Below are 72,089 nucleotides of genomic sequence, written 5' to 3' on the forward strand. Positions count from 1 at the left end.
TAGACAGAGGGTAAGAAATATAATGGAACATTTTCATTATTGATCATCAGTATTTGGCCAAATCATATAATACGTTAATTGAGCCTACAACTAACTCATTTAAGGCCCTGCAACTTTTACATCACTGCCTAATACTGTCCATATTAAGTTAATCAGAATAATCCTTGTCAGGGACAATTTAAGGATATTTTGTTTCATGGTTGTGGTGTAGCTCTATTTTCTTTTTTGAACTTCTTTAACAGTACAGCCATATACAAATACATGGTCGGACAGTAGGCCAGACAGTAGGCCAGACAGTAGGCCAGACAGTAAGCCGCAGAGACTTTGAAAATATGTGACTGGAGTACTCTTTCTAGTTTTCCAAACTGCATGTATTATAGTGTGTTGTGTTTGTGTATTTGTATGCCGATTTCACGAAATTAATTTCCATGTATATTTCATTTTTGGAGAATCGCTTATTAAATGGGTTAAGGTTGTGTATAGTAACCCTGGGTGTAAAATAGTAAATAATGGCTACTTCTCAGAAAGGTTTAAACTGTCAAAAGGAGTAAAACAAGGTTGTCCACTATCGGCATATCTATTTATTATTGCCATCTAAATGTTAGCTGTTAAAATCAGATCCAACAATAATATCAAGGGGCTGGAAATCCAGGGATTAAAAACAAAGGTGTCATTGAACACTGATGATTCACGTTTTCTTTTATATCCACAATTTGGATCCCTCCACAGCCTTATAGAGGATCTAGATACTTTTTCTAAACTCTGGATTAAAACCAAGTTATGAGAAATATTACTTACTGGATCACTAAAAATGGTAACTTTTACATACCATAAAATGGTCTGACGGACGCGGTGTACATATCCCGAAAGAAAGAAATGATCTCACACCAATACATTTTAATAGAAAGTTAGCAAATGGAAATGGAAATGGAATGGAATGGAATGGAAAATACCTGTCTATTTGTGGGAAAATCACCCTGATTAACTCTTTAGCCATATCCCAGTTTACCTATTTGTTTATGACCTTGCCTACACTGAGAAACCTGTTTTTTAAATTATTTGAGCAAAGAATATTCAATTTTATTTGGAATGGCAATGAATATGAATATGAATTCGAAGGGCAGAAATGATGAAATATTAAAGCATTAAGACCTCTCATTAAAGGTATCAGTCATACAAAAGTTATACTTAAATCCAAACTTGTTCTCTAGCAAATGAGTAAAATGACCCCATGTTCAAGAATGGCCTCACTTTTGATTATTTGAAAATTAAATAATCTCCAATATAGTTATTTTTCTAAACAAGCCATAGAAAGTTGGTTGCAATTTCAGTTTAATCCACCATAAAAGACAGAACAAATAATAAAACAAATATTGAGGTTAAACTCAAATATACCAATTGATAAAAAAGCATTATATATATATATTTTTTAAATGTATAAACTTTGTAAATTGTATCATAAATATGACTGGTGGAGTTATGTCACACATGCAGCTAACAAAAATATATGGAAATGTCTGCTCTACACAGAATTACAACCAACTAATTGCAGTATTACCGCAAAAAAATGGAAGAGGCAAGAGGAAGGGGAAAAAGTAAGGAGCTTGTCTTACTTGTGTTGCAGTGCATTAAAGACCAACATTGTTTAAAGAAAATTGTGATCAATAAATATACCAGTTTCATTTAAGGACCAAAAAATGGACAGCTGTGCCATATAGATTGTAAAATAGCTGGGAAGAGATTTTCGATGTTGCATGGCACATGGTTTATGAACTGATATGCAAAACGACGCTGGATTCAAAACATATACTGTTTCAATTTAAATTATTGTACAAAGTTATTGCAACCATTAGAATGTTGCATATATGAGGGATACAACCTTCCCAGCTCTGAATATTGTGCTGTGAAGAGACAAAGTCATGAGATCATTTATTTTGGTACTGTCCATATGTATGTCACGCCCTGGCCTTAGTATTTTGTGTTTTCTTTATTATTTTGGTCAGGCCAGGGTGTGACATGGGTATTTCTGTGGTGTGTTTTGTCTAGGTTTTTTTTGTAGGTATGGGATTGTGGTTTAGTGAAGTAGTCTAGGTAAGTCTATGGTTGCCTGGAGTGGTTCTCAATCAGAGTCAGGTGTTTATCGTTGTCTCTGATTGGGAACCTTATTTAGGCAGCCATATTCTTTGAGTGTTTTGTGGGTGATTGTTCCTGTCTCTGTGTTTGTTGCACCAGATAGGGCTGTTTCGGTTTTTCACTGTTATTGTTTTTGTATTATTGTTTGTATTTTTTAATATTTTATTAAAGATATTTATGAATAACCACGCTGCATTTTGGTCCTCCTCTCTTTCAACAGAAGAAAACCGTAACAATGTAGCTTGTTTTTGGTCACAGGTCCAGGAATGGCTGAAGATATATATACAGCACCAGTCAAAAGTTTTGACATACCACCTCATTCAAGGCTTGTTCTTTATTTTTACTATTGTCTACATTGTAGAATAATAGTGAAGACATCAGAACTATGAAATAACACATAAAAAAGTGTTGAACAAATCAGAATACAGTACCAGTCACAGGTTTGGACACACCTACTCATTCCAGTTTTTCTCTATTTTTACTATTTTCTATTTGACTATTTTTACCAAAAAAGTGTTAAACATATCTAAATATAATATTTCCTTCTTAATGCATTTGAGCCAATCAGTTGTGTTGTGACAAGGTAGGGGTGGTATACAGACGATATACCACCCCTACCTATTTGGTAAAAGACCAAGTCCATATTATGGCAAGAACAGCTCAAATTAGCAAAGAGAAATGACAGTCCATCATTACTTTAAGACACGAAGGTCAGTCAATTCTGAAAATTTCAAGAACTTTGGAAGTTTCTTCAAGTGCAGCCGCAAAAACCTTCCAACGCTATCATGAAACTGAGAACCGTCAAAGGAAAGGTCGACCCAGAGTTACCTCTGCTGCAGAGGATAAGTTCATTAGAGTTAAAACTGCCCATCAGATTTCAGCCCAAATAAATGCTTTTTCAGTGGCAGGGACTGGGAGACTAGTCAGGATTGAGGGAAAGATGATTGGAGCAAAGTACAGAGAGATCCTTGATGAAAACCTGCTCCAGAGCTCTTAGGACCTCAGACTGGGGCGAAGGTTCACCTTCCAACAGGAGAACGACTGTAAGCACAAAGTGAAGACAACGGCGGAGTTGCTTCGGGACAAGTCTCTGAATGTCCTTAAGTGGCCTAGTCAGAGCTCGGACTTGAACCTGATTGAACATCTTAATGAATTCCTAATGACATCGCTTGTCCATATGTATATAGTCTTAATTCATTCTTACTTAGATTTGTGTATACTGGGTATATGTTTGTAATTGGTTAGATATTACTTGTTAGATATTACTGCACTGTCAGAGCTAGAAGCACAAGCATTTCGCTACACCCGCAATAACATCTGCTAATCACGTGTATGTGACCAATAAAATTTTATTTGATATCTCTGGAGAGACCTGAAAATAGCTGTGCAGCGACACTCCCCATCCAACCTGACAGAGCTTGAGAGGATCTACAGAGAAGAATGGGAGAAACTCCCCAAATACAGGTGTGCCAAGCTTGCTGCATCATACTCAAGAAGACTCGAGGCTGTAATCGCTGCCAAAGGTGCTTCAACAAAGTACTGAGTAAAGGGTCTGAATACTTCTGTAAATACCTCTGATAAATACTTCTGATATTTAAAAAAAGAATACTGACAACTTCAGAAAACTAGATCCCTGAGGTAAAAAAAACAACTTAATCCCTTTTAGAAAAAGCCAAGGGGTCTTAATACTTTCCAAATGTATTGTGACTATGACAGTAAACACTGTAAAAGGCCATAGCGTTTTATTAGCGTAACACAACACAACAGGTATACTGGAATGACACTCTCACTCATAGTTGCTCCCCCAAAAAAACACACCCCGAAATATGCTAATGAGATCAGAAACGCCTTAAAACATGTTTTTATTGAGAAACACAATGGGGTTTCGTAGCAGGTTTGTTATCAGCCATAATCTCTGTGTTGCCACCAGATGGCAATGTTTACCATGTACACTGGGCATCTCATTTTAGCTTTTATATGCTGTACTTACTACTACTGATTTAAATAAATAATAAAATCACAAAGAATATATCTTAAAAAATAATGAAATAAAAATAATAAAAGCTAGAAATATTTAGCTAAAAATTAACATTTTCTAAAAAGTCTGCAATCATTTATAGAAAAAAGCGGTTTAAAAAAGCAGAGCCTTTTATTTACTACATCCAAGTTTAGGGTCTATGGAGATATTTCCCCATATTAATTTAAACTTGTTGATTACAATATCTACCAGTCCCTGTCATTTTTATTTATTTTATTTTTTATTTCACCTTTATTTAACCAGGTAAGCAAGTTGAGAACAAGTTCTCATTTACAACTGCGACCTGGCCAAGATAAAGCAAAGCAGTTTGACACATACAACAACACAGAGTTACACATGGAGTAAAACAAACATACAGTCAATAATACAGTAGAAGAATAAGTCTATATACAATGTGAGCAAATGAGGTGAGATAAGGGAGGTAAAGGCAAAAAAGGCCATGGTGGCGAAGTAAATACAATATAGCAAGTAAAACACTGGAATTGTAGATTTGCAGTGGATGAATGTGCAAAGTAGAGATAGAAATAATGGGGTGCAATGGAGCAAAAAAAAAAATACAGTGGAGGAAGAGGTAGTTGTTTGGGCTAAATTATAGGTGGGCTATGTGCAGGTGCAGTAATCTGTGAGCTGCTCTGACAGTTGGTGCTTAAAGCTAGTGAGTGACATAAGTGTTTCCAGTTTCAGAGATTTTTGTAGTTCGTTCCAGTCATTGGCAGCAGAGAACTGGAAGGAGAGGCGGCCAAAGGAAGAATTGGTTTTGGGGGTGACCAGAGAGATATACCTGCTGGAGCGCGTGCCACAGGTGGGTGCTGCTATGGTGACCAGCGAGCTGTACATTACCATAACATTACCAAATCCAATCCAATACTGTTAATTAATTATTTATGAACTCCATGTTACCAATAACACTTACTTTAAATATCATAGTTATTATTTTTATAAAGGTAGAGTACGCATTTGCTTGACATATATTTATATACCTACATTTCAAGTTGCCTTAAAAATTGTTATTTATGTTTTCAATTTCGAAGTTAACAGTCAACAAGTAAGCTATACAGGTGACTGGATGGGAAGTGGGGTGTGTGGTGAGTTGAGGGCTAGTGCAGGGTTGTTGCTGGTCTCCACACTGGGGTTTGAGGGTCAGTGGAGGGTTGAGGGGTAGTAGAGGGTTGAGTGTCAGGGAAGGTTTGAGGGCCAGTGGAGGGTTCAGTGTCAGGGGAGGGTTGAGGGCCAGTGGAGGGTTGAGGGGTAGTAGAGGGTTGAGTGTCAGGGAAGGTTTGAGGGCCAGTGGAGGGTTGAGTGTCAGGGAAGAGTTGAGTGGTAGTAGAGGGTTGAGTGTCAGGGAAGAGTTGAGGGGTAGTAGAGGGTTGAGTGTCAGGGAAGAGTTGAGGGGTAGAAGAGAGTTGAGTGTCAGGGAAGGATCGAGGGCTAGTGGTGGGCTGAGTGTCAGGGGAGGGTTGAGTGTCAGGGAAGGTTTGAGGGCCAGTGGTGGGTTGAGGGGTAGTAGAGGGTTGCTGGTCTCCACACTGGGCGCCGCTACATTTTGAGAAACGGTTCACTGTTAACTTCAGAGGTCCAAGGGCATTATTGCTTATTTGCTTCAAGAACTGAAATACAATAAATATATTAGGATGTACAGTGGGATCCAAATGATTGGATCCCTTGATAAAGATGAGCAAAAAAGACAATAAAATAAATGATACAAATAATAAGCTAATTTATCTTTTTTTTAGGTCACAAGAGTCATCCCCTTTGTGAAGGGGGAGTACATGGGCCACCTTCCAAACCTTGGGGATAGTACCAGATATAATCATCAGGTTAAAAATATGGGTTAATGATTCAGCAATCAGGTGGGCAGACAGCTGCAGCAGAAATGGATCAAGCATATCAGCCCCGGTGGATTTTTTAAAACATCAATCTTAAGCAAGGCATCTCGCACATCACAGACAGTAATGATGTGTTACTACTGGAAATACACTATACGGCTGTTGATGTAGTAGTTAGCACTGAGCCAGCAAAAGCTACAGTTTGGAATTGGTATGTCAATTTCTGGGTTTTTAAATGAATGATAGATTATATAGCAATTGATTCATGAAGAATATAACTTATAAATGCCTCAAGATTTTACAACTACCTTATCCCATCAGAACTCTCAGAGCGTTCTATTCCATTGTTTGTTAACAATCTTTTAAAGGCAATGTTCCCACGTTCTTGGGGATCACATTCACGGTAAATGCTGCATACAGTATGCCAGCTCAATTGGAAATAATTGGAAATTATCTTTAAATCTAAGTACGCTACAAAGCGAGACTGAATTGCAGCCTCACTCCCATGGGCTGTCAGTCCTTGCTGCTAGTGATTTGAGAAGGCCACATATCCTAGACCAGCAAAATTCTATTTTATCAAAGCATTGGGGAAAGTGTGATCATACACACAATTACGTGCAGGAGGGTCAACATCAAAGTGGACGATTTCTGCAGACTAGAGACATTCATAAACAAAGCAGGTGCCACAATTTGACCTGGTCGCGAGAGTCCAGACTCCCTTGAGTCTATTTATCAAAAGACTTCCCAGGAATACCCTTAAGGCATCCGCATGCTTCCCAGTCAAAACAGTTTGGAATAGGTTTTTTGGGTTGATCGGGCACACAATATTTTTCTTGAGGCAAGCCAAAGTCGGTAGCCGAAGTCTACGCCCCTTCGTCCGTGATTGGTCAACTGTATGGATTCTTCAGTAAAATTTTTGTTGTCATTCAACGAGAGAATACTTTTTTATCATGCACATTTTTTCATTGAGAAATACTGCACCAAACATAGTTAGTTAGATGTAAAATTGCACGACTTCCTGGATTCGAAACAGGGACTGTAGTGGACACCTCTTGCCCTGAAATGTACTGCCTTAGACCGCTGCACCACTCAGGAGTCTAAACAGACCTAAAGGGATTATTTTGCCTTCCTGACAAGTTCTTCTGGAACATTTCAACATAGTCATAAACATAAAATATTTTCTGTAAACTTTAACCAAAATGCATCTCTCATTTATTTTAACACAAATCTACCCTACAGGGAAATTACAACTGTAACAACTTTACAGCTGTTGTTTTGGCTTTATTTTTTACTTTCCTTTGTCCAGTAAAAGTATTTGAGGTTTAACTGTTACTCAACCAGACCCTGTTCTGGGTGTAGCAGGTACATCTAGGATGACCTTGGTGGTGCTGACGACACAGTGTGTTGGAGTGGTGAAGACACTTGAATCTTCTCCTGCGTAGCGTTGTTGTTCTTAGGTCCATCCATAGGGATGAGATGATGTTTGTAACTGCAGACAGTCCCGTGGGGAATTTCCATCATATAGGATCGTGGTGCTGCTTGTTCAGCACTGTTCCTGTGACTTTTGAGTCATTCACCAACACTTGTTTTCCAGGTGGGAGTCGCCTGAGGTCGCTGACTCTGTGACGCTTGTTGAAGAGTTGCTGATCCGCACTCCTTCTCTCATTTTCCACAGCTGCTGTGTTTGGGAGTGATGGGTCAAGCAGTGATGGGAGTCTTGGCGCTGTGGTATGAAGCTGTCATCCCATCAGCAGTGGAGTTGACCGATAGGCCAGAAAAGCAAGATAAGGGTTGGCTGATTTATTGAGCAGGTTCTTCTCAGTCTGAATGGTGCTTTATAACTCTCCGTTGCTTTGCGGGAAGTGTGGACATTGCAAAATCCATACTCTCCAGTGAAGTCGAAAAAGGGTTCTTCTGGAGAACTGAGGCCCATTGTCAGTAACCTGGAACGAACTGCAAAAATCACTGAAGCTGGAGACTCATATCTCCCTCAATAACTTTAAGCACCAGCTGTCAGAGCAGCTCACAGATCACGGCACCTGTACATAGCCCATCTGTAAATAGCCCATCCAACTACCTCATCCCCATACTGTTATATATATGATTTATTTTGCTCCTTTGCACCCCAGTATCTCTACTTGCACACTCAACTTCTGCACATCTATCACTTCAGTGTTTAATTGCTATATTGTAATTATTTCGCCACTATAGCCTATTTATTGCCTTTACCTCCCTTATCCTACCTCATTTGCACACACTGTATATAGACTTTTTTCTACTGTATTATTGACTGTATGTTTGTTTATTCCATGTGTAACTTTGTGTTGTTTTTTGTGTCGACTGCTTTGCTTTATCTTGGCCAGGTCGCAGTTGTAAATGAGAACTTGTTCTCAACTAGCCTACCTGGTTAAATAAAGGTGTTCTCAACTAGCCTACCCGGTTAAATAAAGGTGTTCTCAACTAGCCTACCCGGTTAAATAAAGGTGTTCTCAACTAGCCTACCCGGTTAAATATAGGTGTTCTTAACTAGCCTACCCGGTTAAATAAAGGTGTTCTCAACTAGCCTACCCGGTTAAATAAAGGTTTGAAAAAAACAAAAAAACAGGTCCTCATGTATCTCATGGTGGGCGAAGATAGACTTCAGATGCAAAACGACGTCTCAGACTTTTTATTGACATGTTTGTAATTTCCACATACCTTGAGAAGTAGTCCACTGCTATCAGGTAGGTGGTGCTTTTCAGTGTTCTCCCATTATTTGCCACGGTCTGTCTGGAAGCTGTGATTGTACGAGTGGTTCTGTGTGGTTTGTGCGGTCTTTAATGCATGTCCTGCAGTTAATCACAAGTTTGTTCAATTGCAGGCCACCACACAGCTTGTTGTGTGCGTTCTCTACACTTGACCACACCTTAATGACCTTTGTGCAGCTTGGTGAGGACATTGTTTTGTAAGGCTGATGAAATAACAAGCGTTGTTCCTTTCAACAGGAGACAGCCGTGCACTGTAAGAAAAGCGTGCTTTGCCCAGTATAGTTTCAGTGGTCCATCCGCTGAACATTGTTGGCTTTGAGTTGTTCTCACAGATTGTCAATTTAGGAAACGCTCACAGGAAGCTGTTCCATGATGGCATCCATCCGATGAGCTCCTTTTCTGCAGCAGTAGCTCTGTATTTGTATTTATATTTATTATGGATCCCCATTAAGGAAGTTATATACAATTTTAAAATCAGATTTCCCAATGCATGAAGTGTGTGCCCTCATGCCACTACTCTACCACCACATATCTTTGATTTTGACTGGTGCACGTGACAGTGTGTCTGTGGTCCACAGTATCAGAACTCAGGATAAGACCCAGATGCAGATATAGTCACATGTTTATTGACCCAAACAGGGGGCAGGCAAAAGACAGTCAAAGGCAGGCAGAGGTCCATAATCCAGGGCATAGTCAATAAGGTACAGAGCAGCAGGCGGGCTCGGGGTCAGAACAGGCAGAGGTTCGTAAACGGTTTAGAGTCAGGCAGGTACAGAATGGCAGGCAGGCTCGGGGTCAGAACAGGCAGAGGTTCATAAACGGTTTAGAGTCAGGCAGGTACAGAACTGCAGGCAGGCTCGGGGTCGGGGTCAGGCAGAATGGTCAGAACTGGGGAAACTAGGAAACAGAACTTGGTAAGACCTGACAAACTGGCAACAGACAAACAGAGAACACAGGTGTAAATACATTGGGGATAATGAGGGAGATGGGCGACACACGGAGGGGGTGGAGACAAACACAAAGACAGGTGAAACAGATCAGGGTGTGACACAGACTCTTTCCAGCAACATGAGCAATCAAGTATCTCATCAGTCTCACCCTGGAGCGCTGGATTTGTGGGGGAAGGCTGTCCAAGGGTTGGTTCCCCAGAAGGCTCAGGAAAGGTGGTCAGTTTCCAACTGAAAGTGTTGACCAATGAGAAAGTCTATAAATCTTTTACATTCCCACATCAGTCACAGAGCTTATTTTTCCAATTGAGCGTATCTATGCTTGGTTGGTGTGAGAGACAGGGAAGCGCAGGCAACGGGTCTCCATTCCTTGCTCCACTTTTGCAGCAGCACGCCTCCTAGTCCTTAGGAAGATGCTTGGCTGACAACTTATCTCTTTGTTTGGGTTGTACAGGGCTACAACAGGTGTGGATGTCATCTCCTCCTTAAGCTCTTTGAAGGCTCTGACTTGGTTGGCCTCTCAGTACTAGTGGTTTTTCTTTGAGAGTAGGTCTCTGAGGGGTTTGTCCTTTTCAGTTAACTGGGGGATGAACTTTCCCAGCTGGTTCACCATTCCTAGGAAACTCTGCAGCTAGTTGACATTATATGGCTCTGCCATCTCATTGACAGCCTCTGTCTTCGTCGGGTTGGGCTCTACTCCTTTGTCCGAGATAATGTGGCCCAGGAACTTAACTTCCTGCTTTGACAGGTCCCATTTGTTAATGTTCAGAGTTACACCGGCCATTTCCCATCTTCTGCAATGCGGCATGAAGTCTTGCATCATGCTCATCTTGTGTTTGGCCCCAGACTAACACATCATCCATGTGAAAGACCACATATTCAGGCCTTCAGTTACCTCTGTCACCTTTCTATTCTGGAAGTGTTCAGGTTCTGAAGCGATGCCGATAGGCAGGTGGTTGAAGTAGTAACGTCTGAAAGGTGTGATGAAGGTTGTTAGCTTAACTGACTTCTCAGCTAGCGGGACCTGAAAGAAGCCCATGTTTACATCGAGATTGCTGAAGATCTTCGCTACAGCTAGTGAGCCAAGGGTCTGTTCGACAGTGGGAAGTACAGTACCAGTCAAAAGTTTGGACACACCTACTCATTCCAGGGTTTTTCTTTATATTTACTATTTTTACATAGTACAATAATAGTGAAGACATCAAAACTATGAATGAACACATATGGAATCATGTAAACTCAGCAACAACAAAAAAGTCCTCTCACTGTCAACTGTGCTTATTTACAGCAAACTTAACATGTGTAGATGTTGTATGAACATAACAAGATTCAACAACTGAGACATAAACTGAACAAGTTCCACAGACATGTGACTAACAGAAATGGAATAATGTGTCCCTGAACAAGGGGGTGGGTCAAAATCTAAAGTAACAGTCAGTATCTGATGTGGCCACCAGCTGCTTTAAGTACTGCATGGCATCTCCTCCTCATGGACTGCACCAGATTTGCCAGTTCTTGCTGTGAGATGTTACCCCACACTTCCACCAAGGCACCTGCAAGTTCCTGGACATTTCTGGGGGGGAATAGCCCTAGCCCTCACCCTCCGATCCAACAGGTTCCAGACGTGCTCAATGGGATTGAGATCCGGGCTCTTTGCTGGCCATGGCAGAACACTGACATTCCTGTCTTGCAGGAAATCACTCACAGAACGAGCAGTATGGCTGGTGGCATTGTCATGCTGAAGGGTCATGTCAGGATGAGCCTGCAGGAAGGGTACCACATGAGAGAGGAGGATGTCTTCCCTGTAACGCACAGTGTTGAGGTTGTCTGCAATGACAACAAGCTCAGTCCGATGGCGCTGTGACACACTGCCCCAGACCATGACTGACCCTCCACTTCCAAATCTATCCCACCCCAGAGTACAGGCCTCGGTGTAACGCTCATTCCTTTGACGAACGTGAATCTGACCATCACCCCTGGTGAGACAAAACCGTGACTCGTCAGAGAAGAGCACTTTTTGCCAGTTCTTTCTGGTTTGTGCCCATAGGCGACGTTGTTGCCGGTGATATCTGGTGAGGACCTGCCTTAAAGCAGGCCTACAAGCCCTCAGTCCAGCCTCTCTCAGCCTGTTGCGGACAGTCTGAGCACTGATCGAGGGATTGTGTGTTCCTGGTGTAACTTGGGCAGCTGTTGTTGCCATCCTGTACCTGTCCCGCAGGTGTGATGTTTCGGATGTACCGATCCTGTACAGGTGTTGTTACATGTGCAGTCCTCATGTCTCCTTGCAAGCACGTTCACGCAGATGAGCAGTGACCCTGGGCATCTTTCTTTTGGTGTTTTTCAGAGTCAGTATAAAGCCCTCTTTAGTGTCCTACATTTTCATAACTGTGACCTTAATTGCCTACCGTCTGTAAACTGTTAGTGTCTTAACGACCCTTCCACAGGTGCATGTTCATGTTTATGGTGTTTATGGTTCATGTTTATACTGTTTATGGTGTTTATGGTTCATGTTTATACTGTTTATGGTTCATTGAACAAGAATGGGAAACAGTGTTTAATCCCTTTACAATGAAGATCTGTGAAGTTATTTGGATTTTTACGAATTATCTTTGAAAGACAGAGTCCTGAAAAAGGGACGTTTCTTTTTTTTGCTGAATTTATTAACCAACAAAAAGTGTTAAACAAATCAAAATATATTTTATATTTGAGATTCTTTAAAGTAGCTACCCTTTGCCTTGATGACAGCTTTGCACACTCTTGGCATTCTCCCAAAATATTTTTTTTTTGATTCATAGCAAAGCGATGAAATACGAAGAGCATGCAGTTCTAAACAGGTTGAAAGTTCTGCCAAAATTGTAAGAAAGAAAAATCCTTCAATATGTGCATGCAACTTTCTGTTTCTGTTTTGCAATCTGAGCAAGAGAATTTCCATTTTGTTAGAGATTAAATGTTAACACTTGACTTGAACCTGGAATTACAAGAATTTATTCCTGTTTGGGAAGTATAGTGTCTTCAGAAAGTATTCACATTAGACGGTTGAGCTAATGTAGGCTAATGTGATTAGCATGAGGTTGTAAGTAACAAGACAATTTCCCAGGACATAGACATATCTGATATTGGCAGAAAGCTTAACTTCTTGTTAATCTAACTGCACTGTCCAATTTACAGTAGCTATTACAGTGAAGGAATATCATGCTATTGTTTGAGAGTGCACAATTTTGAACATGAAAAGTTATTAATAAACAAATAAGGCACATTTGGGCAGTGTTGATAGAAAATTTTGAACAGAAATACAATGGTTTGTTGAATCAGTATAAAACTTTGCACATACACTGACAAAATCTAAATTGCACCTGGGCTGGAATAATATATTATGGCCTTTCTATTGCATTTCAAAGATGGTAAAAAAAATGTCTTTGTATTATCTTTTACCAGATCTAATGTGTTTATCCTTGCTTCGGGTCCTGAGCTACATGCAGTTAGATTTGGGTCTGTCATTTTAGGCGAGAATTGAAAAGAAGGGGCGGAACCTTAAAATGTTTTAATAAATGTAAAATGTATGACATGTTTTGTCACTGGTCGACACACAATACCCCATGTACAAATTAATAAAAAATGAAAAGCTGAAATGTCTTCAGTGAATAAGTATTCAACCCCTTTGTTATGACAAGCCTAAATAAGTTCAGGAGTAAACATTTGTTTAACAATATTTAGTAGTTTAATATCGATTCATTATTATTGCAATAATGAAACTGTCGACCTCACACTCTTAAGGGTTGGACCGAAAGTTCCCTGATAATGAAAAAAAACCAGAGATCTTATATAGGAGACCTAAAAATGCTTAGCCATGGCTGGTTCCACCCCTCGCATACAGATCGGGTGGTATCATAAGCCATCTTAGGTTCATCTGGTGGTTATCTGCACCTGATGCTGTTTTAACCCCACCCCGGCTGAGTTTCCCAGATGCCAGGATGATTAGGAACTATACGGGTTTGTTCTACTCCTCACACACCCTACAGCTTATCTATGGAATGCCAGCTGAAGGTTTTTATCACCAAGTCATAGATCACTTGTCAGCTCAAGCTATCTCTGGTAAAACCAATGTCCTAAGGTAGCCTACTGGTTATAGTGTTGGGCCAGTAACTGAAAGGTTGTTGGATTGAATCCCTGAGCTGACAAGGTAAAAATATGTTGTTCTGCCCCTGAACAAGGCAGTTAACCCACTGTTCCCCAGTAGGCTGTCATTGTAAATAAGAATTTGTTCTTAACTGACTTGCCTATTTAAATAAACAACCATCTGCCCACACTAACTGCAGGAAGCTAGAGTGTAAACCATCCCTTTCCAAAAACACAGCTTTAATAGAACAGAAATGTCTTACTATTTGTTAAATATGAATAGTTAACTATTAATATCAAACAAGTAAGGTAAATATGTAATTTCTCTCTCGCAGTGTTTACCGTGAATGTGACTGCCACGAACATCATGTAAATGTATTTTCAAAGTCAAGTGCAATGTCTACGCAGTGCAGAGCAGTGTGAATCCTGGCCTGGATCTGAACAAGTCAGATACATTTTGTAGTTTCCTTCCTGTCAATCAAACACATTGTCCTTCAGATCTTTAGTTACGCTGCGTTGGAGACAAAGAGAAACTAGAGGAGATACTTTGCGTAACTTAAAAAACATCAGGGCTGCACATTGTTGGTGTCTATCCAAACTAACTATAAAACAGTAAACTCTGTATCAATACTGATGCAACCTCCAGTAACACTTTACTTTGTGGTTGTATGTAGCTTTCATAAAGCATTGATAGGCATTACATATAGAGAGTCACAATGCCCTACATATTATACCCTACAGTATATAAATATTTTATGTAATATTATACAGCGTTGACATAAAACAGTAAAAAATCCCAAAACAACTGTTCTAAGTACAAACACACTACTTTGTTTCTGCCGAACAACCCCTACATCTATGTATCTGTTAACCAATGTTCCCTCTCATTTTCGTCAGCACATTTTATGGTCTTGGAAACTTGAACACTATGAGCATTCTGTGCAACTTCTGGCAAACGTTTACTGTGACCACTGAGGTTGTACCCACTTTAAGTTACAGTTGTAGACAGTGGCCAAGTAGACTACTCTGGCTATTGGAGCATAATGTAGGCCTATCAGAGTGACCTACCAACAAAAACGCATTCTATAACACCTTGAACTTACGCATGAGAATAGCATGCTATTCACCCCACTATTCATTCAGGGTGGAGATCACTGAAATGGAAGTGTGGCATAGGTATGTCTATAGGTATGCCGATTTCCTGGTTGGGTTTGATAGTTGGGTATGGGATTTCAATCATGCCCACATGTCCAAGGCCGGATTAATGCAGGTGCTTACCGGGGCTGAAGACCCTGAGCCCAGGCCCATGGGGGGGCCCAAGAGACAACAAAATAAATAATATCATTTAAAAAAAGTATGTATTTTGGCAATATACTGTATAGGCTATATTATATAAAAAATACATGTTTTCAAATTGAACTACGCAAGCCAGATAAGATCAAATTCTTATTTACAATGACAGCGTAATGGGGAACAATGGGTTAACAGCCGTGTTTAGGGGTAGAATGACAGATTTTCACCTACGCTCTAACCACTAGGCTACCTGCCGTTGCCTTGTGCCACTCTGCTAATCGTCAGATGGGGGGGGAGGAGGACCCACATTGGGTAACTGGGGTGGCCTTGCCTTGATTGGGTAGCTGATTAATGTTTCCATGTTTTTATTCCATTATAAATACAAGTGACTGGTCAATTGTGTGAGTCAGGTTCTGGGCCCAAGTCTGTAAAAGGGGGGATACCTAGTCAACTTGTACAACTGAATGCATTCAACTGAAATGTGACTTCTGAATTAATCCAACCCCTCTGAATCAGAGAGGTGCGGAGAGCTGCCTTAATCAACATTCATGTCTTCGGCACCCGGGGAACAGTGGGTTAACTGCTTTGCTCAGGAGCAGAACAACCTATTTTTTTTTACCTTGTCAGCTCAGGGATTTGGTCGAGCAACCTTGCCCAACACTAAGCACTAGGCTACCTGCCGCCCCTATAGCTACCTACCGCCCCTATAGGGGGCCCAAGAGGCAAAAAAAATACAAATCACATTTTTGATAATATTTTATATAGTGAACATAACACACCCACATCAAATCACACCCCCAAAACGCAAATGCATTTTACTTAATGAGAAGGAAAACCGAGGTGAAATCAGTATGTTCAGGCCCCCTTTAAACTAGCCACTGCCAACAAATGCATTAAAAAGTCAATCAACCACACAGCATGTCATGCCCACATCATCTGAAAGTAATTTTAAATCAAGTCAGTTAGCAATATAATCAACATAAGAGATGATTTGGCATGTTATTTTTAATCAATGATTCCAAATGAGCACAAGAAGAAAGTTGTTTTGTCTGAACCTAGAAACAGGTTTGATTGCGAGGGACCCAACCTAACATACCACAATGGGGTTGAAAAACAGGTTTGATTGAGAGGATCACAACCTAACATACCACAATGGGGTTGAAAAACAGGTTTGATTGAGAGGATCACAACCTAACATACCACAATGGGGTTGAAAAACAGGTTTGATTGAGAGGATCACAACCTAACATACCACAATGGGGTTGAAAAACAGGTTTGATTGAGAGGATCACAACCTAACATACCACAATTGGGCTCCCGAGTGGCGCAGCAGTCTAAGGCACTGCAGCTCAATGCAAGAGGTGTCACTGCAGACCCTGATTTGATTCCAGTATCCCATCCGTCTGGGATTGGGAGTCCCATAGGGCTGCGCACAATTGTCCCAGTGTCGTCCGGATTTGACAGGGGTATTTGTGCTTAACTGACTTGCCTAGTTAAATAAAGCTTCAATAAATAACAATGGGGTTGAGAACAGGTTTGATTGAGAGGGGCCCAACCTGACAAAGGAAAACAACACAAAGAATACATCTTAAAAAGTCATGAAAATAACAGAATAAAAAAGCTACAAAATATTTAGCTAAAAAAACAAACATATTTCTAAATAGTCTGCCATACTTTATAGAAAAAGCGGTTTCAATCTTCACAAAGTCTTTGAATTACTACATCAAAGTTCAAGGTCAATGGAGATATTTCCACATGATTGATTTAAACTTGTTGATTGCAATATCTACCAGTCCCTGTCATACAGTAAAATACATATCCTAATCCCAGTCAGTACGGTTGATGTTGAAGTATTCATATACCTTTTTACAACTCACTTAAAGGATACCTCAATGGGAAGTGTTACCAATATCACCGACTTTTAAAAACCATGATTAACAAGTTAACAAATCAACAAGTAGGCTATACAGATGATGTCTGATGAATCAGTGGTGATTATGAAACCAGAACGGTATCTATGTAAATGTGGGTTGAGGGCCAGTGGAGGTTTGAGTGTCAGGGAAGAATTGAGTGTCAGTGAAGGTTTGAGGGCCAGTGGTGGGTTGAGTGTCAGGGAAGGTTTGAGGGCCAGTGGTGGGTTGAGTGTCAGGGAAGGTTTGAGGGCCAGTGGTGGGTTGAGTGTCAGGGAAGGTTTGAGGGCCAGTGGTGGGTTGAGTGTCAGGGAAGGTTTGAGGGCCAGTGGTGGGTTGAGTGTCAGGGAAGGTTTGAGGGCCAGTGGTGGGTTGAGTGTCAGGGAAGGTTTGAGGGGTAGTAGAGGGTTGAGTGGTAGTAGAGGGTTGAGTGGTAGTAGAGGGTTGCTGGTCTCCACACTGGGCGCCGCTACATTTTGAGAAACGTTTCATTGTTAACTTCAGAGGTCCAAGGCCATTATTGCTTATTTGCTTCAAGAACTGAAATACAAGAAATACATTTATGTATGTTACTGTAAATGTGTAAAAACAATAAATCAAATAGAATTACCTGTACAGTGAGGGAAAAAAGTATTTGATCCCCTGCTGATTTTGTACGTTTGCCCACTGACAAAGAAATGATCCGTCTATAATTTTAATGGTTTATTTGAACAGTGAGAGACAGAATAACAACAAAAAAATCCAGAAAAACACGTGTCAAAAATGTTATAAATTGATTTGCATTTTAATGAGGGAAATAAGTATTTGACCCACTCTCAATCAGAAAGATTTCTGGCTCCCAGGTGTCTTTTATACAGGAAACGAGCTGAGATTAGGAGCACACTCTTAAAGGGAGTGCTCCTAATCTCAGTTTGTTACCTGTATAAAAGACACCTGTCCACAGAAGCGATCAATCACCAAGAAACCAATTGGTAACACACTATGCTGTGAAGGACTGAAATCCTGCAGCGCCCGCAAGGTCCCCCTGCTCAAGAAAGCACATATACATGCCCGTCTGAAGTTTGCCAATGAAGATCTGAATGATTCAGAGGACAACTGGGTGAAAGTGTTGTGGTCAGATGAGACCAAAATGGAGCTCTTTGGCATCAACTCAACTCGCCGTGTTTGGAGGAGGAATGCTGCCTATGACCCCAAGAACACTTTCCTCACCATCGAACATGGAGGTGGAAACATTATGCTTTGGGGGTGTTTTTCTGCTAAGGGGACAGGACAACTTCACCGCATCAAAGGGACGATGGTCGGGGCCATGTGCCGTCAAATCTTGGGTGAGAACCTCCTTCCCTCAGACAGGGCGTTGAAAATGGGTCGTGGATGGGTATTCCAGCATGACAATGACCCAAAACACATGGCCAAGGCAACAAAGGAGTGGCTCAAGAAGAAGAACATTAAGGTCCTGGAGTGGCCTAGTCAGGGTCCAGACCTTAATCCCATAGAAAATCTGTGGAGGGAGCTGAAGGTCCGAGTTGCCAAACATCAGCCTCGAAACCTTAATGACTTGCAGAAGATCTGCAAAGAGGAGTGGGACAAAATCCCTCCTGAGATGTGTGCAAACCTGGTGGCCAACTACAAGAAACGTCTGACCTCTGTGATTGCCAAAAAGGATTTTGCCACCAAGTACTAAGTCATGTTTTGCAGAGGGGTCAAATACTTATTTCCCTCATTAAAATGCAAATCAATTTATAACATTTTTGACACGTGTTTTTCTGGATGTTTGTTGTTGTTATTCTGTCTCTCACTGTTGAAATAAACCATTAAAATTATAGACTGATAATTTCTTTGTCAGTGAGCAAATACTTTTTTCCACTCACTGTATATGTATAGATCCCCATCTACACATTTACAGGGGAATCTATAGATTTACCATATAGACAAAGATGTTTGATAAATGTGTAAAGAGGCCTTTTGAACATCAGTAGGATTGTATGCAGGCAGATAGTAGCATGGGTCTGTGTGTATGGGGAAAAGTTACATTTTGGGCCAAATAAGTAACTTTGGGATTTTATCTAGGTCAAACCAACACTATCAATCATGTTGCTTTAGCTCTCGTGTCAAGTTCTCACCAAAACTCTCCACCAGCAAGGCTCCTCTGCATGCCTCATAGCTAACTCTTGTGAGCAAAACAAAAACAAAAAAGTAATTAATCTAACACATGCAAGCAGAAAACTGATTAAAAAACCCACAAAAGCAGGTCCTTGTCCTGGGTGGATCTAACCTATCGCTTTCTATTGATCTAAAATAACCAAGATGGCCCAAAATTTTTATCTTGCACACACATCCATGATAATATCTGCCTGCATTAGCCTACCACTGTTCAAAAGGCTTCTCTTTACACATTCAGTGGGAGATCTACAGATTCTCTTGGGAAAGTCACCAGCAGAACCTGGAATCTATAGATTTACAGTTTAACCATTTACCGTAATGTTGGAATTTTCAAAATACATTTTTATTAATTCCAATTATTCATCCTGTTTACTATTTGGATTTCCACATTACAAAAGGAATTGGAATTTATCAAGCATTCAATTCTGAATTGATAACAACCTGACTGACAGACAGACAGAGGGATGACAGACAGAGGGAAGACAGACAGATTGTCAACATACCTCCTCAATGTTTGAAACGATTGTATCGCTATCCAGATTTTCGTAGCTGAATAAATTCACCGCTGCATGTGCAAACGTTGTCAGGTCTGAGGAAGATGGAAGCGATGAGACACATAAATAGTTAAGGTCAATGTTCAATATTCAGGGAATATGTACTATACATTTCTGCAACCCTGTGATTCTTCCCTTGTACGGTGCCTTTAGAAAGTATTCACACTCACGTGTTGTTGCGTTACAGCCTACATTTACAATGGATTAAATTGAGATTTTTTGTAATCGGCTTACACACACACACACACACACACACACACACACACACACACACACACACAGTCAAAGTGGAATTATACATTTTTACAAATTAATAAAAAATAAAAGCTGAAATGTCTTCTTGAGTCAATAAGTATTCAATTCCTTTGTTATGGTAAGCCTACATACATTCAGGTGTACACATCTGCTGATCAACTCACATAATCAGTTGGATGGACTCACTCTGCGTGCAATAGTAGTGTTTAACATGATTTTTGAATGACTCTCTCATCTCTGTACCCCACACATACAATTATCTGTAAAGTCCCTTAGTCGAGCAGTACATTTAAAACACAGATTGAACAACAAAGACCAGGGAGGTTTTCCAATGTCTCGCAAAGAAGAGCACCTATTGGTTGATGGGTAAAATTGAATATCTCTTTTAACATGGAGAAGTAATTCATTACACTTTGGATGGTGCATCAATACACCCAGTCACTACTTAGATACAGGCGTCTTTTCTAACTCAGTTGCCGGAGAGGAAGGAAACCGCTCAGGGATTTCACCATGAGAAAAATTGTGAATTTAAAACAGTAACAGAGTTTAATGGCCGTCATAGGAGAAAACTGAGGATGGATCAACAACAGTGTAGTTACTCCACAAAACTAACCTAAATAACAGACTGAAAAGAAGGAAGCCTGTACATAATAAAAAATATTCCAAAACATGCATCCTGTTAGCAACAAGGCACTAAAGTAATACTGCAAAAAATGTGGCAAAGCAATTAACTTTATGTCCTGAATACAAAGTGTTATGTTTGGGGCAAATCCAATACCACACATTACTGAGTAATGTGTGACGGAGGGGCCAATATGATAATGATTGTACAATAATAATTATTGATTAAATAGGAATCTGTTATGACAAATGAAGAGACAACAGTCCGAATGAACAGGCTCAGTAATGCTAACCCTTAGGATTGGGCTACAGTAACGCTCAGGGTAATATGAGGCAGGTAGGAATAATAATTCATTTAATATCTGAAGGAATGCTTTCCGTTGAGCTTTTAGAGCTTGTTTGATTGTTTTCTACATTGTACAGCACGCTATATTGTACAGTACCAGTCTAAAGTTTGGACACACCTACTCATTCCAGGGTTTATTTTTACTATTTTCTACATCGTAGAATAATAGTGAAGACAAAAAAACTATGAAATAACACATATGGAATCATGTAGTAACCAAGTGTTAAATCAAAATATATTTTATATTTGAGATTCTTCAAAGCACCCTTTGCTGTGATGACAGCTTTGCACACTCTTGGCATTCTCTCAACCAGCTTCATGAGGTAGTCACCTGGATTGCATTTAAATTAACAGGTGTGCCTTGTTAAAAGTTTATTAGTGGAATTTCTTTCCTTCTTAATGCATTTCAGCCAATCAGTTGTGTTGTGACAAGGTAGGAGTGGTATACAGAAGATAGCCCTATTTGGTAAAAGACCAAGTCCATATTATTGCAAGAACAGCTCAAATAAGCCAAGAGAAATGACAGTCCATCATTACTTTAAGACACGAAGGTCATTAAATCCGTAAAATGTCAAGAACTTTTAAAGTTTCTTCAAGTGCAGTCTCAAAAACCATCAAGCGCTATGATGAAACTGGCTCTCATGAGGACCGCTACAGGAAAGGAAGTTACCAGCCTCAGAAATCGCAGCCCAAATAAATGCTTCACAGAGTTCAAGTAACAGACACATCTCAACATTAACTGTTCAGAGGAGACTGTGTGAATCAGGCCTTCATGGTCAAATTGATGCAAATAAACCACTACTAAAGGACACCAATAATAAGAAGAGACTTGCTTGGTCCAAAAACACGAGCAATGGACATTAGACCAGTGGAAATCTGTCCTTTGGTCTGATGAGTCCAAATTTGAGATTTTTGGTTCCAACCGCTGTGTCTTTGTGAGATGCAGAGTAGGTGAACGGATGATCTCCGCTTGTGGTTCCCACCGTGAAGCATGGAGGAGGTGGTGTGATGGTGTGGGGGTGCTTTGCTGGTGATACTGTCAGTGATTTAATTAGAATTCAAGGCAAAGTTAACCTTCATGACTAAAACAGCATTCTGCAGCGATTCGCCATCCCATCTGGCTTGCTCTACATGGGACTGTCATTTGATTTTCAACAGGACAATGATCCAACACACCTCCAGGTTGTGTATGAGCTATTTTACCAAGGGCAAAATACTTATTTTCCACCATAATTTGCAAATAAATTCATTAAAAATCCTACAATGTGATTTTCTGGATTTTTTTCCCCTCATTTTATCTGTCATAGTTGAAGTGTACCTATGATGAAAATTACAGGCCTCTCATCTTTTTAAGTGGGAGACCTTGCACAATTGGTGGCTGACTAAATACTTTTTTGCCCCACTGTACATACTATCTCAATTGGCCCTACCAACGAGTGCTCCCGCACATTGGCTAACCGGGCTATCTGCATTGTGTCCTGCCATCCCCTCTTTACGCTACTGGTACTCTTTGTTCATCATATATACATAGTCACTTTAACCATATCTACATGTACATACTACCTCAATCAGCCTGACTAACCTGTGTCTGTATGTAGCCTCCCTATTTTTATAGCCTCACTACTGTATTCAGCCTCACTACTGTATTTCACTGTCTTTTTACTGTTATATTCGGCGCACGTGACAAATAAACATTGATTTGATATCAACCCAATTGTGATGGTTTGGGATGAGTTGGACCAGAGTGAAGGAAAAGCAGGCAAGTGCTCAGCATATGTGGGAACTCCTTCAAGACGGTTGGAAAAGCATTCCAGGGGAAGCTGGTTTCGAGAATGCCAAGAGTGTGCAAAGTTGTCATCTAGGCAAAGTCTGGCTACTTTGAAGAATCTCAAATATAAAACATATTTTGATTTGTTTAACACCTTTTTGGTAACTACAACAGCGAATAGCAACAGTGTGAAGGGGGGGGGGGTCAATGTAAATAGTCAGAGTGTCCATTTGAGTAGTTGTTCAGCAGTCTTATGGCTTGTGGGTAGAAGCTGTTAAGGAGCCACTGTTGCTCTTTACCTCTTCCTAGACTACATGTACAAAAAAACCTTGACTAACCTCTACCCCAGCACATAGACCCAGTACCCCCGTATATAGCCTCGTTATTGTTATTGTTATTTTGTGTTACTTTTTATAATTCTTTACTTTAGTTTATTTGGTAAATATGTCCTTAACTCTTTCTTGAACTGCATTGTTGGTTAAGTGATTGTAAGTAAGCATTTCACCGGTTGTATTTGGCGCATATGACACACTAAGTTTCATTCGATACATGATTCCATTTGTGTTATTTCATAGTTTTGATGTCTTCACTATTATTCTACAACGTAGAAAATAGTAAAAAAAATATATAAAGAAAAACCCTTGAATGAGTAGGTGTGTTCAGACTTTTGACTGGTACTGTACATGAATAACATGACGATGATTGGGAATGTTCAAAAGGGCATCATGAGCTAGGATTGTTAAGATCACAGACAGAAAGAATTGCATGCCATGCTCAGGAAGTAAATGGAATTGAATACAATAACATCTGGTCTGTATCTTAGTACTGTAAATCACTTTGGCCTAATAAAATCTATATTAAGAATGAACTAAGTTGATGGCAAGCAAAATTTGTTAGTCACATTTGGCCCACAATGTACATTTGACATAAAAACTAAATTCCCACGTACTTGCTGTAGGAATTGTTGTTGGTTGAACGGTTGTGGGTGTTGTTGAATCCTCTGGGACACCAGCTGTGGGTGTTGTTGTAAAATCAGCGATAACAGTTGTGGTTGTAGGTGTTGTGGTTGTAGGTGTTGTGGTTGTTATTTCCTCAGGGGCAGTAGTTGTATCCCCAGGGGCAGTAGTTGTATCCCCAGGGGTAGTAGTTGTATCCCCAGGGGCAGTAGTTGTATCCCCAGGGGCAGTAGTTGTATCCCCAGGGGCAGTAGTTGTATCCCCAGGGGCAGTAGTTGTATCCCCAGGGGCAGTAGTTGTATCCCCAGGGGCAGTAGTTGTATCCCCAGGGGTAGTAGTTGTATCCCCAGGGGCAGTAGTTGTATCCCCAGGGGCAGTAGTTGTATCCCCAGGGGCAGTAGTTGTATCCCCAGGGGTAGTAGTTGTATCCCCAGGGGCAGTAGTTGTATCCCCAGGGGCAGTAGTTGTATCCCCAGGGGCAGTAGTTGTATCCCCAGGGGCAGTAGTTGTATCCCCAGGGGCAGTAGTTGTATCCCCAGGGGCAGTAGTTGTATCCCCAGGGGCAGTAGTTGTATCCCCAGGGGCAGTAGTTGTATCCCCAGGGGCAGTAGTTGTATCCCCAGGGGCAGTAGTTGTATCCCCAGGGGCAGTAGTTGTATCCCCAGGGGCAGTAGTTGTATCCCCAGGGGCAGTAGTTGTATCCGCAGGGAGAGTAGTTGTGGTTGTAGGTGTTGAGGTTGATGGTGCCAACAACGGGTTAGCAGTTAAGGTTATGGAACTTGTGGTTGATGTTGTAAACGATGGGCTAGCTGTTGTGGTTGTGAAGAAATAATTGACGTAGAAAAAACAGATTATCATCAATGCTGATTAAACAAATGTACAGCCTTTTGCACAATTTTGTGAAAGACTTGGTGTTTACCACTCAATCCCAAATGTTTGCAATGCTGTGGACTTTGAATAGACTGGAGGATGTGTTGCCACAGGAAATATAGCCTGAATGTCCAATGATAAGTTAATGCTGTAATAACAAAAACGGACAACTGTAACAGTCATGTCATTGCAACAGTGGATGCTGTTTGACTGAATGCAAACAAGCTTGCGTCTCTACCACCACAAGTTGACTAGAAAAAAAGTTGACATTTAATTTAGGTCCTGAACAACACATATAAGGAAGGCTCTATGATTGCCTGCCGTTTTTAATAAAATAAAAATGTAACCTTTATTTAACTAGGCAAGTCAGTTAAGAACAAATTCTTATTTACAATGACGGCCTACACCGGCCAAACCCGGACGACGCTGGGCCAATTGTGCGTCGCCCTATGGGATACAGCCTGGATTCAAACTAGGAGGTCTGTAGTGATGCCTCTAGCACTGAGATGCAGTGTCTTAGACTGCTGTGCCACTCGGGAGCCCAGTGTTAAGGCGGCGCTAGTGTCAAACGCACACTCTTTGGCTAATTTAAATTTAGAAAATATCAGAGCGCTGGCTTTTACAACCCTGGCGCCAATTTACCTGACTTTATATCAGCTATCTTGGACATATTTGAGGTGTGTCCTTAAAAATGTTGGCCAATGTGCCAATTTCAAGCAGCGCTGCTGTTGATATTCAAGACCAAAAGCTGGTCTTGGCAGTAACACAATTGGTTTTGGTATTGATCTTGCCAGCAGACGCACAGAGTAGCTTAATCAGTAGCCTTTAACCAATGTTTTATTTAAATATCACAAGCAGTAAAACAGTCATTCACGTTTTTCTTTACATTGGAAATTATTTTTGTCCAGCAACTTCTGTGAAACGTTTGGACTCATTAGGTCTATGTGCGATGCCTATTAAATGAAAGGTGTCAGTGACTGTAGGAAGTCTGTCTAGGTCAAGTTATTTCAATAGAATGAAAGGTGTCAGTGACTGTAGGAAGTCTGTCTAGGTCAAGTTATTACAATAGAATGAAAGGTGTCAGTGACTGTAGGAAGTCTGTCTAGGTCAAGTTATTACAATAGAATGAAAGGTGTCAGTGACTGTAGGAAGTCTGTCTAGGTCAAGTTATTACAATAGAATGAAAGCTGTCAGTGACTGTAGGAAGTCTGTCTAGGTCAAGTTATTTCAATTGAATGAAAGGTGTCAGTGACTGTAGCAAGTCTGTCTAGGTCAAGTTATTACAATAGAATGAAAGGTGTCAGTGACTGTAGGAAGTCTGTCTAGGTCAAGTTATTACAATAGAATGAAAGGTGTCAGTGACTGTAGGAAGTCTGTCTAGGTCAAGTTATTACAATAGAATGAAAGCTGTCAGTGACTGTAGGAAGTCTGTCTAGGTCAAGTTATTTCAATTGAATGAAAGGTGTCAGTGACTGTAGCAAGTCTGTCTAGGTCAAGTTATTACAATAGAATGAAAGGTGTCAGTGACTGTAGGAAGTCTGTCTAGGTCAAGTTATTACAATAGAATGAAAGGTGTCAGTGACTGTAGGAAGTCTGTCTAGGTCAATAGAATGACTGTCAGTGACTGTAAAGTCTGTCTAGGTCAAGTTATTTCAATTGAATGAAAGGTGTCAGTGACTGTAGCAAGTCTGTCTAGGTCAAGTTATTACAATAGAATGAAAGGTGTCAGTGACTGTAGGAAGTCTGTCTAGGTCAAGTTATTACAATAGAATGAAAGGTGTCAGTGACTGTAGGAAGTCTGTCTAGGTCAAGTTATTACAATAGAATGAAAGCTGTCAGTGACTGTAGGAAGTCTGTCTAGGTTATTTCAATTGAATTATTGTACAATATAGAATGAAAGGTGTCAGTGACTGTAGGAAGTCTGTCTAGGTCAAGTTATTACAATAGAATGAAAGGTGTCAGTGACTGTAGCAAGTCTGTCTAGGTCAAGTTATTACAATAGAATGAAAGGTGTCAGTGACTGTAGGAAGTCTTTCTAGGTCAAGTTATTACAATAGAATGAAAGGTGTCAGTGACTGTAGGAAGTCTGTCTAGGTCAAGTTATTTCAATTGAATGAAAGGTGTCAGTGACTGTAGCAAGTCTGTCTAGGTCAAGTTATTACAATAGAATGAAAGGTGTCAGTGACTGTAGGAAGTCTGTCTAGGTCAAGTTATTACAATAGAATGAAAGGTGTCAGTGACTGTAGCAAGTCTGTCTAGGTCAAGTTATTACAATAGAATGAAAGGTGTCAGTGACTGTAGGAAGTCTTTCTAGGTCAAGTTATTACAATAGAATGAAAGGTGTCAGTGACTGTAGGAAGTCTGTCTAGGTCAAGTTATTTCAATTGAATGAAAGGTGTCAGTGACTGTAGGAAGTCTGTCTAGGTCAAGTTATTACAATAGAATGAAAGGTGTCAGTGACTGTAGGAAGTCTGTCTAGGTCAAGTTATTACAATAGAATGAAAGGTGTCAGTGACTGTAGGAAGTCTGTCTAGGAATTGTTTATTACAATGCATATTGTTTTTCCTTGATCATTAAAAAAAAAAAAATGGCATCTTACACTTTCAAGCTTTAGGACCTAACTGTTAAATCGCGGTAATTCCTTGGTGCTGAATCCGCTTGTTGCCATGGCTATTAGCCTGTTAGTTTGTTTACCTTTCGCGTGGCAAAGTCACTAACAGGCCATAACCACAGTGATAGTAGGTGAATATTATTATAACGTTTGGGCAACGTCCAACTGTCCATGGCTCAAACATGCAGAGCATTTTCAAAATGAGACTGAAATGTGTGTAGATGGATGTTTCCACATTGAAGCCAATAAAAAAAAAGAGATTATATTGTTGTTATAACTAGACCTATTGGAGGGTTACTGTCTGCTATTTAATCATCTATATTCAGTGAATAGAAGAGCCCTTAGGTCTATGTGTGCACCGAGTGCCTTATGCTCATGGAACGAGAGTCCTTTCAGCTGCTGCTCAGTGCACTAACACAGAACCCAACCATCGTGCGTAAATGTATTTTGTCCCCCCACACCAAACGCGATCACGACACGCAGGTTAAAATATCAAAACAAACTCTGAACCAATGACATTCATTTGGGGACAGGTCGAAAAGCATTAAACATTTATGGTAATTTAGCTAGCTAGCTTGCACTTGCTAGCTAATTTGTCCTATTTAGCTAGCTTGCTGTTGCTAGCTAATTTGTCCTGGGATATAAACATTGAGTTGTTATTTTACCTGAAATGCACAAGGTCCTCTACTCTGACAATTAATCCACACATAAAATGGTCAACCGAATCATTTCTAGTTATCTCTCCTCCTTCCAGGCTTTTTCTTCTTTGAACTTATATGGTGATGGGCATCTAAACTTTCATAGTATTACAACGACAACACAGTTTGTCTTTCAAGCACCCACGTGGGTATAACCACTGAAGGAGATGGCACTTGGGTATCTGCTTCTATGAACCAATGAGAAGATGGAAGAGGCAGGATTTGCAGCGTAATCTGCGTAATCTGCTCGTTGACGAGCGCCAGCAGTGTCGTCAAAGGTGTTTTGAGAAATACGTTTCCAGAGGGGCGTCGAAAACACTGTCTTAATGTATTTACTTTTATTTAACTAGGCAAGTCAGTTAAAATCAAATTACGATGATGGCCTATGTAGCCTCAGCCATATAAACATTATTGTTGTTTAAAAAAACTGATTGATTGTTTTTCGTTTTAATTTGATACATTTTTTATTTATTTTTTAGAAAGATTCACCTTCCATGGGTTTATTTAGTCTGCTATTCCTGGAGAAGTGCAAATATGATCTGTAAGACGGTTCCATGATGTTTATAAAACATTACATTTGCGAGTGGTACACCGGTCAGTGGATGTTCCCCCTTACTCGTTATATTGGATATTTATCCAGCTCCTGTGAAAACTTTGGATGTGTGTAAAACCCTCCATAGTCTAAAAAGCTTTGTCTGTATTATATGCCCTACGCCCTCGGGAGTAATGACGGTGCCTGTAACTATATTTATAGACATGGCCTATTTAAAACAAGTTGTTTTGGGTTTTAATTAGAACTTGATTGGAATTATACACTGTATTGTTCGGCCTTATCAATAACCTAGGGATTTTACGTTTGGCATGTCCATGTCTAGACTGCAATTTACACTAGGTCTAGTCCCTATATCAGCGCGAATAGTATTTAGCCTATTTTTAACAACCTATTTCCATAATGTAAGCAACTCGGATATGATCAAACCTGACAAAGATTCCAAAGTCGATTGAAAGATCGGTTTGTGCGTCATATCATAGATGTGTACACACTATATTTGATGATAAGATTACGTCAACGTTTATTGTTAAAATAATCTTCATTTTCTGCAACCAATTACCAGTTTAACGTGTACATCAACTGGACAAAAGTAATTAAATTGCTATCAATTAACACAATTTGGGTCATAATTCCTACAAAGCGATTTTTTTGTGAAGCTCACTTCGACCAATAAAACACGGTGTATAGGCTCGCTAGATAAGACACAATAGCCTTGATTGAATCTCAACATACCAATACCTACATTGATATATATTGACGACACAAAAAATAGGATTCAGAAGTGGCTACTTACTCGTGAATTGCCCCGAGGACAGGACGAAAGTTCCAACAAAGAGAATCAAATAAAGCATTGTGAATGTGGGCAGTAGAGAAGGGTTCGTTAGCAACACAAACAAACGTATTTATTTCAGTGTCTGTTTAACTTTTTTGCAGGTCTGTGTAGTATTATACGGGTTGAAAGTGGGAGTGGTCTGGTCATCTAGAAATCTGATACCTCCTTCTCTCTTTTCACCTGTGGTTAAAACATTGGGAGAGACGTTGCACGGGCATGTGGAATTAATTGTCCCATCAAGGTGCTTACGTAAAGTGAGCTCCAAAATAATTGGGACAACGATTTTTTTCTTCTAGTTTTGGCTCTGTAATCCAGCATTTTGGATTTGAAATTATACAATAATCCTGAATGAATCGTGAATAATGACGATTGAGAAAGTTACAGAGGCACAACTATCATACATACCCCTGTATACTAACCTCCCCTGTTATTGTAATGGTGAGAGGTAAACATGTCTTGGTGGTATGATATAAAATGCTAACCTGCCCTGTTATTGTAATGATGAGAGGTAAACATGTCTTGGGGGTATGATATAAAATGCTAACCTCCCCTGTTATTGTAATGGTGAGAGGTAAACATGTCTTGGGGGTATGATATAAAATGCTAACCTCCCCTGTTATTGTAATGGTGAGAGGTAAACATGTCTTGGGGGTATGATATAAAATGCTAACCTCCCCTGTTATTGTAATGGTGAGAGGTAAACATGTCTTGGGGGTATGATATAAAATGCTAACCTCCCCTGTTATTGTAATGGTGAGAGGTAAACATGTCTTGGGGGTATGATATAAAATGCTAACCTCCCCTGTTATTGTAATGGTGAGAGGTAAACATGTCTTGGGGGTATGATATAAAATGCTAACCTTCCCTGTTATTGTAATGGTGAGAGGTTAGCATGTCTTGGGTGTATGATATTTGTGCTGCTAAATATCTCACTCATCATTATTCACGATTCATTCAGGATAGCATCCACATTAATGTAGAAGTGTTAGAAATATAATATTTTTTTTATTCACAATGAAAGTGACTCTAAAATGACAATACATTATTTATTATTCATTTATATTGGGGCACAAAATATTCTGAAACACAACCAAAACAAACAGAACATGCATCCAACAAATTAGTAGTCATAAGATTGATGTAGTCATTGTGTGCTATGAATATGTGACCAAATAGTTTCATTTGTACTACTTTAATACACAAATAAGTGAATGTGTCCCAATACTTTAGGTCCCCTAAATGGAACCATGGACATAAAGTGCTGTAATTTCTAAACGGTTCACCCGATATGGATGAAAACACCCTGAAATTAAAGTTGACAGCCTGCATGTTAACCTCATAGTCATTGTATTATTTCAAATCCAAAGTGCTGGAGTACAGTGTCATTGTCCCAATACTTTTGGAGCATACAGAAGAACCAATAGAGAACCAAAAAGGGTTCATATATGGAACCCCTAAATATATATATATTTTTTTACCAGAACCATCAATGATTTGAATCTTCTTCTGAAAAGAGTTCTTTTCATTTTCTTTTCATTTTGATCAAAGAACCGAAAGGTTCTATATAGAACAATGGGCAGTTCTAGGCATAAAACGGGTATTTGTTCATTTCTCAAGTAAAGGATTCGCCAATGTCTTTACAATCTTGAATAACTGCAACATGCAGTGCATTGTTTCTAAGGGCAAGGTGAATTACTGGCACTGAAACCAGAATGTTAACAGACAGGTTCTCTGTGTAGATTTTAAATTTCTTCCTTCTTCCTTGTATAGTTCAGATTACTTTTCTGGCAGCAGAAGCAAACATAAAGTTAATAGAGGCAGTTTACATGTGTGTGTGTGTACCAAGGGTTTTTACTGAGTCAGAATTTTGAAGGTCTGCACTCCTTTAACATGTAATACATTTCAAAAGGGTATACAACATATTAAAATGTGATCATTTTGGAGGTTGCGTACATACATACAAAAAAAAATCTAATGTGTTTGCCCAATATAAATTTAAAAAACAAGGATATCTCTAGCTCCAATAGCCACAGACACAAGCAAGAGACAGGCAAGAGACAGGCAAGAGACAGGCAGGATACAGGCAGGATACAGGCAAGAGACAGGCAAGAGACAGGCAGGATACAGGCAAGAGACAGGCAGGAGACAGGCAGGATACAGGCAAGAGACAGGCAGGAGACAGGCAAGAGACAGGCAGGAGACAGGCAGGATACAGGCAAGAGACAGGCAGGAGACAGGCAGGAGACAGGCAGGATACAGGCAAGAGACAGGCAGGATACAGGCAAGAGACAGGCAAGAGACAGGCAGGAGACAGGCAAGAGACAGGCAGGAGACAGGTTAGAGACAGGCAGGAGACAGGCAGTTTTTAATATTTATTTTCTCATTTCCTTCTTTTAATAAGGACGGTCACAATCTCCCACCTAACATGTTTTTCATTTCATGCCCACATTATCGGCAAAATATTTGGTAACAATTTACTTTGACTACATATCCATAACACATCTATAGGCGTTTCATGGACATGTCATAACAGGTCCCAACCACATTATTGAAGGTTAATTAAATATATCCATAGCATATCTATAGCGCATTCATGTCATGCTATGCAAGAGCTCATTTTTTTAGGTACATTAATCGATGCATCATTACAACGACAGCGTAGTGTCATCATTATGGCTGTTCTCAAAAGAATGCTTCTGCCATACCAGCGTTAATGACAAAGCCACGTTTAGAAAATTATGTTTCGAGTTTTAACGTCACGTGCACAAGTACTGTGAAATGCCTTTCTTGTAAGCTCCAAACCCAACAATGCAGTAATCAATATCAATGTAGCGCTACAAATAACAAGGTTGAAAAAAACCACACATAATAAATAGAAATAATAAGAACACAAGAAAGTAAGAAGCTATATAAAGGGTCAGTTCCAGGGTCAGTTCCAGTACCATATTAACAATGTGCAGGGATACTGGAGTGGTAGAGGTAGATAGGTGTAGGGGTAAGGTAACTAGGCATCAGGATATATGATAAAGAGAGTAGCAGCAGTGTAAAGGATGATTGTATATGAGTTCATTATACAACACATTTTCCAAAAAGTAGTAGCATTAGTCACGTAAACACAGAAATAAACAAATGGCACATTGGATTCCTCATTTTAAAAATAAGTGCTGCTTTTCTTACCGAGGAGACGAAGTTAAATAAATTACTATACTACTATTATTATACACATGCGTGTGTGTAGAGTCAGTATGAATGTGTGTGTATGTTATGTGTGTTTGAGCAAATTAAGTGAGTGTTGGAGTGTATGTGTGTGTGTGTCGGAGTGTCCGTGAGTGAGTGTGTACAGTCCTGTGAGTATGAGTAGAAACAAAAAGTGCAAATTAAATAAAATATACTGGCTATATATGCTGATATACAGAGCCATGAAAAAGTATTTTTCCCCTTTCAGATTTTCTCTATTTGTGCATATTTTTGAATGTTATCAGATCTTCAACCAAAACCTAATATTAGATAAAGGAAACCTGAGTTTATGAATAACAAAACATTTTCTTGTTTTTACTTATTTAAAGTTATGCAACACCCAATTCCCCTGTGTGAAAAACTATTTGCCCACTTCCATTCAACAACTGGTTGTGCCACCTTTAGCTGCAATGACTGTAATCAAATGCTTCCTGTAGTTATTGATCAGTCTCTCACGTCACTGTAGAGGAATTCTGGCCCACTCGTCCATGTAGAACTGTGACATTGGTGGGTTTTCAAACATGAACTGCCACAACATCTCAATTGGGATTAGGTCTGGACTTTGACTAGGCCATTCCAAACCTTAAAATGTGTTACTTTTTAGCCATTTTTCATGAAGACTTGATTGTGTGTTTTGAATCATTGTCTTGCTGCATGACCCAGCTGCTATCTATGTATACATATATACATACATATATATATATATAGACATGCATTCTGCTCTGTATCGGAGAATATCAGTCCGTGAGCTGATATTATATATATATATATATATATATATATTATATTATTATATATATAATATCAGCTCAGCTCACGGACTGATATTCTCCGATACAGAGCAGAATGCATGGTTCCTTCTATAAAGGCCATTTAAAAAAATAAACTTTATTTAACTAGGCAAGTCAGTGAAGAACAAATTCTTACGTACAATGACGGCCTTGGAACAGTGGGTTAACTGCCTTTTTCAGGGGCTGAACGACCGGTCACCTCTGCTGAGGCGCGGGAAATCTGTCAGTCCGGCTGAGACAATGGAGCATGGTGACCTAGAGCGCCGGAGAGAGCATACGTGACGGTACACCCTCCCCGACGCGTTCGGCTCCAGCCACAGGACGCCAACCAAAGGGACGATCCCGGGGATCAGGAGCGGACCGGTCACCCCTGCTGATTTGCGGGAACCTGTCGCCGGCTGGGGCGTGGGAACCTGACAGACCGGCTGAGGCAGGGGAGCCTGGTGATCCGGCTGAGGCATGAGAGCCTGACGAACTGGTGGAGGCAGGGGAGCCTGGTGATCCGGCTGAGGCATGAGAGCCTGACGAACTGGTGGAGGCAGGGGAGCCTGGTGATCCGGCTGAGGCATGAGAGCCTGACGAACTGGTGGAGGCAGGGGAGCCTGGTGATCCGGCTGAGGCATGAGAGCCTGACGAACTGGTGGAGGCAGGGGAGCCTGGCGATCTGTCTGAGGCATGAGAGCCTGAAAAGCCCGTGGAGGCAGGGGAGCCTGGTGATGTGTCTGAGGCATGAGAGCCTGACGAACTGGTGGAGGCAGGGGAGCCTGGTGATGTGTCTGAGGCATGAGAGCCTGACAAACTGGTGGAGGCAGGGGAGCCTGACGATCTGTCTGAGGCATGAAAGCCCGACGAACTGGTGAAGGCAGGGGAGCCTGGTGATGTGTCTGAGGCATGAGAGCCTGTAGAAGCTCCCGGACCCGACGTCATTCCCACTGACACACAAAACAATATACACTCCTTGATCATTCCCTTAGGTGAGGTGTCATTCTGTAATGACGTGCGCTGAGAGTCGGAAAGCAAGTTCAGGGAGTGAGTGTTTTGTCTAGATGGTTACATTTTAATAATTTTAATCCTACTTTTTAACACAAAAAAATGTGGAAATAGGTGTGAATACTTACTGAAGGCACTGCATACAGTCTAGTGAGTGTGCGTAGGGTCCGTGCCAGATAGGGTCTGAGCAGAAAGTTTAGGTACCATTGATTTACTATTTAGCATTCTTATGGCTTGGGGGTAGAAGCTGTCTGGGAGCCTGTTTGTGCGAGAACTGATGCTACTGTACCGTTTGCCAGATGGTAGCAGAGTGAAAAGTTAGTCTGTGGCTTGGGTGGCTGAAGTCTTTCCTCCTCTGTAGTGCATTGTGGTCAAAGGTGGTGCATTTGCCATACCAAGTGGTGATCCAGCCAGATCCAGCCAGATGCTCTCAATGGTGCAACTGTATAACTGTTTGAGGATCCAAGGGCCCATGCTTAGGGCTGTGGCGGTCGTGAAATTTTGTCAGACGGTTATTGTCATGCAAAAGACTGCCAGTCTCACGATAAATTACCGTTAATTAACATAAACACATTTAGCATCTCCATGCCTCCACGCATACAAGACGAATACAAGCCACTGATGCTTGCCTTTGGAACGTCTACATTTTAAAAAGTCTAATAAATCAGTTTAACATACACCATCACAATAAATCCATTATTTATTTTAGGCAGGTCTAAAGAAACATTATGATATGAAGAAAATATGTTTCAGAAGAACAGAATATGTCTTAGTGTATGTTCCCCTGGCTATACACCATGCCATAGGCTGTAGGCTTGTTCATTTAGCAGTCCCGTGACATTATTGTATATGATTTTATTATAAGAATATAATTGAATTTCACTGAATAAAATAAAATAAAAATTTTTTTTCCCATTTCGGTACAAGTGCGCATATCAAGTGGCTATGTCTTCTGTAAACGTGATCATTTGAAACAGGTTCTATAATACATGCTCAAGCCAGCTAGATTTAGTTATTTGGCAACTTTAGTTGTGAATGATACAAACCTTGGATCTCTTGGGAAGCTCATGGGACAATGGTGATCAGTTTGAAACATGTTGGGATTACAAACTGGGACAGGGACAGATTGAACGTGTCCGTGAACACACTTGCCGGTGGTCTGCGCATGCTTTGACAACTCGCCCTGGTATTCCGTTTGATTGTTAACCTGTTTAAACACTTTGTTCACATCTGACACAGAGAGCGAGATCACACAGTCAACCGGAAAAAATGGGGGCTTTCACACAAGGCACTATATTATATACCCTCAAAGCGAGCATAAAGGCCGTTTAGCTCGTTTGGGAGTCCTGCATCTACTATCTGAACTTATTTCAGTGTAAAGAATATATTTTGCATACGCAACGGAAGAAAAATAGGCCTATTTATACCACATGTTAGATGGTCCTTCTGTAGCTCAGTTGGTAGAGCATGGTAGAGCAGTTGGTAGAGCATGGCGCTTGTAACGCCAGGGTAGTGGGTTCGATCCCCGGGACCACCCATACGTAGAATGTATGCACACATGACTGTAAGTCGCTTTGGATAAAAGCGTCTGCTAAATGGCATATATATATTAGATCCATTGCACAGAATAGATAAAGAAACTGTCAAAATACAGTAAAATCTCAATCATAAGCCAAGAAACAAAATCAGTGATGTCTGTTGTTTTGTTCCGGGCAACAGCTTTTCATCAACATCACAGGTGATATTCTCCTCGGCCAGACAGCGGGGGAAATATCTTCTGGCATGACGCATCCTCCCCTGACACAACTCTGCTGGAATGTCACCTGTGGTGGAATATTCTATTCAAGTTAGAGAGACCATTTCTTCAAACAATCATCTTTATTCAATATTGATTAATTATTGCAATAATGAAACCAGTCAACTCAACAGTCTTGACTGTTGGGCTGAGTGGCGTAACTGAAAATGAAAAAACAGATATTATATAGGACCTACAAAGGCTGGTTACAACCCCTGCCAGAAGCCACCTTTGTCCAACTGCTGGTTATATCTGCACGAGATCTTGTTTAACTTCCAAGCCGCTTAGTTTCTCAGATGCCAGGATGATGAGTGTCATGACATTGCCCTCTTTGGGTGTGGCGAGCCCCATCCTTCAACTAGGTTGCTGTGGTAGGAGAGACGTCGTAAATTCCTGAGGATCATGGACACACAGTATAGAGAGAGTACATATTCATAGAGAACAGGGGAATTTCTTCCACCTCACAGAACTCGAGGTCTGAACAAATTTCATGTTCCGGAGAAAGTATAGAAGATCGGTGAAGAATCCAGCTACGAACTGGTCCGTTTGTTACAACTTGGGAGACGGTGTGGCCACATTACCATAACGCTGTTTATATAATAGCCTCAGTTATGAGGTTTACATCTAATTGTTGTATGATGAATGAGTGAGTATGATACTGTTTACACAATTTTACAATGTGATTTTGGACTGTTTAATGAAGGAAAACTCAAAAAGGGAATTGAATCATCACTAAATCAGAGGACCGCCCCTGAGCCCAGTTAGGGTCAGACGTCCTGGGACGGCCCTTTTCTGCAATTCCGAATAAAACCCAACTTTGAGAAATGATCACCAGACCATGTTTTTCTCCATTAGGAGAGGACAAAGGTTGTAAACCATTAAACTCTTAGACTATCGATACCGACAGAATAAGAACAAGTCTTTGATATTAATTACTAGTCTGCAGCTTGGAATTCGGTATCATTGAACGCGAAGAACGACAACCGCCGATACATCCATTCTATAACAAATGAATGTCACTCTGAACTATCCCCTCTAACCAAGACAGAGAAAGAGAGAGAGAGAGAGAGAGAGAGAGAGAGAGAGAGAGAGAGAGAGAGAGAGAGAGAGAGAGAGAGAGAGAGAGAGGGGACGAAACTCTCCAACAGAAACAAACTTTTCACCAGCGATCAAAACGACACACTGAGCATAAATATATATATTGATATAAGCCGCCATGCCGGTTTAGCCCACTAGGGCACATTCTCCTATCATTTCTTGTAACCATATTTACTGTTTGTTTATGCATTTCTGTGAATTACTTAGTAATAAATAAAGGATTTAAGACAATTGATGTATGGATGACTGATAGTGAAGACTGGGTTCGTGCAGATAACCAACAATTTATGACGTTTGGAATGAGACTAACGTGAGGTAAAGTAAACAATTCATTAATTTGAAGACTAATTGATCAGATAAAATATCTTAAAAGTTATTTTAGGAAAAGATCACTTTGTAATCTGAATATTTTTCCTTGGTCCCCCCGACTTCCTAGTTAATTACAGTTACATGATTAATCAATTTGATCGCATAATACTATTTACAGAGAATCTTTGATAAAAAACGAAAAGTCTTCATTTAATGATAGTAAAGACACGACATGAGACAATGAGGCATTGTTCTAAACTCTTCCAGGCTATCTCTATCTCGGCTCACACACGCCACATTTTGTACATGGAATGCCAGCTTTAGGTTTTTATCATCAAGTCACCAAGTCAAAACTAATTTCCTTGACCATTCGCCCAGACTAACTGCTGGAAGCTAGAGTGTAAACCACCGCTTTACAGAAACACAGAATTAAACAGAACAGAAATGTCCTACTATTTGTTAAGTATATAAGCGGTAACTATTAATATTTAAAAAATCATGTAAATATGTAATTTTTCTATCACACACCACAGGCCTCCTCCATTGCCCGGAGAAGAGCCATACGTTCATGGGGTTTGTGATCATACACCTTCCACCGCCATGCTGAAAACAACTCCTCAATGGGGTTGAGAAATGAGGAATATGGTTTGAGATAGAACATTTTTAACCTGGGATGGTCATGGATACTAGTTGCGGACCTAAGCAGCCAAATGGAACATCACGTTGTCCCAAGTTAGAACATACATTTGCAGCTCAGGATCACCTGGCACTCTCTGCTCTGGCTGAAAAAGATTCTCATGTAAGGTGTTCAGGAAATGAAGGAGATGGGCAGTGTTGTATGGTCCAAGGGCAGCATAGCGGTGGGGGACCCCATTGTGGCTCATAGCTGCGCATATGGTGATATTTCCACAGCGCTGGCCAGGTACCTCGTTGACCAAGGATGTTCCTTCCTCTCCCCGTCCTTGTCTTTGTTGAATTGAATCCAGCCTCATCTATGAATATGAGTTTCTGGAGGATGGGACTTGCATCCAACTCCATAATTCTCTGAAATGACAGTACATACAGTAATTACTGTATAGTAAAGTTCACCGGCAACATCAATGAGTCTCTAATGTTTCAGGAGTGTAATACAGCACAGTACTTACTTGCCCATATTCGTACCATTTATCCTTCACTCTTTGGGAATTACTTTCAAATGGGACAGATTTGCTTCACCCCGGAGATGATGTTTCGCCTCCACCTCCACCTTCGCCTCCACCTCCACCTTTGCCTCCACCTCCACCTTTGCCTCCACCTCTGCATCCACTTCCACTTACGCCTCCACCTTCGCCTCCACCTCCACCTTCGCCTCCACCTTCACCTCCAACTCTTCCTCCACCTTCACCTCCGCCTCTTCCTTCACCTCCGCCTTCGCCTCCGCCTTCGCCTCCACCTTCGCCTCCACCCTCACCTCCCTCTTCACCTCCAACTTCACCTCCACCTCTTCCTCCACCTTCACCTCCGCCTCTTCCTCCACCTTCGCCTTCGCCTCCGCCTCCACCTTCGCCTCCACCTCCACCTCCACCTCCACCTCTTCCTCCACCTTTTCCTCCACCTTCACCTCCACCTTCACCTCCACCTTCGCCTCCACCTCTTCCTTCACCTCTTCCTCCACCTCCACCTCTTCCTCCACCTTTGCCTCTACCTTCGCCTCTTCCTCCGCCTTCACCTCCACCTCTTCCTCCACCTTCACCTCCACCTCTACCTCTTCCTCCACCTCTTCCTCCGCCTTCACCTCCACCTCCACCTCTTCCTCTGCCTTCACCTCTTCCTCCACCTTCGCCTCTGCCTTTGCCTCTTCCTCCACCTCCGCCTTCACCCCCACCTCCTCCTCCTCCGCCTCCACCTCTTCTTCCACCTTCACCTCTTCCTCCACCTTCGCCTCCACCTCTTCCTCCACCTTCGCTTCCACCTCTTCCTCCGCCTTCGCCTCCACCTCTTCCTCCGCCTTCGCCTCCGCCTCCACCTCTACCTCTACCTCTACCTCCACTTCTCTCTGCCAAATTTTCTTCCATTGTTCTACAAACACAGGATTACTCACCTGGGGCCTTTTTATCCACACCAAAATGAACATTTACACAATTAGTGTTTGCGCATGTGAAGAGTGAATGTGATCAATTATTAATTGAGCTTCGCTTGTTGAACAATGTTGCTTTTCATTTGCACACGATATATTTTAGTTGTGAATGTTGTGCCGAAGGTATAGAATTGTGTGTTGTGTTTAGCCAAATGTTTGTTATTGAATTGCAATCTGAGTGTAAAGCAAAAACATGTGCCAGTAGTATTGCAGATTTGGTGTATGGTTCTGCTGAATGAGTTACAGATTTGGGTCATTATGCATCATGGGCCAGTTTTAGTGTGTAAACGATTGGGACAAACTGTAGTTGGCAATATCAAAGGGTTTTGTTATGAACAAGCCATCTGTCTCAATGAAGGATGGAGCCAAGTTTGCTTTTTTTTGCCTAGATGTCACGTTCTGACCTTAGTTCTTTTATTACGTTTTTGTTTTAGTATGGTCAGGGCGTGAGTTGGGTGGGTTTGTCTATGTTCCGTTTTCTATGTTGTATTTTGCATTTGGCCTGGTATGGTTCTCAATCAGAGGCAAGTGTCGTTAGTTGTCTCTGATTGAGAATCATACTTAGGCAGCCTTTTTCCACTTGTGTTTTGTGGGTGTTTATTTTCTGTCTAGTGTGTGTTGTCACCTTACAGAACTGTTTTGGTTTTGTTTCTTTCTCTTTGTTTGTCACGCCCTGGCCTTAGTATTTTGTGTTTTCTTTAGTATTGTGGTTAGGCCAGTGTGTGACATGGGTGATTATGTGTTTGTCTTGTCTCGGGGTTTTGTAGATTAATGGGGTTGTGTTTAGTATAGTATTCTTGGTAAATCTATGGTTGCCTAGAGTGGTTCTCAATCAGAGGCAGGTGTTTATCGTTGTCTCTGATTGGGAACCATATTTAGGCAGCCATATTCTTTGGGTATTTTGTGGGTGATTGTTCCTGTCTCTGTGTTTTGCACCAGTTAGAACTGTTTTCGTTTTTCCACAGTTTCTTGTTTTGTATAAGTATATTGTTCACGTTATCATCTTTATTAAAGATGTTTATAAATAACCACGCTGCGTTTTGGTCCGCCTCTCTTTCACCAGAAGAAAACCGTAACATTGTTATTTTGTTTAGTGTTCTGAGTTTAAATAAATATCATCATGAACACGTACCACGCTGCGCTTCGGTCCTCACCTTCTGCACCGACGATGGCCGTTACACTACAACTTCATTTAGTGTACTCCAGAGCTTTTTACTACCATTCTTTATAGAATTTATCTCTGCTCCATAGTATAGTTTCTTCTTATTTTTATTCAGTGTAATTATGTGATTTCTCCTTTACTGTATGTTGACCAGTCTTATGTGTTGTCTAGTCTGATTTGCTATTCTCTTTGCCTCATCCCTCTCAGCCATACAGTTTTTCGATTCATCATCTATCCATGTGGATTTGGCAGTAAGATTCCTGATGTGTGTATTCCTACCAGTAACCGGAATAACCAGTTTAGTAAATGCTTCAAGTGCAGCGTCGGGTTGTTCCTCATTACACACAAAAAAAAGACCAACAAATATGTTTCACATCTTCGACATAGGAATCATTGCACAAGCTCTTGCAGGATCGCTTATACACAATTTTAGGTCCAGTCTTTGGAACTTTGGTTTTTCAAGATATGGCTATTATATTGAGGTAACTCACTTCAAGATATGGCTATTAGATTGAGGTAACTCACATCAAGATATGGCTATTATATTGAGGTAACTCACTTCAAGATATGGCTATTATATTGAGGTAACTCACTTCAAGATATGGCTATTATATTGAGGTAACTCACTTCAAGATATGGCTATTATATTGAGGTAACTCACTTCAAGATATGGCTATTATATTGAGGTAACTCACTTCAAGATATGGCTATTATATTGAGGTAACTCACTTCAAGATATGGCTATTATATTGAGGTAACTCACTTCAAGATATGGCTATTATATTGAGGTAACTCACTTCAAGATATGGCTATTATATTGAGGTAACTCACTTCAAGATATGGCTATTATATTGAGGTAACTCACTTCAAGATATGGCTATAATATTGAGGTAACTCACTTCAAGATATGGCTATTATATTGAGGTAACTCACTTCAAGATATGGCTATTATATTGAGGTAACTCACTTCAAGATATGGCTATTATATTGAGGTAACTCACTTCATTACTTTGATACATGTGGTAACCCAATTATCAAACATTATTCATGTAAACTGACATTATTTGTTGTCTATTTTCTACTTCTTAGATGTATATAATGTCCCGGGTATAACCTAGCCTGGTAGAACCAGCCTGATCACTGTGTTCACCATATAATGTCCAGGGTATAACCTAGCCTGGTGAAACCAGCCTAATCACTGTGTTCCCCATATAATCTCCAGGGTATAACCTAGCCTGGTGAAACCAGCCTGATCACTGTGTTCCCCATATAATCTCCAGGGTATAACCTAGCCTGCTGGAACCAGCCTGATCACTGTGTTCACCATATAATGTCCAGGGTATAACCTAGCCTGGTGGAACCAGCCTGATCACCATATAATGTCCAGGGTATGACCTAGCCTGGTGGAACCAGCCTGATCACTGTGTTCACCATATAATGTCCAGGGTATAACCTAGCCTGGTGAAACCAGCCTGATCACTGTGTTCCCCATATAATCTCCAGGGTATAACCTAGCCTGCTGGAACCAGCCTGATCACTGTGTTCACCATATAATGTCCAGGGTATAACCTAGCCTGGTAGAACCAGCCTGATCACCATATAATGTCCAGGGTATAACCTAGCCTGGTAGAACCAGCCTGATCACCATATAATGTCCAGGGTATAACCTAGCCTGGTGGAACCAGCCTGATCACCATATAATGTCCTAGGTATAACCTAGCCTGGTGTTACCAGCCTGATCACCATGTAATGTCCAGGGTATAACCTAGCCTTGTGGGAACCAGCCTGATCACTGTGTTCACCATATAATGTCCAGGGTATAACCTAGCCTGGTGAAACCAGCCTGATCACTGAGATACCGGGATGCAGAAGAGCAAGAGTGTAGGTAATAATATGGGGACGAGGTAGTCGGGTGTACTATTTACAGATTGGCTATGTACAGGTACAGTGATCGGTAAGCTGCTCAGACAGCTGATGCTTAAAGTTAGAGAGGGAGATATAAGACTCCAGATGCTTAATGTGAGCCTGGAAGAAGAGTTTACAGCCTAACCAGACACCTAGGTATTTGTAGTTGTCCACATATTTTAGATCAGAACCGTCCAGAGTAGTGATGCGAGTTGGGCGGGAGGGTGCGGGCAGCAATCGGTTGAAGAGCATGCACTTAGATTTTCTAGCATTTGAACGCAGTTTGAGGCCACGGAAGGAGTGTTGTATGGCGAGGAAGTACTTCTTGAGGTTATTTAGCACAGTGTAAAAAGAAGGGCCAGATGTAAACAGAATGGTGTCGTCTGCGTAGAGGTGGATCAGAGAATCACCGGCAGCAAGAGCGTTATGATGTTGTTTAGAACCTTGAGCATGTCTGAGGTGCACCCGTGACCAGCTTGTAAACCAGATTGCATAGTGGAGAAGGTACGGTGGGATTTGAAATGGTCGGTGAGGGCAGGATGGATATAGGTCTATAACAGTTTGGGTCGCAAGTGTCTCTCCCTTTCATTCCATGTGTCACTGATCAACTCTGCTTCAACTCTGCTTATTTCTCCAGATGGACAGGAGATTCTATTGCCAGACGGCAGCCTCAGTCGTTTGATGGGGAGACCGTATTTGGGTAGGTTTTATCTGACCTGTTCAAACTTCAACATAGAACCTGTTTGTGTGTCAGACATCACCTATCCTAACTGCCATTGGTAATAGAACAGACTATAGACTATGTGTGTATGTGTTCACAGAATCATGCATGGAGCCAGCACATGGAGACTTGCAATCTGTAAAATACCCAAGGAAGCAATGTGATGCACATTTATGTTTGATATTCAACACTAGGCTATCAAGAGTCATTAAACTTCTTCAGGCTTGGGTCCTTTTTTTGAATTCTGACTGACTGATGTGCCCAAAGTAAACTGACTGTTACTCAGGCCCAGAAGCCAGGTTATTCATATAAATGGTACCATTGGATAGAAAACACTTTGACGTTTGTGGAAATATAAAAATTATGTATGAGACTATAACACAATAGATATGGTAGGAGAAAATCCAAAGAAATACCAACTGGCAATAAAAACTATTTGAAAGCCCATGCTCTTCCAATGGAACATATAGGGTCATATCCAAATCCAGCTCCCAGATTGCAATTCCTATGGCTTCCACTAGATGTCAACAGTCTTTGTTCAAGGTTTCAGGCTTGTTTCTTCCCAAACGAGGAAGAATTATGAGTTTTAGTATCATCAGTCTATGTGCACACGACAAAGAGGATGTACCTGCTAATTTCTAAATATAATTGCACTTAGGGCTAGTTCTCTTTTATTTTTGAAGGGCAGGGCGCACTGGAATGGGTTAGCCCCGAGAGCGACCCAAGCCCTGGAAAGTGTTGTGGTTTCAGCCTTAAAAATCCAGGGGAGAGGGTGTAAATCTCACGCCGAGCCGTACCCATATCCGCAGCAGGTTTCCAAGATGAACAGCCTCTGGCATGTTAGAACAATTTAGGTAAGGGAAGTTGGCAAAAAAGATCCGTAACTTCAGGATAAGGATTGGCTCTAACGGCTGGGTTGATCGGGCTGGTGTGCGAAGCGGGGCTGGGCTCAAACTGCGGCTGGAGGAGCAGTCTCTCCATCGCCCTCCTCTCGCCACCATTGGAAGTTCGTTGTGTGGCCCGGTCGTTGTGTGGCCAGGTCCCTCATTTGTGGTCTCGCAAGGGGCTGCGTGCCGGGGTTTGTCGGGGTGTTGTCCATCGGCAGGCCGAAGGCGGACCGGTGGGGGGTTGGGTCTGACGGTTGGCGGCGGCAACTCTGGACATGCGTCGAGATCTTCTCGCGGATCTCCCCAGCTACGGCACTCGCCGGCCCCACACATTGTAGGGAGGTCTCCTCTACGCTCACTGGACTTGAGGCAGAGACTAAACCCATTGGCCCCGCAGTGATAGGGTATTGCATTGATCTGGCTCATGCCCTATGAAGTGGGGAGAGGCATCTCCAGCTTGTCTGAGGAGGGAGTCCTACATCTGATGTGGGTAGTACCATCCACGCCCATTGATTTACTTCAGAACCATAAAACGGATGGAAGAAGCCTAGGTTCCCACTGGGCACGGATCACTGAATGTCAACTTGATGAAATTCAAAAGAGCGTACCCGCCTGTCGCGTTCACACTCAAATTACCCGTGGGGTGACTGTGATCCCTTCATGTCAAAGTGAGGAATATCGATGAAGCACTGGTGAAGGTGGTTCCTATGGCTCTGTCCCGGAGGGTTGACTGGGCAAGCAAATGATTGAAAGGGGATGATTCTAATTAGTGACGCGCATGAATGGATGAACGAGATTCCCACTGTCCCTACCTACCTACTATCTAGCTAAACCACAGCCAAGGGAACGGGCTTGACCGAATCAGCGGGGAAAGAAGACCCTGTTGAGCTTGACTCTAGTCTGGCACTGTGAAGAGACATGAGAGGTGTAGAATAAGTGGGAGACCTCGGCCGCCGGGATAGTTTCTTTTGGCAGGTGAGTCACTTAGAGCCCGAGCAAGGGCGGCTGACAGTGAGACTGTAAACGTCTTAGTAATTTCAGGGAGTAAGCTATACTCTCAGGCCCAGGGAGAGGGCAGGCAGGCGGGCAGGGAGTTTTGGCCTAGATGCCAGGAGTCAGAGGTCACCAGGACAATGGGGGCCTGCCTGGAGGTCAGGAAGGCCCCAGGGAAAAGGCCCAAGTTAATAGGTGTGTGAGTGACCAAAGATCTATTGAAATGAGAATGTTTACAAAATGAATGTAAAAATGTGTGATGAAAATGGCAAACTAAAGGGTGTGCAATGTGTAGGACCACTGTGTGTACATTCTGAACCCTGTTTGTTTGAGGTCAGTAGGTCACATGACCAAAGAGCTATTGAAATTCAAAAATGTTAATAAATCATTTAAAATAGTGCGAGATTTAATATCGACAAAAGTGTGTGCAAATTGTCTTTACCATCGGGTTAGCTAGAACCAGGTTTGAAAGTGTTAGGAGTAATGGTTAAATAGCTATTGAAATGAGAAAAATTTGATTTGTCACTATGTTGATGGTCCCTAACTGCTGTTCGTGGACGTAAGGAAAACTACAGGCGAATATCCGTCGAATATCCAACCTGAATCTGTCTTCACCTTGGTCTGACAGACAGGGAGAAGCCAGAGAAGAGATCAAATCAGATTGTCAACATACCTCCTCAATGTTTGTAACGAGTGCATCGTTATCCAGATTTTCGTAGCTGGATAACTTCACCTCTGCATGTGCAAACGTGGTCAGGTCTGAGGAAGACGGAAGTAATAAGACCAACATAAATATTTAAGTGAATGTTTCAGGGAGTGGATGACGCTGAAATCGAACTAGAACTAGGACCATGTCATACTAAATTTCCTTTCCTTATTTTCTCAATATTTCGGTAACGCTGCGATTGTTAGATCCCTTCTCATTTCGTCCTAAAAGGTCACATACTTCTAGTTTTGGAGCTGCAGTTGTTTTGAAAACTCGGTGGTGGTATTGTTTACACATTAGTTGGAGCTACAATAATAATTATAGATTAAATACAAATCTGTTTTGACATATCAAGAGAGCCACCGGTCCAAATGCTTTTAATTGTTTTTTAACTAGGCAAGTCAGTTAAGAACAGTTAAGAACACATTCTTATTTTCAATGATGGCCTAGTCAACAGTGGGTTAACTGCCTTGGATCATTGTGAGATGACTTTGATAACGACAGATTTTTACCTTGTCAGCTCAGGTATGTGATCTCGCAACCTTTCAGTTGCTAGTCCGACGCTTTAACCATTAGGCTACCTGCTAACCCTTAAGGATTGTGCTACAGTAACCCTCAGGATATTATGACAATAGTAAGCCTAATAATTAATTTAATATCTGAATGCTTTTCTTTGAGCTTTTAGAACTTGTTTGCAAGAGAGCAAATGCACATTGAACAACACACTATAATGTACAGTGGGGCAAAAAAAGTATTTAGTCAGCCATCAATTGTGCAAGTTCTCCCACTTAAAAAGATGAGAGAGGCCTGTAATTTTCATCATAGGTACACTTCAACTAAGACAGACAAAATGAAAAAAAAAATCCAGAAAATCACATTGTAGGATTTTTAATGAATTTATTTGCAAATTATGGTGGAAAATAAGTATTTGGTCAATAACAAAAGTTTATCTCAATACTTTGTTATATACCCTTTGTTGGCAATGACAGAGGTCAAACGTTTTCTGTAAGTCTTCACAAGGCTTTCACACACTGTTGCTGGTATTTTGGACCCTTCCTCCATGCAGATCTCCTCTAGAGCACAGCTCTATGTGCTTCTTAAAATTGCTTTCAATGAGAATGACAGATCTATACCTGACATTTCTATTTGAATTTTGTTGGGTTGACCAAAAAGTTACATATTGCAACTTTAACATGCAATACATGTCAAAAGGGTATGACACTTATTTGAATGTGATCCTTTTGGAGGTTGTGCTGATATACAGTACCATTCAAAAGTTTAGACACACCTACTCTTTATAGGGTTTTACATTGCAGAATAATAGTGAAGACAAAAAAAACTATGAAATAACATATGGAATCATGTAGTAAGCAAAAAAGTGTTAAACAAATCAAAATATATTTATATATTTTTCTTTGATGACAGCTTTGCACACTCTTGGCATTCTCTCAACCAGCTTCACCTGGAATGCTTTTCCAATAGTCTTGAAGGAGCCCCCGCATATGCTGAGCATTTGTTGGCTGCTTTTCTTCCCAGAAAAACTTTCAGGAAAACATAGTAAAACATGCTCAGAACCTCCCTGCAACCTAGAAATGAATGTTCCCAGAACAGGCAAAATGTTCACTCCCATTCGCTACATTCCCAGAACCAATGCGAGACCAAAAACGTACGTTCCCGCAACTTCCAATGAACCAAATGTGCCAGCTGGGCTGGAACTGAAACAAAAACCCTAACCAACAGGTTCTCCGGACAGGTTCTCCTTATACAAGCCTTTATAATGTATTCAGTGATGCAGTGATAAAAAAAACATGGGTGTAGCCTACCATGTCAGACGCAACAGAATTTTATGAACGCCCATCCATGTGTTAGGCCCACCACTTGTAAAACAGGCTGTTGTATTAGCTTTATTAGTCCTGATTCCAATTTTCTATTTAAGCTCTGAATATCAGCTTCCCAGCTTTATCAGGAGTTATTGTGAGCCCATTTGCAATGTGTTTTCTTTTTTGCTGTGATGAACTTTGAGAGAGTTAGAGTGTTGGACTAGGAACCGGAAGGTTGCAAGTTCAAACCCCCGAGCTGACAAGGTACAAATCTGTCGTTCTGCCCCTGAACAGGCAGTTAACCCACTGTTCCCAGGCCGTCATTGAAAATAAGAATTTGTTCTTAACTGACTTGCCTGGTTAAATAAAGGTTAAATTAAATTAAATATTCCATTGGATGAATCCTGGAACATATTCCAGTCTGTGCTAGCAAAACAGTCCTGTAGCGTAGCATCTGCGTCATTTGGCCATGTCATGTCTCTCTATGTATGGCATTTTCAATTGTGTCAAACATACTGTTTATTTAAACCCGGATCATTGTGAGATGACTTTGATAAATAATAAAGGATGCTCATTATGAGTATATATTGCCCACGATTAGTCTTACGACGCATTATAACTGCATCATAATGCCTTACGCTTGGATGTCAGTAAAGGTGAGAAAAACCACACGTAACATTATATAAGTAATAGGATTCTTGTCAATCAAACAGATGTTAGACTCGTCTAGCTGCATTGTAAGCCTTCTGGGAACTTGAGGAGAGACTTTATGTAACTCACATGTCACATGTCACGTCTATCCAAAGTATTTAGAGAAATCAAGCTGATCAGGTGTTCAGGCTTATGATTTTGGGCTGAGAGGTTATGCTGTACTTGTAAGAAGTTAGTATGTTAGTTATAGCAAATAATACCATGTCAATTGGTAAGGGTAAGAGTGAAGGAATTGTGATTGCGCAATGAATGATAGATATTGGACATTTAAGGAGGTAATTGATTTGATATGATTAGAGTTGATGGGTGACCAATACATTTGAAAAGGTCAAGCCCACTCTGACCAATCAGTAAGAGAATGGAGTATTTGTCACTTCAGAAACCTTTAAATTGATATATCTTTACAGGGTTCCGTTGTCCTTCCAAAATGTCTACACCAATCTCTAGGTAGTTATAGCTTGTTTGGATCGCACAGCACGTCAGACACGTTCTTGTAAGTGACAAAATTACATTGATGTCCAATCCAAAACAGCTATCCTCAAGAGATTACGTGGCAGAGGGCAGAGCTGAAGAAAACAAGGCAAAGGACGTTCAAATGTAATCAGATGTGATGACCTAGTCTGAGCAGTCCAGATGCAGCTGCTTACATGGATCCCCTTAAAAGTGCCTCTTGTGAAGATAAACAGTCAATTATGCCAGCCTGCGTCGCGTAAGGAAATTGCCATTTTGACTTTACACAACAACAGAGATCTATATATATTGATGAGATGCTCATGTCTCAGCCTCGAACAATGGAAATTGTTGTCCCAAAGGCAGGAAGGCAGGCAACAAGCTTAGGTCCAAAATAAGCCCATACAAATACATTGGGGTTATTTTGGACAGATGTTGTCGAGAGTGAAACGTCTCGCTTAGCCTCTTCCTCTCTGACAACAACAATTGGAGGTGCTTGATATTGTCGATCTCACATTTTCTAGAGATGCAGATTTAGGCTGCAAGATAGGCTGACAAGGCAATTAACATCCAGCAAGAAGGACAACTGGCGTGTCCTTTTATACAACTGTCACAAGACCCTACTTGTCACAAGAAATAACTTTGCATAGTGACTAAGAGAAACTTTGAGTCATAGCGTTCAAATATGAATTCCTGCTCTCAGTCAACCTCAATTCCTAGTTATCTTTTGTGCTCTCAACCTGTCCTCTCCTGTGGCTTTGCATCACAAGGTTTTTATTCTCCACAAGAAATAATCTGCTTTAAAAAATATATATTTTTTTATTATTCTTGAAAGAACAAATAATTGTATGTGAAAATGGCTTTGTGAGAGAACATAAGAGGCCATAAAATTAAGAGGACCTCATTATAGCTAAAGAAATAATGAGTGCTGAAAGATGGCTGACGTAGGGAAGCACCTTATCTAGAGTTATGGAGCTGCAGTGAATAAATACGAAATTATAAAACACAGACACATATCAGTGATAGGCATGGAAACGACCAGAAACTTATTCTCAGCTGCAGATCGAAGCTCATCCCTTCTGTTTTACTATTCCTACTAACTCAAGTTAAACGGATAGTTTTCAGAAACCAGAAAAAGTGTTAACGCAATTTAATTGTTTTCTTACCTCAAGAGGGGTTATGCGGCTAGAATTTTAATACAAGCTCTGTTGCCGTGTGAAGTAAAAAATGATAACTGAAATGGTAGTAGTATACACACTTTTACACTCAGGGATATATTAGGCAGTCTGACTCAACAACAGTAGTTTGTTCCCACTGCTGGCTCTGTCCTCGTGCCACTGCTGCCCTCTAGTTCTCAGAGAGCCGCTCTGCAGCAGCTTGCTCAGAGATGCCATCTTCCCCTGGCCGAGGGGTGCCTTGTCTGGAGAGTTGGAAATCAGTAGAAGCTTGGCTTATACATCTCCTCCTGGGAGCCTCCATTGTCAATGCCCGATTCTTCTGTGCCACAGTGGCACCTGAGGTCAAATTTCTGCCTGGCTACGTGCCCCTCTCTCAGTCACTGCTACCAGGGGCTCTCTATATATTTATTTAAATATATTTATTTAACCTTTGTTTAACTAGGCAAGTCAGTTAAGAACAAATTCTTATTTACAACGACGGCCTCCCAAAAGGCAAATAAAAATATAGGACAAAACACACATCACGACAAGAGAGACAACACAACAGTACATAAAGAGAGACCTAAGACAACAACGTAGCATGGCAGCAACGCATGACAACACAACATGACAACAACATGGTAGCAAAGTCGACTCTATAGTCGACTTTGTAAATTATGATTTGTTTTTAATTGACAAATGAGGGTTCAATTAAAAAATGATGACTCTCAGTATTGGCTATGATAAGGGTTAGAGGTTTTGTCCCGACCATGTGACCTGGTCAGGAACAACTCTGGACCTTACTTAGAGCCTAACAAAACCAATCCTTTTAAATGTTAGTTAGGTTGTTATGGTCAAACTGGGTTTAGCCACTAGGGGCGCTAGCACCTGCAGTATTAATCACCATATGTTCAACTGCAACAGTCATTGAAAGTAATCTGACCTCAATGTTTTTTAACCAGACTGAGTCTGTTAGGAAAACACGATTTTGTTTTTCAAATGGTGGGGAGACCAAAGCAAAGCTGAGGCCGAGATCACACACGTCTGACTAACCAGCCTACCTGGTTAAATAAAGGTGAAATAAAATTAAAACATTTAAAAAATGAGATCTGTGACGCTGCTACTGTACGAAAACAATGGGAAATAATTGTTCTTCTCCTGAGATCTGCATGACCACAAGAGGCAAAAATAGTTTGGCTGAAAAATAGCTGTTTTTACTTTTACAGAGATCCATTTTTTAAAATGAGAATGACTGAATTACTGCAGCTGACAGACAAACACAGGTTTTATCAATCTACTTCACCGTGTAAAACTTTTAGAATGCTATTTTCTTAACGGCAACATTATTTTTTTGTTTCATAAAAACGTCACTCCCGGGTTTTCTTTTGCGAAAAGGAGTTATTGCATTGTTGTGTCAAATATTATTTTGTTTTTGGTGGATTTGTGTGATCTGGTAGATTGCATATTTTGGACTCTAAAATAGCATTCTTTCATACTTGAAGAAGTGTCATGATGAAACAGCTGTTAAGGGACAAAAATAGTCAGCGGATATGTGGTATGTAGCTGACACTGATATTTAAACAGGAACTAATGATGGCTGACTCCAATTCAGTACACAGTAATATTTACTGTCAGACAAACAATTACTGAATTTATTGTATTTCACAGTTCCCCAATACCCCAAATACAGATATCACACATACACAACATATAACAAAGTGGATTTGCTTGACATAGGCCACGACAACACAACTTATGCCAAATACATACGGTTTCACACTTCTGTCAGATTGCAATCAAGCAGAATACCTACACTTGATGTTGCTTGCACAATGAAAACAGTAGGGCCTATTCCACATACAAACTACTGAAAAGTATTGGTCCTTTACAATCTGATTTTAATGGGACATGGAACCTTTTACTCTTCAAGCTCCTTCCCTGACTGAGATCAGAGAAGGATCTACCTTGCAGCTGCTTGTATTAAATCGCTATTATACTTTAAATTAGTCTCTGCCTAAATCTTTGGATCGAGTTTTCCACAACATTTGGTGCCGTGCCGCTCATCAACTCATCCCTGACCGCTGGCTACGTCCCTTCCGTCTTCAAGAGAGCGAGAGTTGCACCCCTTCTGAAAAAACCTACACTCGATCCCTCCGATGTCAACAACTACAGACCAGTATCCCTTCTCTCTTTTCTCTCCAAAACTCTTGAGCGTGCCGTCCTTGGCCAGCTCTACCGCTATCTCTCTCAGAATGACCTTCTTGATCCAAATCAGTCAGGTTTCAAGACTAGTCATTCAACTGAGACTGCTCTTCTCTGTATCACGGAGGCGCTCCGCACTGCTAAAGCTAACTCTCTCTCCTCTGCTCTCATCCTTCTAGACCTATCGGCTGCCTTCAATATTGTGAACCATCAGATCCTCCTCTCCACCCTCTCCGAGTTGGGCATCTCCGGCGCGGCCCACGCTTGGATTGCGTCCTACCTGACAGGTCGCTCCTACCAGGTGGCGTGGCGAGAACCTGTCTCCTCACCACGCGCTCTCACCACTGGTGTCCCCCAGGGCTCTGTTCTAGGCCCTCTCTTATTCTCGCTATACACCAAGTCACTTGGCTCTGTCATAACCTCACATGGTCTCTCCTATCATTGCTATGCAGACGACACACAATTAATCTTCTCCTTTCCCCCTTCTGATGACCAGGTGGCGAATCGCATCTCTGCATGTCTGGCAGACATATCAGTGTGGATGACGGATCACCACCTCAAGCTGAACCTCAGCAAGACGGAGCTCCTCTTCCTCCCGGGGAAGGACTGCCCGTTCCATGATCTCGCCATCACGGTTGACAACTCCATTGTGTCCTCCTCCCAGAGCGATAAGAACCTTGGCGTGATCCTGGACAACACCCTGTCGTTCTCAACTAACATCAAGGCGGTGTCCCGTTCCTGTAGGTTCATGCTCTACAACATCCGCAGAGTACGACCCTGCCTCACACAGGAAGCGGCGCAGGTCCTAATCCAGGCACTTGTCATCTCCCATCTTGATTACTGCAACTCGCTGTTGGCTGGGCTCCCTGCCTGTGCCATTAAACCCCTACAACTCATCCAGAACGCCGCAGCCCGTCTGGTGTTCAACCTTCCCAAGTTCTCTCACGTCACCCCGCTCCTCCGCTCTCTCCACTGGCTTCCAGTTGAAGCTCGCATCCGCTACAAGACCATGGTGCTTGCCTACGGAGCTGTGAGGGGAACGGCACCTCAGTACCTCCAGGCTCTGATCAGGCCCTACACCCAAACAAGGGCACTGCGTTCATCCACCTCTGGCCTGCTCGCCTCCCTACCACTGAGGAAGTACAGTTCCCGCTCAGCCCAGTCAAAACTGTTCGCTGCTCTGGCCCCCCAATGGTGGAACAAACTCCCTCACGACGCCAGGACAGCGGAGTCAATCACCACCTTCCGGAGACACCTGAAACCCCACCTCTTCAAGGAATACCTAGGATAGGGTAAGTAATCCTTCTCACCCCCCCCCCCTAAAAATATTTAGATGCACTATTGTAAAGTGGCTGTTCCACTGGATGTCATAAGGTGTATGCACCAATTTGTAAGTCGCTCTGGATAAGAGCGTCTGCTAAATGACTTAAATGTAATGTAAATGTAAATGTGACCCAGATGAGAGCGACCTGACTTTATGACCCGTTTCGCTCGGCTTGGACCCCGACATATTTCTGGCCGCAACAAAAAAAAGGTAAGAGACCTTATTTAAAAATCTCTGTGAGGGACTGTCTGTTTTCCAGCCGAGTCTTAATGGTAAAAGATCTCTGTGAGGGACTGTCTGTTTTCCAGCCGAGTCTTAATGGTAAAAGATCTCTGTGAGGGACTGTCTGTTTTCCAGCCGAGTCTTAATGGTAAAAGATCTCTGTGAGGGACTGTCTGTTTTCCAGCCGAGTCTTAATGGTAAAAGATCTCTGTGAGGGACTGTCTGTTTTCCAGCTGAGCCTTAATGGTAAAAGATCTCTGTGAGGGACTGTCTGTTTTCCAGCCGAGCCTTAATGGTAAAATATCTCTGTGAGGGACTGTCTTTTTTCCAGCTGAGTCTTAATGGTAAAAGATCTCTGTGAGGGACTGTCTGTTTTCCAGCCGAGTCTTAATGGTAAAAAATCTCTGTGAGGGACTGTCTGTTTTCCAGCCGAGTCTTAATGGTAAAAGATCTCTGTGAGGGACTGTCTGTTTTCCAGCCGAGTCTTAATGGTAAAAGATCTCTGTGAGGGACTGTCTGTTTTCCAGCTGAGCCTTAATGGTAAAAGATCTCTGTGAGGGACTGTCTGTTTTCCAGCCGAGTCTTAATGGTAAAAGATCTCTGTGAGGGACTGTCTGTTTTCCAGCTGAGCCTTAATGGTAAAAGATCTCTGTGAGGGACTGTCTGTTTTCCAGCCGAGTCTTAATGGTAAAAGATCTCTGTGAGGGACTGTCTGTTTTCCAGCTGAGCCTTAATGGTAAAAGATCTCTGTGAGGGACTGTCTGTTTTCCAGCTGAGCCTTAATGGTAAAAGATCTCTGTGAGGGACTGTCTTTTTTCCAGCTGAGTCTTAATGGTAAAAGTGAATTGAAGGATTGAGCATGTTTAATGAAGTTGGTAAAAGTATATGAATAACAACATGTGCACTCACACATATTGTACGTAAGAAGTGTAAAAAATATTGTGAGAAATGTTCAGAGTGGTCCCCTTACGGATCATGTGATAAAGAGAAGGTTAAAACACTGTATGACTGTCTAAAAGGTCTGGGAGATAAGAGTGTCAGACAAAGAAAACCGCCTCCGACGACAAATACCATCGCCAAGCTAATCAGAGTCTCCATGAGGAACTAAATAAACCAAGCTGCAATGACCCCTCCCTCAGCTCCGCCTACACAGCCCCCAACCCCACCACCAGGGGTTTTGTATTCTGGTCTTGAGAGGCTGGTCTTGGTTGAGGAAACGTAGGCTAACTAGCAGTGTTTGTGCTGAAACTGACATCTGGCTGCACACATAGATAATCTAGCCAGTTTGATTGTAGCTATCATGCCAGAGTAGCTACTGTAGATTAGCAGTGCCCATTGCATGTATTATAATGGCAGTTTCCAAAAGTTTGGTGTTGACTGTGAAATTTACTTCGCTAACTATCTATGCTTTATGGAAGAACGTAGCTAACTAGGATATATTGTGCCAGCTGCCTCCAGAGCTGCATCCAGAACAATATTCTGGACGAAAAAAGCTAACCTGCATCCAAAACACTGAGCTTAAAGATCCATTCTGTCCAGAAAACGTTGAGCTAAAAGAGCCATTTGGTCCAGAACAGTGAGTTAAAATAACCATTCTGTCCAGAACACTTTGAGTTAAAATAACCATTCTGTCCAGAACACAATTCAGCTAAAATCCGTTCTGTCACATCATGCTCAGTGTTATAAAACAGCCTCAGAAATGTTCTGAGCAATCCAGATAGTCTCATCTACTGAATAACCTTTGATGGCAAATCTGGCTGATTATATCATACTGCTGCAGGGACGTGTACACACACACACACACACACACACGCACGCACGCACGCACACACACGCACGCACGCGCACGCACGCACGCACGCACGCACGCACGCACACACACACGCACGCGCGCGCACCCACGCACAGACACACACAAACACAGGGTGCTGCTGATGAAGATATCTCCGGCCTCGTCTGTGAATTCACATTGTCGCTCCACACCTGTCTTTGTGATGCTGCGCTGCAGGGGCCAGAGGAAAGGCAGGTGGCTGGGAACCAAGCGTTCAGTCACCATCAAACAGATTTGGATTGTGAACAATACCTGTAACTGTATTGACCACTATCACAGTCTGTCATTTTACTACAATAAACCATGCCTACAGCTATACAGTATGTAGTATGTTCCTCAATGGGCATGTTTGAGCTTAAACAATATATATATATATATTTCACCTTTATTAAAGGACAGTTGTGTGCACAGAAGGCTGGGTGATGGCAGAGTGATAGCTGACTTTGTTGAAATCACATAGGCTCTGGAGGAGGGATACGTCTTACATGAGGCTCTGGAGGAGGGATACGTCTTACATGAGGCTCTGGAGGAGGGACACGTCTTACATGAGGCTCTGGAGGAGGGACACGTCTTACATGAGGCTCTGGAGGAGGGACACGTCTTACATGAGGCTCTGGAGGAGGGACACGTCTTACATGAGGCTCTGGAGGAGGGACACGTCTTACATGAGGCTCTGGAGGAGGGACACGTCTTACATGAGGCTCTGGAGGAGGCACACGTCTTACATGAGGCTCTGGAGGAGGGACACGTCTTACATTTTTATTTTATTTTTATTTATTTCACAAGTTCTCATTTGCAACTGCGACCTGGCCAAGATAAAGCAAAGCAGTTCGACACATACGACAACACAGAGTTACACATGGAATAAACAAAACATACAGTAAATAATACAGTAGAAAAGTAAGTATATATACAATGTGAGCAAATGAGGTGAGATTTACATTTACATTTAAGTCATTTAGCAGACGCTCTTATCCAGAGCGACTTACAAATTGGTGCATTCACCTTATGACATCCAGTGGAACAGCCACTTTACAATAGTGCATCTAAATCTTTTAAGGGGGGGGGGTGAGAAGGATTACTTTATCCTATCCTAGGTATTCCTTAAAGAGGTGGGGTTTCAGGTGTCTCCGGAAGGTGGTGATTGACTCCGCTGTCCTGGCGTCGTGAGGGAGTTTGTTCCACCATTGGGGAGCCAGAGCAGCGAACAGTTTTGACTGGGCTGAGCGGGAACTGTACTTCCTCAGTGGTAGGGAGGCGAGCAGGCCAGAGGTGGATGAACGCAGTGCCCTTGTTTGGGTGTAGGGCCTGATCAGAGCCTGGAGGTACTGAGGTGCCGTTCCCCTCACAGCTCCGTAGGCAAGCACCATGGTCTTGTAGCGGATGCGAGCTTCAACTGGAAGCCAGTGGAGAGAGCGGAGGAGCGGGGTGACGTGAGAGAACTTGGGAAGGTTGAACACCAGACGGGCTGCGGCGTTCTGGATGAGTTGTAGGGGTTTAATGGCACAGGCAGGGAGCCCAGCCAACAGCGAGTTGCAGTAATCCAGACGGGAGATGACAAGTGCCTGGATTAGGACCTGCGCCGCTTCCTGTGTGAGGCAGGGTCGTACTCTGCGGATGTTGTAGAGCATGAACCTACAGGAACGGGCCACCGCCTTGATGTTAGTTGAGAACGACAGGGTGTTGTCCAGGATCACGCCAAGGTTCTTAGCGCTCTGGGAGGAGGACACAATGGAGTTGTCAACCGTGATGGCGAGATCATGGAACGGGCAGTCCTTCCCGGGAGGAAGAGCAGCTCCGTCTTGCCGAGGTTCAGCTTGAGGTGGTGATCCGTCATCCACACTGATATGTCTGCCAGACATGCAGAGATGCGATTCGCCACCTGGTCATCAGAAGGGGGAAAGGAGAAGATTAATTGTGTGTCGTCTGCATAGCAATGATAGGAGAGACCATGTGAGGTTATGACAGAGCCAAGTGACTTGGTGTATAGCGAGAATAGGAGAGGGCCTAGAACAGAGCCCTGGGGGACACCAGTGGTGAGAGCGCGTGGTGAGGAGACAGATTCTCGCCACGCCACCTGGTAGGAGCGACCTGTCAGGTAGGACGCAATCCAAACGTGGGCCGCGCCGGAGATGCCCAACTCGGAGAGGGTGGAGAGGAGGATCTGATGGTTCACAGTATCGAAGGCAGCCGATAGGTCTAGAAGGATGAGAGCAGAGGAGAGAGAGTTAGCTTTAGCGGTGCGGAGCGCCTCCGTGATACAGAGAAGAGCAGTCTCGGTTGAATGACTAGTCTTGAAACCTGACTGATTTGGATCAAGAAGGTCATTCTGAGAGAGATAGCGGGAGAGCTGGCCAAGGACGGCACGTTCAAGAGTTTTGGAGAGAAAAGAAAGAAGGGATACTGGTCTGTAGTTGTTGACATCGGAGGGATCGAGTATAGGTTTTTTCAGAAGGGGTGCAACTCTCGCTCTCTTGAAGACGGAAGGGACGTAGCCAGCGGTCAGGGATGAGTTGATGAGCGAGGTGAGGTAAGGGAGAAGGTCTCCGGAAATGGTCTGGAGAAGAGAGGAGGGGATAGGGTCGAGCGGGCAGGTTGTTGGGCGGCCGGCCGTCACAAGACATAGATAATGGAGGTAAAGGCAAAAAAAGGCCATGGTGGCAAAGTACATACAATATAGCAAGTAAAACACTGGAATGGGAGATTTGCAGTGGAAGAATGTGCAAAGTAGAAATAGAAATAATGGGGTGCAAAGGAGCAAAATAAATAAATAAATACAGTATGTGAAGAGGTAGTTGTTTGGGCTAAATTATAGATGGGCTATGTACAGGTGCAGTAATCTGTGAGCTGCTCTGACAGCTGGTGCTTAAAGCTAGTGAGGGAGATAAGTGTTTCCAGTTTCAGAGATTTTTGTAGTTCGTTCCAGTCATTGGCAGCAGAGAACTGGAAGGAAAGACGACCAAAGGAGGAATTGGCTTTGGGGGTGACCAGTGAGATATAGCTGCTGGAGCGTGTGCTACAGATGGGAGATGCTATGGTGACTAGTGAGCTGAGATAAGGCGGGGCTTTACCTAGCAGAGACTTGTAGATAACCTGTAGCCAGTGGGTTTGGCGACTAGTATGAAGCGAGGGCCAACCAACGAGAGCGTACAGGTCGCAATGGTGGGTAATGTATGGGGCTTTGGTGGCAAAACGGATGGCACTGTGATAGACTGCATCCAGTTTGTTGAGTAGAGTGTTGGAGGCTATTTTATAAATGACTTCACCGAAGTCGAGGATCGGTAGGATGGTCAGTTTTACGAGGGTATGTTTGGCAGCATGAGTGAAGGATGCTTTGTCTTTCAAGTCATTTCCGGTCACAACTTGCAGGCTTGTTTTCGAGTTGCTGTGCGTTTTGTTGCTAACCTATTTTGCTACCTGACAACTTTACGGTTTTCACTTTTTAATTACCGTTCATATATTTATTTATTTTTTTCCTCAACTTTTTCACTCCGGACGCTTTATCTGGACACGATTCGTCAGGACCTCCAACAGCCGAAGCTAAGTAGTAACATTAACATGATGCCTACTATTTGTAGTCGCTGTACTCGCCTTACGGCGAGGATAGCTGTGCTACAAGCCCAGCTTCAGACGCAATCGTTAGGCAAGGGTAATTTCAGTGTAGGAAAGGATGAAACCGCGTCTGTGCCACCAGTAAGTACAGATAGTAGTATAAATCCCCTGGCACAGTCCCCGCAGCCGGACAACTTTCTCACGGTTTCTGGAAGGAAATGCTGTAGGAAAGCTCAACCGGTGTCGCTCATTCAGCCGACAGAAACTTTCAACCGGTTTTCCCCATTAAGTAGCGGGTCGGAGTCAGAGGCCGAGTTTTCTCTGGTCTCTACTCCTCCCGTTACGGGGTCTGAGACGCCGAAGCTTCCCACCATTAGCTCTGACAAATTGAAAACTCTAGTCATTGGCGACTCCATTACCCGCAGTATTAGACTTAAAACGAATCATCCAGCGATCATACACTGTTTACCAGGGGGCAGGGCTACCGACGTTAAGGCTAATCTGAAGATGGTGCTGGCTAAAGCTAAAACTGGCGAGTGTAGAGAGTATAGAGATATTGTTATCCACGTCGGCACCAACGATGTTAGGATGAAACAGTCAGAGATCACCAAGCGCAACATAGCTTCTGCGTGCATATCAGCTAGAAAGATGTGTCGGCATCGAGTAATTGTCTCTGGCCCCCTCCCAGTTAGGGGGAGTGATGAGCTCTACAGCAGAGTCTCACAACTCAATCGCTGGTTGAAAACTGTTTTCTGCCCCTCCCAAAAGATAGAATTTGTAGATAATTGGCCCTCTTTCTGGGACTCACCCACAAACAGGACCAAGCCTGGCCTGCTGAGGAGTGACGGACTCCATCCTAGCTGGAGGGGTGCTCTCATCTTATCTACCAACATAGACAGGGCTCTAACTCCTCTAGCTCCACAATGAAATAGGGTGCAGGCCAGGCAGCAGGCTGTTAGCCAGCCTGCCAGCATAGTGGAGTCTGCCACTAGCACAGTCAGTGTAGTCAGCTCAGCTATCACCATTGAGACCGTGTCTGTGCCTCGACCTAGGTTGGGCAAAACTAAACATGGCGGTGTTCGCCTTAGCAATCTCACTAGGATAAAGACCACCTCCATTCCAGTCATTACTGAAAGAGATCATGATACCTCACATCTCAAAATAGGGCTACTTAATGTTAGATCCCTTACTTCAAATGCAATTATAGTCAATGAACTAATCACTGATCATAATCTTGATGTGATTGGCCTGACTGAAACATGGCTTAAGCCTGATGAATTTACTGTTTTAAATGAGGCCTCACCTCCTGGCTACACTAGTGACCATATCCCTCGTGCATCCCGCAAAGGCGGAGGTGTTGCTAACATTTACGATAGCAAATTTCAATTTACAAAAAAAAAATGACGTTTTCGTCTTTTGAGCTTCTAGTCATGACATCTATGCAGCCTACTCAATCACTTTTTATAGCTACTGTTTACAGGCCTCCTGGGCCATATACAGCGTTTCTCACTGAGTTCCCTGAATTCCTATCGGACCTTGTAGTCATAGCAGATAATATTCTAATCTTTGGTGACTTTAATATTCACATGGTAAAGTCCACAGACCCACTCCAAAAGGCTTTCGGAGCCATCATCGACTCAGTGGGTTTTGTCCAACATGTCTCTGGACCCACTCACTGTCACAGTCATACGCTGGACCTAGTTTTGTCCCATGGAATAAATGTTGTGGATCTTAATGTTTTCCCTCATAATCCTGGACTATCGGACCACCATTTTATTACGTTTGCAATTGCAACAAATAATCTGCTCAGACCCCAACCAAGGACCATCAAAGGTCGTGCTATAAATTCACAGACAACACAAAGATTCCTTGATGCCCTTCCAGACTCCCTCTGCCTACCCAAGGACGCCAGAGGACAAAAATCAGTTAACCACCTAACTGAGGATCTCAATTTAATCTTGCGCAATACCCTAGATGCAGTTGCACCCCTAAAAACTAAAAACATTTCTCATAAGAAACTAGCTCCCTGGTACACAGAAAATACCCGAGCTCTGAAGCAAGCTTCCAGAAAATTGGAACGGAAATGGAGCCACACCAAACTGGAAGTCGTCCGACTAGCTTGGAAAGATGGTACCGTGCAGTACCAAAGAGCCCTTACTGCTGCTCGATCATCCTATTTTTCTAACTTAATTGAGGAAAATAAGAACAATCAGAAATTCCTTTTTGATACTGTGGCAAAACTAACTAAAAAGCAGCATTCCCCAAGAGAGGATGACTTTCACTTTAGCAGTGATAAATTCATGAACTTCTTTGAGGAAAAGATTATGATTATTAGAAAGCAAATTACGGACTCCTCTTTAAACCTGCGTATTCCTCCAAACCTCAGTTGTCCTGAGTCTGCACAACTCTGCCAGGACCTAGGATCAAGAGAGACGCTCAAGTGTTTTAGTACTATATCTCTTGACACAATGATGAAAATAATCATGGCCTCTAAACCTTCAAGCTGCATACTGGACCCTATTCCAACTAAACTACTGAAAGAGCTGCTTTCTGTGCTTGGCCCTCCTATGTTGAACATAATAAATGGCTCTCTATCCACTGGATGTGTACCAAACTCACTAAAAGTGGCAGTAATAAAGCCTCTCTTGAAAAAGCCAAACCTTGACCCAGAAAATATAAAAAACTATCGGCCTATATTGAATCTTTCATTCCTCTCAAAAATTTTAGAGAAGGCTGTTGCGCAGCAACTCACTGCTTTCCTGAAGACAAACAATGTATATGAAATGCTTCAGTCTGGTTTTAGACCCCATCATAGCACTGAGACGGCACTTGTGAAGGTGGTAAATTACATTTTAATGGCATCGGACCGAGGCTCTGCATCTGTCCTCGTGCTCCTAGACCTTAGTGCTGCTTTTTATACCATCGATCACCACATTCTTTTGGAGAGATTGGAAACCCAAATTGGTCTACACGGACATGTTCTGGCCTGGTTCAAATCTTATCTGTCGGAAAGATATCAGTTTGTCTCTGTGAATGGTTTGTCCTCTGACAAATCAACTGTACATTTCGGTGTTCCTCAAGGTTCCGTTTTAGGACCACTATTGTTTTCACTATACATTTTACCTCTTGGGGATGTTATTCGAAAACATAATGTTAACTTTCACTGCTATGCGGATGACACACAGCTGTACATTTCAATGAAACATGGTGAAGCCCCAAAATTGCCCTCGCTAGAAGCATGTGTTTCAGACATAAGGAAGTGGATGACTGCAAACTTTCTACTATTAAACTCGGACAAAACAGAGATGCTTGTTCTAGGTCCCAAGAAACAAAGAGATCTTCTGTTGAATCTGACAATTCATCTTAATGGTTGTACAGTCATCTCAAATAAAACTGTGAAGGACCTCGGCGTTACTCTGGACCCTGATCTCTCTTTTGAAGAACATATCAAGACCATTTCGAGGACAGCTTTTTTCCATCTACGTAATATTGCAAAAATCAGAAACTTTCTGTCCAAAAATGATGCAGAAAAATTAATCCATGCTTTTGTCACTTCTAGGTTAGACTACTGCAATGCTCTACTTTCCGGCTACCCGGATAAAGCACTAAATAAACTTCAGTTAGTGCTAAATACGGCTGCTAGAATCCTGACTAGAACCAAAAATTTGATCATATTACTCCAGTGCTAGCCTCTCTACACTGGCTTCCTGTCAAAGCAAGGGCTGATTTTAAGGTTTTACTGCTAACCTACAAAGCATTACATGGGCTTGCTCCTACCTATCTCTCTGATTTGGTCCTGCCGTACATACCTACACGTACGCTACGGTCACAAGACGCAGGCCTCCTAATTGTCCCTAGAATTTCTAAGCAAACAGCTGGAGGCAGGGCTTTCTCCTATAGAGCTCCATTTTTATGGAACGGTCTGCCTACCCATGTCAGAGAAGCAAACTCGGTCTCAACCTTTAAGTCTTTACTGAAGACTCATCTCTTCAGTGGGTCATATGATTGAGTGTAGTCTGGCCCAGGAGTGGGAAGGTGAACGGAAAGGCTCTGGAGCAACTAGTGGTGTGGGGGCTGTGCTTTGGCAAAGTGGGTGGGGTTATATCCTTCCTGTTTGGCCCTGTCCGGGGGTGTCCTCGGATGGGGCCACAGTGTCTCCTGTCCCCTCCTGTCTCAGCCTCCAGTATTTATGCTGCAGTAGTTTGTGTCGGGGGGCTAGGGTCAGTTTGTTATATCTGGAGTACTTCTCCTGTCCTATTCGGTGTCCTGTGTGAATCTAAGTGTGCGTTCTCTAATTCTCTCCTTCTTTCTTTCTCTCTCTCGGAGGACCTGAGCCCTAGGACCATGCCCCAGGACTACCTGACATGATGACTCCTTGCTGTCCCCAGTCCACCTGGCCATGCTGCTGCTCCAGTTTCAACTGACCTGAGCCCTAGGACCATGCCCCAGGACTACCTGACATGATGACTCCTTGCTGTCCCCAGTCCACCTGGTTCCATGCTGCTGCTGATGACTCAGTTTCAACTGTTCTGCCTTGTTATTATTCGACCATGCTGGTCATTTATGAACATTTGAACATCTTGGCCATGTTCTGTTATAATCTCCACCCGGCACAGCCAGAAGAGGACTGGCCACCCCACATAGCCTGGTTCCTCTCTAGGTTTCTTCCTAGTTTTTGGCCTTTCTAGGGAGTTTTTCCTAGCCACCGTGCTTCTACACCTGCATTGCTTGCTGTTTGGGGTTTTAGGCTGAGTTTCTGTACAGCACTTTGAGATATCAGCTGATGTACGAAAGGCTATATAAATCAATTTGATTTGATTTGATTTGATACATTTGATTTGATTTGTTGCGATATAGGAAGCCGATTCTAGATTTAATTTTGGATTGGAGATGCTTAATGTGAGTCTGGAAGGAGAGTTTACAGTCCAACCAGACACCTAGGTGTTTGTAGTTGTCCACGTATTCTAAGTCAGAGCCGTCCAGAGTAGTGATGCTGGATGGGAGAGCAGGTGCGGGCAGTGATCGGTTGAAGAGTATGCATTTAGTTTTACTTGCGTTTAAGAGCAGTTGGAGGCCACGGAAGGAGAGTTGTATGGCATTGAAGCTCGTCTGGAGGTTAGTTAACACAGTGTCCAAGGAGGGGCCAGAAGTATACAGAATGGTGTCGTCTGCGTAGAGGTATATCAGAGAATCACCAGCAGCAAGAGCAACATCATTGATGTATACAGAGAAGAGAGTCGGCCCGAGGATTGAACCATGTGGCACCACCATAGAGACTGCCAGAGGTCCCGGACAACAGGCCCTCCGATTTGACACACTGAACTCTATCAGAGAAGTAGTTGGTAAACCAGGTGAGGCAATCATTTGAGAAACCAAGGCTGTCAAGTCTGCCAATAAGAATGTGGTGAATGACAGAGACAAAAAACTTGGCTCGGTCGGTGAATACGGCTGCACTGTAATGTCTCTTATCGATGGCGGTTATGATGTCGTTTAGGACCTTGAGTGTGAGGCTCTGGAGGAGGGACACCTCTTACATGAGGCCACTGTCTTTTTGTTTAAAAAATGTTTTAACTAGGCAAGTCCGTTAAGAAGAAATTCTTATTTAGAATGATGGCCTAACCTGGGCCAATTGTGCGCCGACCTTTGGGTCTCCCAATCACGGCCGGATGTGATACAGCCTGGATCAGAATGATTACAGAGCAGTCATCCTATGACATGACCGATGATTGGGAAGAATTCAGAGTATTTGTCTAAATGTATAACCAGGAAGCTCAGTGAAGTCTAGTTGAGAGTGAGGATGATACAGAGGCGACAACAAAACATGCTAACGTCTCACCAATACCAATAACAGGGGAGGTTAGCATTTTTTGGAGAGTTATGATCAGCTTGTGCCTCCGTAACATTATCACTCATCATTGTTTGCGATTCATTCATGATTATTCATTATCATGGCTGCATCCACATGAATGTACTGTAGATTTGTTCAGAAACATCTTCTATTCTTACTTACAATAAAAATGACTCCAAAATGACACAAGACATTATTCACCATTCAGTTCCTATTGGGCAAAACACAACCAAAACAAACTTCAAATGCATCCAACAGGTTTGTAGAGTCACAAGCTTGATGTAATAATTGCGTGCTAGGAATATGGGACCAAATACTGTACTTTCATTTCTAAACAGTAAAACAGATAGAGTATGTATGAAAATACCCTCAAATAAAAAGTGTCATTTTGTACTGTCGCCGAATATGAAACATTCGATCTCTAAGCCAACATGCTGGAGTATAGAGCCAAATTGAATATTTTAGCTTCACTGTTGCAGCCAATACACATAGGGTTGACTGTAACTGCATCAAAAAGTTCAATACCACATTTGGTGGGGTGGAAATGAAGAATGCTCCTGTGGCAGGACAATATGTCATGTGAAAACTGAAGAAAAGACTTGTACTGAAAGGACTTCCATAATCAAAACCCCGGTTCTTCAGTCTTCCAAAATGAGAGCTCCCAGGAGTCTAGACGCCTGGGGTTTTCAATTCCCGCGAGTAAGAGGCAACATCAGGCCAGAACCACACAGCTTCTTGGGATTCTGACAACTGTTTAATTACTCATCAGAAATGAAATGTCAGTCGGAAAGATACTTCTTCCAGAAGGTCATGTCCTTAAAAATGAGGGGGAAAAAGAATGCTGTGGAAGATGTTTACAAATGATGTGAAAGAGGGACCGATATCTGATTATACCGGTCTCAGCTCTCTGATGTGGATGAGTCATGGCTATGTTTACACAACCAACCCAAATCTGATCTTTTGCCAATAATTCGGCAAAAGATCAGCATTGCGCTGCCTGTGTTAACGCAGCCCATGACATTTTCTACTGTTCTCATTCTCAAAATCGCTGTTTATTGTGATTAGGGTTGTTAATCGCGAGAGTACATAGCAGTGAAAACTGAATATGAGCCCAAAAAGATTAACAGTCCACTACCTCAGAGTGAGAGCCACTTGACCCATGAGGACTCATTGATCCAGGTGAAAAGCCTTGCTCGTGGCCAAACGTGGAATGTGACTGTGTTCACTCAATGTTTTAAAGGAGTTCTGCTTGTGGTATCAGGGCGGATTTAGGGTTGACCTCACGCTGGGGCGGTCACGGTAAGTGGCAATATAAAGGGAAATTGGGCTCTTCAACTTGGAGTAGGACAACTCAGAAACAATTACACTGTCTAGATAATGGATGTAAATGACATGGCTGGTATTATTCTCTTCTCTTTACTGCTATTCAGGGTCGGACGACTGCATTTGGGGCCACAGGGTATTTTTCTCTCTGCCCCATGGCAAAAAGTGTAGAATTACAGGAAATTAGCTTTAAAACTGATACATTTTCTCTCAGCCTCATGATAAATAGTGTAAAATAGCAATATAAAACTTCCCCTTTTTTTGGGGGGGGGGGGTTGGAGGGTGGAAGGTATCAGCACCCAAAAATGAATATTTTATAATCCTATTATACGCATATTGTCATGAGGCTAATACAGTGGTCACCAACCTTTTCTGAGTCAAGATCACTTTCTGAGTCAAAATGCAAGCCGAGATCTACCGCTGTGATTTGTTTAAAACATGACTTAAAAAAAAAAACTAAGCCTATTCAACATTAACCAATTATAAACAGTTCTGTAGCAATGAGGTTAGTGCAGTAGGCTATAGGCCCAATATAGTATCACTGCATATTGGCTATACATTCATTGCCCTGCCAATGTTGTTCTTCTCAGATAATTTAGAAATTATATATAAACAAAAAAATGGTATATGATCACACTGGTAATAGAGCATTTGTTGAATTACTTTTGAGGCACTAGAGCTCAAGCAGTAGAATATTTGAAGTGCCGGTACTCAGCTCTGGTGAGCTCCTGCCCAAGTCAACTACTGATGTTGTTACTTCTATGACCAGAGAAAGTGAAATGTTCCTCAATGTAAAAAAAAGACACTAGCTGCTAAAAAAGAAAAACTGCCTTGCTCAGGAGATTAGATCCAGCAACCTTTCGGTTACGTGCCCAACGCTCTAACCACTAGGCTATCTGCCGCAGGGATTAGAGACCCCTTGGCGTAGTGATATCCACGGGGGACTACAAGCAAGATCAAAAAGGGGGAGGTTCTTTATTGTCCTTCTGGTTGTGCCACAGGAAGTGGAATCTAAGGGGATGGATCACTGTTTCACAGCCCAGCTCTTTCATTTGTAACTGTTAGGCGAGACGAGACCAGTCTATCCTCTCTCTCTCGCTTGTTGTCAAGTCTCCGACCTGCCAGCTCGAATTGAAGGTTTACTTTGTCAGGGTTCCATTCTTGAGTTGGGTCACAAACTGGGTGCACTGCATTGAAAGACAAACAAATCAAGAGAAATAGAAAAAAAAACAGATAGAATCCTGTTACCAAGTCTAAACACCAGACACTTCTCCCCCAAATATACCTGTTTGCAATGCAGTCCAGACAGAAAACACCACATATTCATTTTACCCATGTATTAGAAAGTAAAAGACAATATATCTGCACATTTAAAAAAGGTGTAATGCAATGGATACACATGCATAGTATTGGGCAAATTACACCCGGATACAGAGTGATCAGAAATGCAATATCCTGGACACCTAACGAGTTCCATTCAGATTTTAAAAAATCTATAGATTTATATAGACTTATAACATATGATTGCTATGTGGAGTTTTTTTTTGACAACGTCACGTGTTATACAATGAGATCCATTTGCTATGAGAATTTTAATTGAGCTCAGGTGCATTCTGTTTCCATTGATCATCCTTGAGATGTTTCTACAACTTGATTGGAGTCCCCCTGTGGTAAATTAAATTGATTGGACATGATTTGGAACCTGTCTATATAAGTTTCCCACAGTTGAAAGTGCATGTCAGAGCAAAAACCAAGCCATCGGGTTGAAGGAATTGTTCGGGTTGAAGGAATTGTCCATAGAGATCCAAGACAGGATTGTGTCGAGGCACAGATCTGGGGAAGGGTAACATTTCAAGGTCCCCAAGAACAGTGGCCTCCATCATTATTAAATGGAAGAACAACCAAGACTCTTCCTAGAGCTGGCCGCCTGGCCAAACTGAGCAATCAGGAGAGAAGAGCCTTGGTCAGGGAGGTGACCAAGAACCTGATTGTCACTCTAACAGAGCTCCAGAGTTCCTCTGTGGAGATGGGAGAACCTTCCAGAAGAACAACAATCTCTGCCCCACTCCACAAACCAGGCCTTTATGGTAGAGTGGCCAGCTTGGAGTTTGCCAAAAGGCACCTAAAGGAGTCTCACACCATGAGAAACAATTCTCTCTGTTCTGATGAAACTAATATTGAACTCTTTGGCCTGAATGCCAAGCGTCACGTCTGGAGGAAACCTGGCACCATCCGTACGGTGAAGCATGGTGGTGGCAGCATCATGCTGTGGGGATGTTTTTCAGTGGCAGGGACTGGGAGACTAGTCAGGATCGAGGGAAAGATGAACGGAGCAAAGTACAGAGAGATCCTTCAAGAAAACCTGCTCCAGAGTGCTCAGGACCTCAGACTGGGGCGAAGGTTCACCTTCCAACAGGACAACAACCCTAAGCACACAGCCAAGACAATGCAGGATTGGCTTTGGGACAAGTCTCTAAATGTCCTTGAGTGGACCGGCCAGAGCTTGGACTTGAACCTGGTCAAACATCTCTGGAGAGACCTGAAATTAGCTGTGCAGCAACGTTCCCCATCCAACCTGACAGAATGAGAGGATCTGCAGAGAAGAATGGGAGGAACTCCCCAAATACAGGTGTGCCAAGCTTATAGCGTCATACCCAAGACGACTCGAGACTAATCGCTGCCAAAGGTACTTCAACAAAGTACTGTGTAAAGGGTCTGAATACTTATGTAAATGTCGTATTTCATTTTTTTAAATATATGTTTTAAAATGTCTAAAAACCTGTTTTTGCTTTGTATTTTTTTTTAAAGAATCTATTTGAGAATAAGGCTGTAACGTAACACAATGTGGAAAAAGTCAAGGGGTCTGAATACTTTCCGAATGCTCTGTAAGTGAGTTTGTCCCAATACTTTTGGCCCCCTAAAATGGGGAGGGGGGAATATGTACAAAAAGTGGTGTAATTTCTAAACGGTTCACCCGATATGGATCAAAATACTCTCAAATTCAAGCTGACAGTCTTACTGCAATTTAACCTCAGTCATTGTATCATTTCAAATCCTAAGTGCTGGAATACAGAGCCAAAACAACAATAAATATGTCAATGACCCAATACTTTTGGAGCTCACTGTAAATGTAAATAGCGCAGATTGTGTTTGTAACACCCCTTCTAGCACTGAGAAGATATTAATCACTCACCACTTTCCTCTGTTTCAAATAGCACCCCACTCCTTACATGGCACACTTTTTTAGACCAGAGCCCTATGGCTCCCACTACATGGGGAATAAGGTGTGCAGGTAGCCTAGCGGTTAAGTGTGTCGGACCAGTAACTGAAAGGTTGCTGGTTCAATTCCCTGAGATGACGATGTGAAAAATCTGTTAATGTTCCCTTGTGAGAGGCACTTGATCCTAATTGCCCCTGTAAATCGCTCTGGGTAAATTGTCTACTAAATGACTCAAATGTAAATGTGTCACTCTGCACAAAAGAAAGGGAGCTCTAATTGCACAGTGATAAGATTTGTTAAATAAAAAAATAAAAAAAGCCTATTTAATACTATAGTCAGGGACAGATCCTGATTAATCCAATTGTCTGTCTGTTTGTGTAGCTATTGGTTTGTTGCCAAAGAGATTAGCATTTCAGAGTTCCCTGTAATACAATTCAGGCATTTCATTAAAGGTCCTTACCTACCAGGCCGTAGAAATACACAATGCTGTGCAGCTGTAATGACAACGAGTATAAGTGAATTAAACCAACACAATTAGATTGGGAGATGACATGGGATGAGCTGACATGACTGTGCAATTATGTATTTTCTAATACCACATATCCATAAAGGCATTGTGGTCCACTGTGAAATCATGGGCCCCGGACAACTGTTTGAATGAATCTACTAGATAAGTTGTTAAGAGAGACAATGATCATATAAACAGCCCTTTCTCTATCTGCAGACAACAGCCAACGGCCTCCTGTTTTTGAGGGGGGAATTTGTCACGCTTTCTCCCCAGAGGCTTGTTGGGAAAGAACTGAGCGGAACGGCGGCCTCCCTGCAGAAGCAATAGGACAAGGTTGCCAATGTTTTTGGGATGGTAATAATATTGTATTTTTCTATAAACTCACATGTCACCAGCATCTCCTTGGATTGCATTCGGCACTTTGTCACATTGTTCTCCTATGGCAGAGATTGCCTCAGTCTCACCACAAAATGTTACAGCACAGTGTATCATTATTGACATTTGAATGGCATCGGTGTGTTTTTGCCTTTGTAACACACCGATGCCATTGTTTTGTAACACACCATTGTTTCTTCAGCTCAGACTGAAAGATACACAGGAAGTGGGACTGATGCTGTATATTCAACTCAATTCAAGCTTGCCCCCTGCTGCGAGAGGAACTTGTATCTAAAATCACCAATACGCTTATCCTTGGATTATTGGGATTGATTTTGTTAGCTTTTTTGAGTGAAAAACTATGAGAAGACTGCCTGAATTGTCTGTGTTTGAAAATACACAGAGTATATTGGTATCTGACTGACAAAACCCCCACAAGGACACACACAAATACCTGAGTCATTACCAGTCGACTTCTGTGACTGACAGAGGATCAAAATGAAATCACTGTAAACCCTGCTTCGCAGCGTGAGCTAAAACAGAAACCCTGTATTTTCAAATCTTTTCCGATGAGGTGAGTTCAAAGTTCACAGAAAGTCACCCGTAATTGGCTGCTAAAGACAGAAGGTCACCGGTAATTGGCTGCTAACGCCTCCCAAGCATTGACGGGGGGGAGGGGGTGGGGAGAGATGCGATGCAATTAGTAGGTAATGCATGGGAGTCCCCTCCAGCACGCATTATAATTCCCAGATTGTGCAATGAAGGGATCAACTTGGTTTGACTGTTGTCGGTGGCATCTGAATTAGCCTGTGCATTGCTGAGTCACCTAAGAGAGGTGACTGGAATGAAACTTACAGTAGGCTCCCTGTATGTAAGTGACTATAGTCTCTGTCTGAGCTTGTTTTCATAAAGCATGTCAGAGTAGGGATGCTGATTTAGGATCAGTACCTTATGTCAATTTAAACTTAACTTCCTTATGATCTAAATTGTCAAACTGATCCTAGATCAGGACTCATATTCAGAGACATATTGTGACGTCCCTGGGCTCTTATGGTACGGGGGAGCACCTGTCCATGTAAAATAGTTGTTACTGGTTCAATTCCCTTGCCAGCTGTTCCCCCCTCGATTGCTACACTTCAACTCTAAGCAGAATGTTAGGCACACTAGACATAGTGAGTATGGTCACATGCACACAATAATACGATTATTGTGAAAAGTCAGATTAACATAACAGTTTGATTTAAACGTTGACATGCTTTGCAAGAAGAATGATTTTCCTAATAATCCTGTTTACATGGACACATCTGAAATCAGGCTACCTGATGGGACGTTGATAAATGCAGAAAATCACCAATCACAATAAACGTTCTATCACAGTGACCGTGTTGTTTTTGGGAAGCATATTTGATTTGAAGCACATTCACACTCGCACTATCAACTGCACATTCACACTCGCACTATCAACTGCACATTCACACTCGCACTATCAACTGCACATTCACACTCGCACTATCAACTGCACATTCACACTCGCACTATCAACTGCACATTCACACTCGCACTATCAACTGCACATTCACACTTGGTGATAAACATTTCACT

The 72,089-nt window shown here is 42.1% G+C and overlaps 1 protein-coding gene and 2 long non-coding RNA genes across 26 annotated transcripts; 2 read left to right on the plus strand and 1 right to left on the minus strand.

Annotated features, from left to right (window-relative positions):
• Positions 1–5,286: 5,286 nt before the first annotated feature.
• LOC127910687 (uncharacterized) lies at positions 5,287–17,564 on the plus strand. 2 transcript variants are annotated; one of them, XR_008075742.1, is made up of 3 exons: positions 5,287–5,356; positions 17,183–17,362; positions 17,417–17,564. It is a non-coding gene; the product is annotated as an uncharacterized LOC127910687 (long non-coding RNA). The 2 variants fall into 2 exon arrangements; XR_008075743.1 differs by lacking the exon at positions 5,287–5,356 and adding an exon at positions 5,376–5,446.
• LOC118375635 (mucin-2-like) lies at positions 16,088–29,363 on the minus strand. The gene is made up of 4 exons (XM_052475358.1): positions 29,196–29,363; positions 23,664–24,479; positions 19,674–19,759; positions 16,088–17,550 (listed from the first exon to the last, which is right to left on the minus strand). The coding sequence occupies exons 1-4, from the start codon at positions 29,251–29,253 to the stop codon at positions 17,116–17,118; spliced, it is 1,395 nt and encodes a 464-aa protein (XP_052331318.1). The 5' UTR covers positions 29,254–29,363; the 3' UTR covers positions 16,088–17,115.
• On the plus strand, positions 25,557–29,187 carry LOC127910688 (uncharacterized). 23 transcript variants are annotated; one of them, XR_008075765.1, is made up of 5 exons: positions 25,569–26,141; positions 26,182–26,346; positions 26,580–26,660; positions 26,826–26,880; positions 26,936–29,187. It is a non-coding gene; the product is annotated as an uncharacterized LOC127910688 (long non-coding RNA). The 23 variants fall into 23 exon arrangements; XR_008075759.1 differs by having other exon boundaries at positions 26,826–26,854; positions 26,910–29,187; XR_008075763.1 differs by lacking the exon at positions 26,826–26,880 and adding an exon at positions 26,690–26,770 and having other exon boundaries at positions 26,580–26,634.
• Positions 29,364–72,089: the final 42,726 nt, after the last annotated feature.

The sequence above is a fragment of the Oncorhynchus keta genome, chromosome 22, assembly GCF_023373465.1.
Source record: "Oncorhynchus keta strain PuntledgeMale-10-30-2019 chromosome 22, Oket_V2, whole genome shotgun sequence".
In the NCBI taxonomy this organism is placed as follows: Eukaryota; Metazoa; Chordata; class Actinopteri; order Salmoniformes; family Salmonidae; genus Oncorhynchus; species Oncorhynchus keta.

Excerpts from the sequence above, each read along its gene's own strand:
- LOC118375635 (XM_052475358.1), bottom strand. The coding sequence starts at position 29,253 with ATGCTTTATTTGATTCTCTTTGTTGGAACTTTCGTCCTGTCCTCGGGG. Across the intron at positions 24,480-29,195 it reads GTCCTCGGGGCAATTCACGA|CTAGCCCATCGTTTACAACA; the intron begins GTAAGTAGCCAC and ends CAACCACAACAG. Across the intron at positions 17,551-19,673 it reads TCGTTTCAAACATTGAGGAG|TTCTTGAAGCAAATAAGCAA; the intron begins GTATGTTGACAA and ends CTTGTATTTCAG.